Below are 53,965 nucleotides of genomic sequence, written 5' to 3'. Positions count from 1 at the left end.
AAACTTGTTCGAACAAGTCGATCATCTCTTGCATCTTTTCACCCTGTTTACCCTGAAGGGGGTAAGATGGTGTTTGAAGGGCTTGGGGAAAAGGGACCTTTGGAATGTAAGAATCAGGTGATGGTCCCTCCACAATTGGAATATGCAGCCCCTTCCTTGGGAACTGATGAATGGGTTTCATAGGTGGTGTTTCAGTAATAGAATCATGTGTTTCTACACCACCACCAAAATTCTCTAGGGTTGATTCAGCCTCTCCCTGGCTTTGAGACTTAGTAGGCAACATCTCATTAGTGGCTAAGGGTGCATCAGGTTTTTCCATCATTTTGCCGCTCCTTAGGACTATGACCGATTGGACCTATTCTTTCCCTAGACCCATTTGATTGTTTGGGTTACCTATTGGCTGACTTGGCAATTGGCCAGCCTCCCTCCTACTTATAGCATCAGTTAGTTGACCCAGTTAGTTCTCTAGCTTATTAATGGACTGAGTAAGTGAGTGTAGCAGCTGTGTGTTCTGCTCGAGTCCACTTAACGCTTTTAGCACCTTTTCCTCAAATGATTGATTCTATTGGGGTTGAGGATATGGTGGTTGTCCACCCCTATAGACATAAGATTAAACATTAAATGGTGGCCTATATGGTGGGTTTGGAGGATTATTAGGTACTGAGTTTCTCCATGAAAGGTTTTGGTGGTTTCACCATCCCGGGTTATAGGTATTGGAAAAAGAATCATTACCCGATTTAGGGAAACCTTGAGCCACTTGTACCTGTTCCTGAACAAATTCAGGGTATTGTGCAGGCGAAGGACAGTCCGTTACATAATGACTAGGGCTAGCACATAAGGCACAGGCTTTAGTCTGATTGGGTGGAGGGAAACTCATTGGGAAAGGGGACATAAAATGTTGTCCTACAGACATCAGATAGTCCAATTTTTTGGACAGCATATCAACCTTAGCAATCATCTCTACAGTTGGGTTGATCTCATAGAGACCACCCTTCTTTGGTTGCCCTGTGTGTGGAATCTCAGTCCGAGAGGCCGAAGCATGATGTTGGGAATTCTCACTAAGGGTTTGAAAAAGATCCCCTGCTGCCGTCTCATTCTTGTACATAAATGTTCCACCACAAGAGAAGTCCACCATCTGCCTCTATTGGTCACGGAGGCCATCATAAAAGCACAGGACTAACTGCCATTTTGGGACAGCGTGGTGGGGGCACTTCCTAAGTAATTCCTTGAGTCTCTCCCATGCTTCATGAAATTGTTCACCCTCTAATTGGGAGAAACTAGTAATGGCTCTTCTAAGGCTATTAGTCCGGCCAATGGGGAAGAATTTTTTTAGAAATTCCTACTGCATTCCCGCCCATGTAGAAATCCTAACCGAATCTAGGGAATGGAGCCAGTGTTTGGCTTTGTCCTTTAGGGAAAATGGGATTAGGAGTAACTTTAGGGCATCTTCAGGGAGGTTTTGGAATTTGACTGTAGAGCACACCTCTAAGAACTCATCAAGATGTTTGTAAGGCTTCTCATTAGCAAGTCCATAATAGGATGGTAACATACGTATGATGCTGGACTTGATCTCATATTGAGCAGCCTAAATGGCAGGCAACTGAATATAAGATGCAGGGGTATAGGCAGTTGGAGTGCTCACTCAGCGGCCTTCCTGGCTGATTTTCGTCACCCATTTTATTACTATTATCCTTAGGTCTAGCCACAGATCGCTCTATTTCTAGGTCAAGGGCAATCAGGTTGGGGTGCAAAGAACGCCGACCATGCATAAAACACAACACAAGTTGAACGTGCTAATTAAACAGAAATTAAAACTAGAAATTAAAACGTATAACGAAATAAAAAAAACTCAATAAAAAATAAAAATCAGAACTAAAAAGTAAAAAAAAGGGTAAATTATAGATCACCCCCTGGTTTTCAATCGAAACTCAGATCACCCCCTGGTCTTTGAAAAAACTCAAATCACCCCTGGTTTAGACCCCAAAATACCAAAATAGTCCCTGACATTACTTTTATGCTGTTAAGTGATGATGTCACCCAGTTAAATAAATTTAAATTCCTAAACTACCCTTGAATAGTGTTGATTTACGATTTTACCCTTGTAATTAAAATTCCCAAATTCTATCTTCTTCCTCACACCACTCTTTTCCTCACCTGCAACTCAATCTCAAGCTAAACTTCACCAGAGAGAAGAAAGAGAGTAAAGAGTAGAAATTACAAGGAGTTGCATGCCCGGCGAGTGACGACCACTCCTCTCCTAGCCCACCACCTTGCCCCTTTTCTCCCTACTAAATTTTACAGATTCAAGGCATTTCTGGACAACAATAGCGAAGGATTCTCTCTCCCCTTCTCCGCAACTTCTCCTTAATCAAATTCTCCTTCCCCTCTGTTTGGCCAGAGTCCGCAGTTTTCCTTATTGCCATCGCTTCAACTTAATTCTAGCAATTTTGACTTCAATCCTCCACAACCGATCCTTGGAACCCTATTTGAGACCGACAGTGGTTCCCCTTTCTCCATGAAATTGGAGCTCCCATATTGTTCGTTTTGTTCTTCCCATTTCAAATATTGTTCATCTGTATTCCTTTCTGCTTTCACTTTTTCAGCTATTCCTAGTAAATGCTCGATTGTTTTTCCTTCTTGGGGTAAAGAGAGAAGTTGTGACGAAATTGCTCAAGTTAGCTCACCAAATCTATTAATCTGTCAAACCAATGAACTTCCAAAATTCAAGTGGTCTTCATTAATTTCTGCTTTCTTAGTTCTTTAAATCATCATCACTATTATTGTTTAATTCATTCTTTCATAGTCCACGACAGTAGAGCATAGTTGTTCTTATAACAAAAATCATGGGTTACTGCCATTGATTCATTGCAGGGGTGAAGATAAAGAAAGAGGGAATATATGAGAGCAATTCAATAGAAGAAGACCTAAGGAGTCTGTTTGATATAATCCCTTCTACGATGTCGGAGTCTGAGTGGTATAGCGATAGCGGTGAGATTTCAGATGGGCCATCATCAGGTGTGACGGGTCATCAGGTGTGACTGATGATGAGAAGAGTATGTTTGAACCCTCCATCTCCGATCATTGATTTGGGATTTAATTCATGACTGGAAAACCTAACTCTTCATCCTCAAGTCATCATCTGTTGTTAGATCGAAAACCTGCAACATGGATTGATTTCTTGTCTACCGCTTCTTCTGGTTTCAGCAAACTATTAGCAGAATTATTTATTAGGTTTGGAACTTTCGTGGGTTTAGATTGAGGAGTTGGTTGATAATGAACTTTATTCTTGCAGTGTCCTTGGATTTGGGCTCAAGGAAAGAGAGCTCGATCGCTGTTTCTAAGTTGGAGTTACCACTTGTCCTTGCTTCCGTTGTGAGGATGAAGAAGACTTCTTCTTCTTAAATACCTAAGCTTTTGTTTACAGTTATGCTCCTCCTTGTTGAGTTGGATTACATTAGACCATTCTTTCTTCCGAATTCCAACGGAGTTGTAGGGAAGGGGTGGGGTATTTTAGGTTGAAGATCAAGGAAGGGTAGTATTATAAATTTAATTCTAATGTTTTAGTACAAGGGTAAAATAGTCCTTTCACACCAATAACTAACAGCAGACTAACACTGTTACTATAGAGGGGGTAATTTGAATTTTTTCAAAAACCAGGGGGTGATCTATAATTTATCTTTAAAAAAATGACTAATTTAAAACTAACGAAAATACTTACCTGGTGTTGGCGGTTGTGCAATTCCACGTGCTACCCTGATGAATGGTTACACATATGATCTTAAGGGGCTGGGGGAATTAAAATTAAACCTAAACACCCAATCTAATGTTGGAATTAAAAAAATTGCATAAAATAACCCTAATTACATAAAGTCTAGGAATTAAAAGTAAACCAAACAGACAGCTTGTCCTTAATCGATCTACTCGGCTTCCTGCACAAACAAAGAGAAGGTTAGATATACTAAAATTAACCTAATAAAGAGATTAAAAATAAAAATAAAAATTCCAGAATTATAAAATTAAAACTAAAACAAAGTAACACAAAACAACTCAATCAATCTTAGCAACCGTGCTTCGGCTCCCCTTCAACGGTGCCAAAATTTGATCGTGTCATTAACCGGTCAAAAATAAAACCCTAAATTAATCTAGCAAGTAGCAAGTAAGGGGTCGATCTACGGGGAACTAGAAGAAATATTGCAAAGAATGAATTAAGCTAATTAAAGGTAATTAGAAATTAAACTGAACCTAGAACAACGATAAACAAAGAATAATGTGAATGATAAGATGAGAAGAACTATCCTCAGGTCGAATTCACTCTGTTAGATTGATTTAATTCACTATCTCGCACATTACTGTTCACTGCAGCTACAAGCCCAGTGACACCACAAAGGATAGGGTTCCTCCTAGATATAGGGTATCTTGACGAGTACTATCGTCCTTCGTTATGAGGCTTGGCACGCTTAGTTCGTTCAGTTATAACCTATCTTTGGTACAACCACATGGGAAAAGAAAACCACTATTTGAACGAATCAATTGAATCACAGAAACAAAAGATCTTAACTAGATGTCATCATTAAACTAGATCAAAGAATTATAGAAGTCTTAACATCAAATAGTCAATGTGCAAAGAAAATAAAATAAATTAACTTCATAGAGTTTCATCTCCTTGAGAATAGGTTGGGAATTTAGCTACACATGGCGATCAAGGGAGCACAACTACAGTCGATCTTCATGGCAGCAACGGCAGCAATGGTGATCTCAACGTCTCCAAGTAGAAACCCTAAGACCCTCTCTCCTCTCTTGCTCTTGGTGGGGGAATGATAATGAATCTGTATTCTGCCCACTCTTTTAAATGCATCCATTTATCTTAATGGGAAGAGGTGAGTAGGTTTTTCAAAATTAGAAAAAGAAAAAGATTCAGGGGAATCAGATTAGAATAGGAGAGAGAGAGAGAGAGAGAGAGAGAGAGAGAGAGAGAGAGAGAGAGAACGTGTGAGATGGGGATGGCTTTTTTAAAATTAGAAAAAGATAAAGAAAGAGATAGAATATGGTTTGGAATAGGAAACTAAAAGAGAGAGAGGGAGGTCTACGTATGAAATGGGGATGAGAGATGGAAAGATGGATAGATAATGGGACAGGCTTTAAATTAAAAAAAAAAAAAAGAAAGAGATAATGGAGTTGGAATAATCATGAAGTGATGATTAGAAGGAGAGATAAAAAGGATTTTTAAATCTTCCATCTTTTTAAATAGCAATCAAGCTCCTCTTCTATAATGTATTCCCCAGCTGCCCCCTTTAGCATCAAATATCTGCAAACTCCAATATTCCTGTAATAATCAATAATTCAAGCATTTTAGTGTAATAAACCATAATTATTGGACAAGAGCTGCTAAATTAAACAAGAAATGCATATATAAATGTAGCTCGATCAATCTGATCCCTTTCAAACGAGTCGGAAGCCTAGATGAAGATTTCATCTCATAAAGCCTGTTAAGGGAGGCCCCCTTTGGCCGCTAGTTGTCTCAAATAAACCCTGAGACAGCAAAATCCGCTAGTCCCCCAATTGTTCCTTAGTCTTTTCCTTTAAAAAAACTCACTTTGGCCCACCTACACCTCATTATCCATGTATCCTCTAGCTCATCAAAATGTCCCATTAGCTTCTAGGGTCTAACCGGAAGAAGTCTCCTTGGTGAAGTAAGACGTCACAAGGGCAATACGTTTCTGAAGGATTTAAAAAAAAAAAGTAGCTCCGTCTCCACAACCAAATTAGGGCCAATCTCAAAAGAAAAAAAATGAGAGTTCAAAAAAGAGAGCAAAAAAAAAAAAGAAAAGTGATGAAAGAGTTAATAAAAAAGAAAGCAAAAAAAAAATAATAATAATGATGAAAGAGTTCAAAAAAACAAATGATGAAAGCAAAAAGAAACAAGAGTTACAAAAAAAAAGAGAGAGATGATGCATTGGCTCGAGACATTGCAAACAATTGAGAGCAATTAGACCCTGGGGCAAAAATTGCCAATTTTCTTTCAGAGATGGAATTGTCAAAATTATCAAGGTTGAAATTACCAAAGTCTTTAGTTGAAACACGAGAGAGATTACCAAACTTCTCAATTACACTACTAAAAAGAAAAAGTTCCCCAACAAGTTCAGTTACTAGACTTTTGGTAGAATTTTGGTAGCAAAAGTGTCAAGTCATGGTTGGACCCTAGGGGCACATTTGAGCCTCTACCATCCTTTGGAACCCAATCCTAAGCCCCATTACAACCTAGTAAAGCCCTTCCGAGCTAAATGATGATGAGACTCTCCTCAGCAGCTTCAAGCTCATCCGGCTATGATGGAACTTAATTATCAAGGCTTTGACGTTGGGACATCTTTGTCCTGAACTACATTCGACCTAATCCCTACTTAGGATACGTAGGCAACTTGATAAAAGAATAATCAAGTTCGGTCCTCCCACATATACAATTCTCCGCTCATGTATTTGCTTCTTATTACTTCTACTCTCCATATTTCCACTCTATTCCCTCATTGGTTAGTATCTCTCTCTTTGATGCGACCCAATGATAGAAAAAAAAAAAAAAAAAAGACAGCCTGTCTACCAAGATCAAGAGAATTTATGGTTTATAAAATCCTAAGGATCAGAGCGTTAGCAACAGTGTACTCATCTTTTTAACCAGTAAGGTGAACAGGGGAATACCAGAAGAGGAATCAAGTTGTCATTAGGGCAATCTCTATCCGAGATGATGGGGTATGAGGAAGAAAGTTTATTTCCCTGGGGCAGTTTACCAAGAAAGGGCATCTGAAATAAGAGGGGCATCCTGTCCATGGAGATAAGTTCCTAATCATTGAAGAACCTCGATGACCACATGAAAAAGAAAGACAATGCTACCCATGGAGGAAAGGAAGGATGACCTATCCACCCATCTTGGTCGCATCCATTCTGACCTACTGGGGCAAAGTTTTGCTCATTCGATTTTGGCCCCTCAACGTCTATCGAGCCTATGCGAGTAACAGGGACGCGAATAATATGCCTACGTGGAATTATGCAATAGGATTTCAAAATGAAATACTTTTGCAAATAAAATGTTTTTCAAAAGAAAAAAAAAAAAAAAAAAAAGAAGAAAAGAAAAAAAAGGTGAATCACAACCATGGAAAATGTTTCTTTATCTAGGTTTTTGGTGCTGCCATCACATTTATGCACTAACCATTTGTGAAGAACAAGTGTTGTGCAGTATAGAAATGAAGGATATTTGGTAAGCATTTTTTATTGTATATGATTGCTTTTCATTGGCCCATGTTTGCATCATAAATATTTGCATAAATTTGATAATTTCATCTCTTTATATGAAAGAAAAAAATTTCATCATGCATAAGGATTGCATTGTCACATATTGTTTAAACGTTGATTTTTGTTGCACTCACGTACAACCTAATCTCATATCGTTTGGCTCCTACCACACTCACGTATGGCTTGACCAAACCTTCGATTTCTTCTATACTCGTGTGCAATTTGATTATCCGACCACTGTTGAATTCATGAATGACCTTTTTTTAAAAAATAAAAAAATTAAAAAAAAATTCATCATGCATAAGGATTGCATTGTCACATGTTGTTTAAACATTGATTTTTGTTGCACTCACATAAAACCTGATCTCATATCGTTTGGCTCCTACCACACTCATGTATGGCTTGACTAAACCTTCGATATCTTTTGCACTCGCATGCAATTTGATTATTCGACCATTACTGAATTCATCAATGACCTTTAAAAAAATTCCGCACTCTTGTGCAACTTGATCCTATTAATCTTTACTATACTCGTGTATAGCTTGATCATTCATTAAACCCACTATACTCGTGTATAGTTTGACCGTCCTATGAATTTGATCCTCCTTGTACTCGTGTACAAATTGATCATTGCCCTTTTTGATCCTCGCTGTACTCGTGTATAGTTCGATCACCCCATAAATCTTTCGGTCCCCATTGTACTCATGTACAAATTGACCCATCATTTGATCATCTTTGCAAGTTAATCATTAACTCTTCTGATCTCTGTTATACTCGTGTATAGTCCGACCTCCCGTGGTCCCTTGATTTCCGCTATACTCACGTATAGACCGACTTCCCGTGGTCTCCTAATTTTCGCATACTCGCGTATAGACTGACCTCCCGTGGTCTCTTCATTTCCGCTATACTCGTGTATAGACCAACCTCCCGTGATATCTTGATCTCTTCTATACTCACGTATAGTCCGACCTCCTATGGTCTCTTGATTTCTACTATGCTCGCGTATAGTCCGACCTTCTGTGGTCTTCTGATTTCCACTATACTCGCGTGTAGTCCGATCTCCTATGGTCTCTTAATTTTTGCTATACTCGCGTATAGTCAGACCTCCCGTGGTCCCTTGATTTTTGCTATACTCACGTATAGACCGACCTCCCATGGTCTCTCGATTTTCGCTATACTCGCTTATAGACTGACCTCCCGTGATCTCTTGATTTTCGCTATACTCGCTTATAGACCAACCTCCCGTGGTCCCTTGATTTTTGCTATACTCACGTATAGTTTGACCTCCTATGCTCTCCCAATCTCTGCCATACTCGTGTATAGTCTGATCTCCTATGGTTTTTCTATCCCTACCATACTCGAGTATGGCTCGATCAGTTGGTGACCCCGTCTTTCTGGGTACGAGGCTGTCTCATCGCTGCTTTTTAAAAAATTGGTCACGATGCTGTCTCATTGTCACTTTTCAAAAAAAAATATATATATATAATTTTTTTGGGGCTTGCGACGCCACCCCACTATAAATTTTAAAAAACCGGTCGTGATGCCATCTCATTGTATGTTCTTTTTGAAAAATCGATCGCGATATTGTCTCATCTTATGTTTTAGAAAAACCAATCATGATGACGTCCCATCATATTTTCTTTTTTGAAAAACCGGTCGTGATGCCGTCTCATCGTATGTTTTTGAAAAATAGGTCGTGATGCCACCTCATTGCATGTTTTTCCCCAGTGGTCATGATGCCATCTCATCGTATGTTTTTTACAAAGTGGTCGTGATGCCATCTCATCATACGTCATGATGCCGTCTCATCGTTACACATTTCAAAATTCGATTGCGATGCCGTCTCATCGTTACACATTTCAAAACTCGATCGTGATGCCGTCTCATCGTTACACATTTCAAAATCCAATCGCGATGCCGTCTCATTGTTACACGTTTTAAAATTCGGTCACGATACCATCTCATCATTACACATTTCAAAATTCGGTCACGATGCCGTTTCATCGTTACACATTTTAAAATTTGGTCGCGATGCCATCTCATCATTTGGTCGCGATGCCATCTCATTGTTTGGTCGCGATGCCATCTCATCGTTTAGTCACGATGCCATCTCATCATTTGGTTGTGATGCCATCTCATCATTTGGTCACGATGCCATCTCATCGTACGTCCCAACAAAAAATTGGGTCAGTATGCCTTTCAGATCGAGCATTGCTTAAAGCTTTTGTGCTTTTTGGTCTTTTGATCACCCATTTGCAGAGATAGGTTTTGGTGTTCAGAACTACAAAAAGAAGTTTCATCGAATGGTTTGCCGAGATAGGTTTTATCATTCACCGAGCAATTTGCTGAGTTAGGTTTTATTATTCAAAACTTCGTCACCTATGAGCAAAGTGACGATAGTAGTTGCTCAACCCGAGGAAGTTCACCGAAAGGTTTACTAAGAGACCTCTGTTACCTTTGAGCAAAGTAATAGAGTAGTTGCTCGGCCCAAGGAGGCTTACTGAAAAGTTTACCGAGGGAACACCGTCACCTATGAGCATAGTAACGGTAGTAATTGCTTAGAAGATTTGTCGAATAGTTTACCGAGATGGGGCTTTATTAGTTAACTCCGCCACCTATGAGCAAAGTGGTGGTGATGCATGCTCCTGGTGACAAAATCAAGCGGTCTTTTATCTTTGTCCTTCAGTTGTTGGCACAGGTCTCGGCCAAAGAGGGGCAAACTGTAGACGCTGAATTTTACCACTCCCTAGCGATGACGACAACCGGACGCGAAAGACTGGCAATGTCCTTTAAATACCCTTTCCTCTTGTAGTGACTCGGACACCCCCTATTCCATTTTGTTTCCACCTGTGGTCCCTCCGCATCCCCGGAATGACCCCACACGATGCCCTAGCTTGAAGCCCTGACCCAGTGGCATCGTGCACGATCGCGGCATCGCCCGACAACACCGTGCCCGGCTGTGGCACTGCCCGATAGCACCGCACTCTGCTGTGGCACCTCCCGGCAGCACTGTGCTTGGCTGCGGCGCTGCCCGATAGCGCCACGCCCGGCTGTGCCGCCGCAGTCAGAGAAGATTCCCCCTCTGTGGTGCCGAGCGGCAGCGCCTCGCCCCAGGCCGCGGTGCCTCCAGGGTACCCAAAGTGAGATTTTTCGGTTCTGAGGCGCTGCCAGACGAAATTTTGCTTATAAATAGCCCCCACCCCTCATTTCAACAAGGTCTCAAGTGGAGGAGACGAAGGACCCCAGAGCTCCATTTGTAGTTTTTTTTCTTCCTTTTTCCTGGTTTCGGGGCCCTGCTCCTATCTGATTTCGAGCCTTCAAGCATAGTCCCTTTGTCTGGAGTTCGGGTCCTCCGGACCCGCCTTTCCTAACCCGGTTCTGTCCGAAAACCCGAAGCCTCCCATGGTCTAGTCACCTTGCCCGAGGTCCTAATCCCCAGTTTTCAAAGTGCTTTTTGACACCGTTATTCTGTTCGAGGTCCTAGTATCTGACGCTCGTGCGTCGTTACTTTGCCCGATATTTGAAGAAGCCTAACTTTTGAAGCTCTTCGACGTTGTTATTTTATCCGAGGTCTCAGCACTCGACACCCGTACGCTATTACGCTGCCCGCCATCCGGGTAAGTACTCCCCAAATATTTTTTCGACGCTGTTATTCTACCTGATATCCAGGTAACTACTTTTTAACGTCGTTACTCTGTCCGACGAAGGACAAAGCTAGTCTTTTGCCTCCACCTGAGCTAGGGGACATGATTCGTCCCGTATAACTGCATTGGTTTAAACGCATACAGGTTTTTAATTCTTTCACCGCATTTTAATTCCGTAGCAATGTAGACCTATTATAACTACGTAGTGTACAGTAGTTAATTTAATTAAGCAGTTTGCGCATCATTCTAGATGTACATGTAGGAATAGGACATTTATGAAGGAAGAATATTCGAAAACCAATATCTAGTAGAAAGACTAGTTTTGTCGGGCGAGGTGGGTGCCTAACACCTTCCCACTCTCCTAACCTGACCACTTACCCCGAATCTCTGACCAGATCAAATGAAGTCCCATAGCCCTTCACAGGGCTACACCAACGGGTCCTAAGCCCTAATCCTTGGTAGCGACTCCATTTCATTTCATTGTATGATCCCCATCCCCTGATAAATCATAACCATTTGAGAAGATGCATTCCTTCTCTCTCTCCAACCGAGGAGCGTAACCCCAAACTCATTCCGAGCCAAGTGCGCAGTGGGGGGGGAGGAACACCAAACCCCCCTCACGAACGGTTCTCGGAAAGGAACGGATCCTCACACCTGAGTCTCAGGTTCCTAACATGAACTAGGAAAATATCTTTGGAAATGGGTTTTGTCAAAGGATCAGCCAGCATATTACCAGTGGAGATCTGTAAGAACCTTCTGAGCCAAACGGGCTCCTGAACTGCTGCCGAACACTCGATGTATTCTGACTCCATCATGGATAAGGCGATGCAGGTCTATTTCTTGCTACTCCAACTAACAGCTCCGCCTCCTAGGAAAAATGCATACCCTGAAGTGGATTTGCGATCTCTCTATCACTAGCCCAATCAGCATCACTATAGCCTCTCAGTCTCAAGCCTGAACCACTAAAGGTGAGCGGGAGGTCTGTAGTTCCACATAGGTTTCGAAAGATTCTCTTTACTGCCTGCCAATGAATTGGTCCTGGGTTACTTTGGTAATGGCTAACTATGCCAATAGCAAAGCATATATCTGGACACGTGCATATCATCGCATACATCAGACTACCTACTGTTGCCATATAGGGTATTTGGACATTTGGTTTCTCTCTTCATCAGTCTTAAGGCACTGGTGTAGGCTCAAAGTGCATGCCTTGTCCATTGGAGTGTCTGTGGGTGTTGAGTTGTTTATATGGAATTGCTCCAGGACTTTCTTTATGTAAGTCTCTTGAGACAATCTAAGAAGTCTCCTAGTGCAATCTCTCACAATCTTCACGCCGAACACAAAGTTGGCCTCACCCATGTCCTTCATCTCAAGAGTAGAGGATAGCCACTCTTTAGTAGTGACAAACAATTCAATGCCATTTCTAGCCAACAAGATGTCATCAACATATAAGGATAGGATAAGGCATCCTACCTTAGACCGTTTAACATACATGCACTAGTCTTCTTCAATCATATCAAAACTAATAGAGGTAATGGCATGATGAAATCTAATGTACCACTGCCTGGACGATTGCTTAAGGCCATAGATGGAACGTTTAAGATAGAATACTTTGTGCTCTTGTCCCTCCTTCTCAAAACCCATGGGTTGAGCCATTGAGATGAAACATTTTTACATCCATTTGGTAGAGTTCCAAATCCAATTTTGTGACAATAGCTAGAATGAGGCGTATAGAGGCCATTCTCACCATAGGGGAGAACATCTCATCATAGTCTACACCCTCTCTTTGGGTATATCCCTTCACCTCAAGGCGTGCTTTATACCTGTCAATTGAACCATTTACCTTACGCTTGACCTTCAGGACCCATTTGTTCCCGATGGCTTTGCATCTAGTCGGAAGGTCAACTAACTCCCAGACTTGGTTCTTACTCATAAAACTCAACTCATCTTCCATAGTAGCTTGTTACATTTCCTTAACGGGAGATGGGAGTGCCTCACTTATTGAGGCCGGCTCATCCTCATCCCTTGGAACGCAAACGAGGGCGTCCCCTTCAATCTCAAAATGATGACAGAGAACATATCCATATACGCTCCTACGTGTAAAAAAGATCTTAACTTTTCGGTTGTGCACTTTCACTAAGTGGCGCACTCCCACTGGGCTGATCACTCTCACCCTCTTTGAAGATCTCATGATGAGTTATTAATTGCTCACCCTCGCTAAGAGTAGATTAAACATTTTCGTCAGTCTCTATCTCAAAGAGACCAAGATTTCTATTAGCGTCACTAATACTAGGGAAATCGGTCTCAAGAAAATCAACATCACGGGACTCAGTCTCAGTCATTCCCCCATCTTGATGTCCACCGTACATTATATAGCTTTTTAAGCTATCAGAATATCTTATAAAGATACTCTTTTTAGCTCTAGGGCCAAGTTTTCCAAACTTATGGAAGGTACTATGAACATATCCTGCACATCCCCATGGTCGCATATGCCCCAAAGTAGGTTTTGTGCCTTTCCACAATTCATAGGGAGTGGAAGGAACTGACTGTGAGGGCACACGATTAAGGATGTAAGCAGCGGTCAATAGAGCATCCCCCTAGAAGGATATTGGGAGGTTGGCTTGCGCCATCATCGATTTAATCGTATCTAGAAGTGTTCCATTCCTTCGCTCTGTTACACCATTATGTTACGGAGTGTAAAGGATAGTTAATTGTTTGATGATTCTTTTTTCCTCACACAGTGCTTTGAACTGATCTGACAGATATTCGCATCCTCGGTCAGTACGCAGAGTTTTTAAGCTCTTGCCTTGTTGATTCTCAACCTTTGCTACAAAGCATTGAAGCAATCTAATGCTTCGTAACAGTGAGCGATAAAAAAGACATAACTATATCGCGAATAGTCATCTATGAAGGTAAAGAAATAAGAAACACTATGACGTGCCTTCACATTCATTGGTCCGCAGATGTCCGAATGAACAAGCTCTAGTATCGGGGTTGCGTGTATTGCCTTTTCAAAAGGCTTTCGATGGGCCTTACCAGCTAAATAGGGCTCACATGTCGGTATGTTGATTTTAGCGAGTTGGCCAAGAAGGCCTTCTCTAGCTAACCATCCCATCATATCTCGACCTAAGCATGCCATACAATTGATTCCAAATAAACATCAGTATTAATTACAAAAGATAAAAAAGCAACCACAGGAGTTATTAAATCTAATTTAATAAAATCATTCTCAAATTTGCATTGTCTAAAAGAACTACCATCCAAAAGTATCTCAAAAGTGTCATCATATAAAACAAATGAATAACCTGTAGTCAAAAGTGGAGTAACAGAAAGTAGATTATGTTGGATTTTCGGTGCGTATAGCACATCATGAAGAAGCAAGATGCACCCAATGAGCAAGGTGAGCTGATAGATACCAACACCTCGAATTGCTTCGCTTCACTCGTGCCATTTCCCATGTAGATGTTCTAGGTGCGATCTAAAATCTTTCTATAATCTACGAATCCCCTCGATCACGCGACTATGTGTCTTGTTGCTCCTGTATTTACAATCCAATCAGATCGAATTTGGACAACCAAAACATGTGTACAAACAAAAGTACAGGACAAGAGGGATAGAAATGGTACCTTCTTTGCTTCAATGCAATCTCGAGCGAAGTACCCCATCTTCTGGTAGTTATAGCACTTGACCTTGGTAATATCTCTTTTTCCACGTTGCTTGCCATATTTTCGCTTGGTAGATTGGGTCACCTCTAGGCGCTCCGCTTCTAGCTCCACATGAGTGGCAATGTCATTGAAAGTTTTGACACTATCGTTATGTGTGAGAATCACTTTCATTTGGGCCCAAGAATTAGGTAACGTCCGAATGATGGCTTGAACTTACTGCTCATCGGTAAGGTGTACCCCAACATCAACTAATTTTCGGATCATGTCTTTCACAATCCTACGGTACATCTCAAACTTCAAGGTCATGGCCTGTAGCCTTGTAGTTGATGTACCGCCACATTCTAACTTAACCAGATTCCACATGGACTGGGCAATTTCATACTTTTTATATTGGCCTATGAGATCATCGTACAGCGAGCTTAACATGATAAAGCGAACACTATGATCTCTCTTAAACCAAGCCTCATAGGCTTCCTTTTCTTGACGGTGACGGGTGGTAGTACCCTCATTGGATTTAGCCATTTCAGAGGTCAGGTATTCAAAGTAATCTTGTTCATTGAGTAAGAACTTCATCTTACGATACCACATGTCATAGTTGGTTCCATCCAACTTGTTGTCTTAGTTAAGGTCAGCAACAACTCTCTTGGTAGCCATCACTACAATGTGCAATGGAGGACATTTAGTATACATTCACAAAAATATTTCTGTTCAAGAAACCCTAATTAAAATTAATAGTTCCCTCTTCCACACGGTGAGACCAAAATTTCGTTAGGCTCATAATTAAATCTCACAATGTGAGGATTTGGGAACGTATAATTTTAATTGATTTCAAACAAAATAGGAAAAAAGGGCATCTCCAAACCATAATTTAATGCATCATACATCGGGTGCGCCAGGGACTCACACAAGAGACTCAGATTGGTACTTGAAGTGATATGTTGAGTCGATACGAGGTTATGATACGTAGTGCAATAGGCTCCCATTACATGGCTTCTCAAAAAATAAAATAATAAAAATTACAACTAGCTCTTTACATTCAAGAATCCTACTACATCACTATTGGGGAGCACTACACTTTGTATCATGTCTAAGTACCAATTCTATTGCCCATACATCAAAACATGTCATTTACACAAGCACCAATATTCCATCCCATAAAATACAAAAAAAATAAAATCATATGGGTTGCATGAGATGGGGTTTTGACAGCTTTACCCAAATGATAGAGTCAAACAAGTTCAATACTGCCACGGGAGGGTAAAATTGCCAATTTAAATTTACAAACACATAAAAGTAAAAATAAAACACTGAAGGGCAATTAAAATCCAAAACAAACTGGGGTCCACAAATATAACTATAAGCCAATTAGGGGGAAAAAAAGGGGTTGGGTGAAGGAATTCCACTTCACCCATCTCCTTCCCAAAAACCCTAAAACAAATTAAAAAATTTCAATTTTATCCATGAGGGGGCACGATCAAAACCGCATGGTGATGAACATATTTATATGTGAATTTAAGCCTTTATATTCTTGTATTCTCATGCTTGAACAGAGCTACTCGAGGTGTTTTTATGTGTTTTCAGGTTTTAGGTCCATGCTTAAAAGAGAAGCCCAAATTATGCTTAGAAGCCTTTGTGGAGTTGAAATGCAAGGAATCAAGTTTTAAAGAAGCCCATATCCATAGGCCCAAGAATCAATTTCATATATGGGCTGGACCATTGGGCCATGAAGACCCAAGCAAGCAAATTCAAAAATTCGAAGGGGTATTTTTGTCCAAGTGAATCATTGGTGACATCTAGCATTTTTAGTTGTGGATAGAGCCCAAGTCAAAGCAAGCTACTCAAATCTTGGAAATTGGAAAGATTATCTTGTTGATTTTATTGAGATCTTCTATGTTTGGAGAATTGTGGATCTAATCTCCACCTCATTCTCTATTTTTGGAACAAAACCTTAATCTTTCTCTCCCTTTCTTCTTTAAAAAAATAAATAAATAAATATTGACCAAGGGAATCTCTCCCTTGGCTGGCCGAATTTGGCAAGAGGGGTTGGGGGTTGTGGTTATAAATAGGGGGTCTTCTCTCCCTTGGGAGACATTCATTCTCTCTTTAGTCTTTTATTTTAGCATTCTTTGTCTTGTTTTTTTCTTTTCTAGTTTTTTTGTCTAAGCTTAGAACTTTGATGTAATTTTGTCTTTTTCATTCCTAGATCTAATGTAATTTAGGATTTTTAATCCCCATCCCCTTCTTACATTGGTGTAATTCAAAGTGTTGATTCAAGTTTAAGGCTAGAAATTTTTCTTCAATGGTTCAAGTTCAAGTTCTACACAAGCTAAGTTCTTTAATCTTTTGATTTTATTTTTATAGTTTAGTTTTAATGTTCTTTTCATCAACCCCCTCTCCTTCCATCGATTTTCCCATGGCCAACTAAACCCTCAACTCTTGGGGTAGGATGCAGCATGAGGGAAGGATGAGTTGATGATTTGCATGCTTGGTATTAATGGACATGTTCATTGTTTGGGCTCATAATTGTTGATCGTCGCATTGTGCATGTCATCCTAATGGACTATACGCAATATTGCCGTCGTAGCCATTGTGACACCATTCACGTTCATAATTTTTAAGATCTAATTGTATATTGAATGTGTACTACTCATAGGATATGTTAGTCCTTTTCGTCACATCTCCTATAGACTTAGACCATGATATATGCAATGCTTTGATGTGTTGATCATTAACTTACCCTAACCTTGTGGTGGATTTCATCCATAAGAGTCCATCTCAATTTGAATCTACACATCTCATTCTCTTACTTTTTTTGTTAATTCTGTTTACCTTAATTTAGCCTAGTTTCTTAATTTGATAGTTGATCTTGATATTTTTCTTAGTTTAAGTTTAGAGATATAAATTGCTTATTGAGTACACTTTGCCTAAATTGAGAGTAAAAATTTAAGCAACCCGACCTCCCTGAGTTCGACCTGTAGCTACAACTAATACTGTGTGCTTGCGGTTATTTTTCTTATCAAACACATGGCAACAAGTTTTTATTTTTTTTTGTTTGAAACAACTCGAAAGCCAAGGGTTTACACAAGCCTTCAACATGATTTTGACTTTTCAAAAGGAAGCATAATGATTGCATCATTATGTCTTTTTAAAAAGAATTATAATCATTGCATAATTGACTCCCAACCATTAAAAAAAAATCTCAACCTACTAACCGCCTTCACCTCATTGGTTTCATAGTTTCATCTCAAGTCTCATAGGTATGACTCCAAAACCCTTTGAAAAATAAGACTTTGCATTAAAAGGAAAAAGTTGCATAAGCAAACTAGTGGCGCACAAACGTATAAAACTTGAGAAGTACTCGCGCGAGAGGAACCAACAGCAAGCCGCGGGCTGGTGGGCCAGCAAGGTGTAGGCGCGGGAGGGGGGTTGTTCAGCGGTAGTGCCAGGGGCCAGCGGGGCGGGAGCACCAAGTGCCCACATTCTAGCTTCTGTGCAACAACCAAGTGCGGAGTGCGCACATTCCAACTTCTGTGCAACAGCCAACTGTGGTGCACGCACGTTGTCATGTCTGTATGCACCGCCGCTGGTTTGCAGATCTCTAGAAATTCCCCAAAAAATTTTCTCTTACCAAATCAAAAGTGTTACACCCACACCCGAAATATACCCTAATACCCTAAGGCAATTTAGACCTTACCCAAAGGGTAGTGCCCTATGGCTATGGTCAACACTGATGACCTTAGACTCAAAATATTATAATAAGAATCTCCTCAAAGTTTTGGAAGTGTGGGCCAAAGCCCTGTAACTTTCCTTGAAGTTTGGGCCTTGACAGCAGTATCGGAGTCATGACCGGATCCACTGCTGATGAATCCGATCGATAATCCGCCCGTGCTGTTACCTGCCCTTTTGGTTTATTTTCCTGTGGAACCCATATTCTCGTGTCCCGGACACTATAATCAGACCCTTGGACCAGATGGACCCTCACCCTTACCATTAAATTATTAATTGGGTCATGAAAGTGGGTCTACAAAGCCTAACTTAATTAAATAATGGGTTTTAATACCCTAACTAAAACCGAACAAGGCTTAAGGGCTAATAGGGCTAGTGAGGCTTGGATCCAAACCAAACATGTCCTAACTAATTAACTAGACCTAATGGGTAAAGACATGGGCCAAACAAGACTTAAAGCCCAACTAAAATCCATTTAAACCTAGAAGCCACTAAGTGTTTGGGGGCACCTAACCAAACAGGCCCTAAGACTCATTTTAATTTATAGCCAATAGGTTCTTTTAGGTTGAGAAGTTGGGTTGGTTCAAGGACCATGGGTTTAATCTTGGCCCAATAGTTGGACCATGACTTGTTTTAGGGAAAAAGGAATAAGTTAAGGGTAGTTTAGGGAGTTTACCTTATATTGGTTATTTAGCCTTAAGGGGGGGTAAATAGATGAGGAAGCTTTTAAGTTTTCTCATTTTCTCCACTTGCTGAAACTGTAGAAGAGAGAAAGGAAAAGAAGGAGAAGAAGAAGAAGGAGAAAGGGGGAAAGAGAACTCCCTCACTCACACTCTCTACCTCCCCTCTTGCTGTCCGGAGAAGGAAAGAAGAAAAGGAAGGAAAAGAAAGGAAGAAGGAGGAGAAGGAGAAGGAAGGAGTTCAAGGGGGCTCACCTAGCCCTAGGTTTTGGTTCTCCAATTGGTGGTAAGTGATTTCCATCTCTCCCTCTCTATTTCTCTAATTTCTAGTTTAGTTTTGGGATTTTGGAGCTTGGGAATAGCTTGGGTTTCACTTGGGACCCAATGCTCTTGTGTTGGGGATTGTTGTTAGTTCCTTTGGGTGCCATTGCACACCTTTAATCCTCCCAATGGTGTGCCATTCAACCCAAGCCATGGAAACCTAGATTTTCCCCAAAAACCCAAGATTGGGTTGAAGGATTGGATGTAGACCATAAATGGCTTAATGCTTTGTGCCCTTAGGATATTTGGGACCCTATTAAACCTTAGAAGTCATCCCTAGAGGCCCTTGAAGCCATTAGAGGCATTGGGGATCAATTTGGATGAGATTCAGACTTGAAAAACCCATTCCTACTGCGAGCAGACTCAGGGGCGGACTCAAAATTGTGCATCTGCCCGTGGATCCGCCCATCTTGGGTGTGTCTCGGGTGTGTCTTAGGGTACGAACGGAGGCACAAGCGGACTCACCCAACATAATCCGTTCGTGGATCCGCCTGCAATTTTACAGCATGACCATTGTTCAGTATTTTGGCCGTAACTTTGTATATACATATCATATCGACATGATTCAAGTTGCGTTGTAAAATAGACTCAAAGGGATACTTTTTCTATGAAGAAGCCGTGGATCCAATATAAATATAAGACCCTCAAAAGTGGGCCCAACCCAGCTGATATATTTTGACAGCAACTTAGGAACATGGTTGTAATCCGGTGACCTCGCCCACATGGTGGATGCTTATGTAAGACTTAATAAATCTTATTGGGGGTTAATTAAAACCTAAAGTGCCCCCTAAATGTATTAATTAATTGACCTATCAGGATGCCAAGGTCTACCCTTGATGCCCTCAAAACCCCCTTGCTGTCCTAAGGGACTTGTGACCTCAACCTAGAAATGAAAAATCCTAAGGAGAGACAAATCTATGGGATCTCCCAAGACCAATGAATGATATGAGACATTATACCCTTAGGAAGGTTTAGGACACCCTCCCCAAGCTCTTGAGACTGTTGGATCTCAAGAAGATGGTTGGGAATCAGACTGACTTAAGGATTTCATGTTTAGAGTTACTTGTTTGTAATACTTGGGGGTTCTCCCTCTTTGGAAGTATATCTAGAGTGGAGGACTCCGTGTCATTCATGGTTGGTGAGGTGCAACGAGGTTTGAATGAACACGCCCAAATAGAGGAGGGCTACGTGTCGACTCAACGGCTTGGCTCAGATCTATTGGCATGTCCTCATGCCTCTCATGACATCTTGCAACGTCAAGATAAGGAAGTAGTTATGCCTGCCACAAACATGGAGCAAAGTTTGGCTCGAACCGATGAACCAGTAGCGGTTCAAGAAGGACTGAATCTAATAGGTGGAACCATCGAAGTTGTGCTTTCTCCGGTCTTGGTGTCCAGCCACGATAATGGTAGGACAGCCGTGGTTCACCACGCTGAATCTGGAATGCGCAGCAGCTAAGATGACTAAGAGACACCATTCGTTAAGGTTAAAAAACGCCGGCAAGTACATGACAAGCACATCCAAGAGGCCAACATTATTTCTGAATCGCGCCGCCAAGGGCTGAGCGCTTCAAAGGCTCGACGGGTTGATAGAGAATTACTTGTAGCGCAAAGCGAGGGTGCCGAAGGAAGGCACCAGATTACTTCTGCAAACCATCTCCGATGAAGTGCTTATATTGGAATATTAGAGGGCTGGGAAACCAGCGTGCGCACTCTCACCTGAGACACCTCATGAATGAAGAAAGACCGGACTTCTTATGTCTGGTGGAGCCAAAGATAAGGGTATGTAAGTGTTCAATTCTGTTCTTTGCAAGGTTAGGAATGCATGCAGATGTATTGAGCAATAACCGTGATGTGGGGGTTCCAAATATTTGGTTCCTATGGAAATTTGGGTTGCCTTAGCCAGTGGTGGTATTGGAGTCCGAGCAGCTTTTATCTTTGCAGGTGGAAATTCAAGGAGTTAGAAGCATCATTTCTGTTATACATGCAAGCTGTTTCCGCGCGCTTAGACAATAGTTATGGTGTGACTTGGCGTCTCTTGTCGGTGCGTCTTGCCCATGGTTAGTTGTAGGGGACTTTAATGCCTGCTTATATGCATCAGAGAAAAGGGGTCCAGGGAGGTTCGCAGTGAGATCCGCGGAGGAATTTGCAGCAATGGTGGAAGCTACTTCTCTTTTGCCCATTACCTCAACTGGGAGCAGATTTACATGGACGAACAATCGACGGGTCGGCAATGTGATGGCAGTGTTAGATTGTAGCTTTTGCAATGACGCCTGGTGGCAGCAGTATGAAGGCAGCATGCAACGGGTGATGGTAAGGGGGCCTTCAGACCACTCCCCTCTGCTGATCTCATGTGGTAAGGTTCCCCGACCCTCTAATGTGCCATTCCGAATGCAGCGGTTTTGGGTCGAGCATGACAGCTTTCATGATTTTGTCCTACACGCTTAGTCAGAGCCGGTCCAGGGGTCACCACTATTTGTAGTGGCTACAAAGCTAAAACGCCTTAAAGGCCCTATGTGAGAGTGGGCAAGAACGACATTTCCACATATTGATAATGAAGTGGCACGTTCAAGGGCAAGTCTTGAGGATGTTCAATCCCTGATAGAAGCAAATGGGTTCTCAGAAGAATTGTTTGAAAGAGAGCTACAGGCTAAAAGGTCTTATGACCATGCAACCTTGCTCCAGGAGAAATTATGGAGAGAAAAGGCTAGTGATAAATGGGTTCAGCATGGCGACAGGTGTTCTAAATATTTTCATATGTCAGCCACGATTAAAGCCGCAAGGAATTCTATTAGGGGATTAAAAAAGGAAGATGGGGAGGTGTTAACTTGTGCAAGCGCCATAGGAAATCATATGGCTTCGCACTTTGAATTTTTTTTCAAAAAAGGGGGTCCCACCACGGTGGCAAGTTTGATTGCAGTAATTCCCACAATTGTCACGCATGCTGATAATGAGATGCTAGCAAAGGTCCCTTCACATGATGAGATAAGAGCTGTGGTTTTTTACTTAGATCCATCCAGTGCTCCAGGGCCGGACGGGTTTCCAGGAACGTTCTACAGATCGTGTTGGGATGTGGTAGGACATGATGTCATCAGGGGGATTCAAAATTTCTTCAAAGAAGGGGTGGTAACGAAGGGGATTAATAGTAACTTTTTAAGTTTGGTTCCAAAGGTGGAAAATGCTTGCAAAGTAGGGCAGTTCCGGCCGATCTGCCTAGGTAATTTCTTTTTCAAGCTAATCCCAAAGATAATGGCAATGCGGTTATCTCTGATATTGCACAAGTTAATCTCTCCTGAGCTGGGCGCGTACCAGAAAGGAAAAGTCATCTTTGAAAACATTGGCGTGGCATCTGAATTAACCAATATCATGATGAGAAAATGCAGGGGGGTGGATTGGGCATGAAACTAGATGTTCAGAAGGCTTTTGACACGCTTGACTGGGGTTTATTTGATGTCCTAACAGCATTTGGGTTCTCTCAGTTGTGGATTTCATGGATCCGTCAGATTCTGCTCTCTACACGGATATCTGTTTTAATAAATGGAGGGCCTGTTGGATTTTTTGGTGTTGAAAGGGGACTAAGACAAGGAGACCCCCTCTCCCCCTATTATTTATTTTAGTTGAAGAAGTCTTGTGTCGTGGCTTAGCTTATCTGGGTAACAGAGGAATGACTGAGGCGCTACCTGGGCCACGTTAGGTACTTACCCCCACTCACCTCCTATATGCTGATGACCTTTTCATCTTTTTGAAAGCAGACATTCGTAGTGTGAAGCGAGTTAAAAAAATTTTAGAGGATTATGGGGCATACTCTGGTCAAGTGGTGAATCTATCCAAAAGCAAGGTTTTCCTGGGACGTTTATCAGCAACTCGAAAGCAACGACTTGCTTTGATACTCCAAATCCCAGTGTGTACACTGCCTACTCGGTACTTGGGAGTGGAACTCATGCAAGGCAGAAGGAAAAGGGATATGTTCATGCCTATGATTGATAGCTTCAAAAAAAGGCTTGCATCATGGAAAGGATGGCTGCTATCAATGGCAAGCAGGGTTGAGCTCGTTAAATCAGTGATGTGTAGCATCCCTATCCACAATTTCTCAGTGTACTTATGGCCATCATCAGCAATGGCCATTATGGAACGGTGTATCAGGAATTTCATCTGAACAGGGGAAGCGGATTCTCCCAAATCCATCACGGTCCGTTGGAACCAGCTTTGCAAACCAAAGGAGGGGGGGGGATTGGGCTTAGGCAGCTGCGTGATCTTAACATGGCGCTACTGGCTAAGCTGGCCTGGACACTCAAAACAGCTGACACTAAATTTGCAATTTTTTTGCGAGGAAGGTTCATTAAGCGAGATGGAAGCCTAAGAAATTCTGTGGGATCATCTTCGATCCTTCCAGGTTTAAGAAGGGTGTGGAATTTTCTGCTTGAGTCGGAACGGTGGGTGGTAGGGAAAGGAAATACAATAAGGTTTTGGTATGATAAATGGGTAGGGGAGCATAGTATACAAGACCTATTAAAGCCGATTGACATTCCAAGCAATCTAGCGGCCAAGGTTTCTGATTTCCTAGAAGATGACAAGTGGTCATTCCCTCAAGTTTCAGTTGTACCATTATAAAGTGTCTTCAATCAGATTCAAGAGCTGGAACTCAAGGCTACGGCAAGGGAGGATCTAAGGTTTTGGGCGCACTCAACCTCAGGAGTTTTTTCGGTTAGGTCTGCGTGGGATCATTTAAGAGAGAAGTCTGGCCCAAAAGAATGGAGTTGGGCGATCTGGCAGCGCCAGTTACACCCCTGCAGTTTGTTGTTTGGGTGGCGATTAATGCATGGTGCTCTACCAACCGATGAGAAGGTGTCCCGCAAAGCAATTCCGTTAGCTTCGAGATGCAAATTGTGCCACGCTGACTGCGAATCAATCTCGCATATCTTTCTCAACTGTCACTTTTCGATTCAGGTATGGAGAGAAATAATGTTTTATTTCTAAGAAAATTGGACTGGGTTCCCTATGGTGGAGCTGCTATTCTCGTGGTGGCGAAGGAAATACAGAACAGTCCCATTAAATAAAGTATGGGGGGCACTTCAAATAGTTGGGTGTCAACAACTATTGCTTGAGCGTAACCGAAGAAGATATGATAATCAAAGAGGGACGCCAACACAAGTAGTGAAGCGGTGCATAAGGGAGATTGCAAATTGCTCAAAGATAAAGGGGGTACATGTGAAAACAATCCATGATCTACTGCTGTCCAAAATTTTTCAAGTTTTGGTTGCTAGACAACCGACATGCTCAATTAAAGAGGTAAGGTGGCGACAACCCCCTACAGGGTGGATAAAGTTAAATATTGATGGATCATCCTTGGGAAATCCGGGGTCCTCTGGAGCAGGGGGGATTTTTAGAAACCACTTTGGCACCCTAGTGAAATGTTTTTCTATCTACCAAGGGGTGGGGACGAATTTCAATGTAGAACTAGCAGCCTTCTTTGAGGGGATAAAAGAAGCGATGAAACTGCAATTGCACCACCTTTGGGTTGAATGCGACTTGGTATTGGTGGTTACCTCCATTTTGTTGGCCAAACTGCCATGGCAAAGTTTGCAACGGTGGTGGGCAATAGCAGGATTCCTAGACTCCATTTAGTGGCGAATAACGCATTGCTATCGAGAAGTAAATACTGTAGCTGATGTGTTAGCCAAAAAAGCAGCAATGACCAAAGAGACACACTCCTAGCCCACAGGTCCAAGTTTCATAGCCCATGTGATTGAATGGGAGGCATTGTGTCGTCCGTATTACAGATTTTAGGATGGCGGAAGTTTGTGACTAATTCCCCTCCTTTGTACTAGGGAAAGTCACTACGTTTCTGTACTTTTTTTACCATTAATACATACATTGCTGACCTTTAGAAAAAAAAAAAACACTTGGGGGTTCTCTTGGAAACCCAACAAACCCTATTGAATGCTATCTTTAAAACCTATATTCCCTTCCCTTAATGCTTTCATGGTTTTGACAATCTGAATGTTGTTCAAGCATTGAAAACCTTGTTTAGGTTTGGGAAGAAACCTTGGAGATGGATCCAAACTCTTGTCTCCCCTAAATTCCTTAAAGGACTATGTGTTTTGGACCTCCAACGAAGGAATGGACTCACCTCCCCAACCCTAAGACCTCTATGGTTCCATGGATGAAGGGTTGGAGGTGAGGATCTTCATAGACTTCAAAAGAATGGCGGCGAAGGAACGACCGGACTCACCTGACTGACTCCTTTCCTTCATCCGCCCCTGCTATCTTGACCCAAACTTAAATTAAATTGTTGGGACCCTTCATGGGACCCACCTAAACACTTTTAACACTGTTTTTACTCATCCTCAGACCTTGGAATTTGTACGGGAGTGCATGCTCATAAGCAAACCTTACCAAACACACCGAACGACAAGTAAACAAACTGTGAGTGGGTTTTGGGTGATGTTTGGGCTTGATATATATATGAAAATGCATTTATATAGATTAACATAATGATTTATGTGTTGCATTCATTTTGATATGTTGCATCTTGCATATGAAACCTTGTGGGATATGAATTGATGAAATGTGGATATGATGCTTTACAGTGTTATATTGGGTTACGGTGCCGGGTATGCCAGTGCCGGAACCCCGAGATTATTATTATTATTATATTTATTGCTTACCATCCTGGTCTGTATGCGTCGTGCCGTGCTGGTACCCGAGTACTAGATGGAATGGGACGTTGATGCACTCAGAATACCTCTCGGGATGATAGGATTTGCATGTAGTATATCTGTGGCTAGGATTTGTGTTCCCTTATGCTACGACCCTTGCCAACAGGGGTTTATGTGTTGGATAGTTTGAGCACCTGATGGCTGTGGAGGTGGGAGAGGCCAAGTCAGGGGTAGTGATGGCTATCGGGGTCTGCCACTGGGTGGTCATGATGGCTTCTACCAGTGTAGGTCCCCTCGTGGTAATTGAGGTTTCATTGGAACGATAGGATAAGTGACCATCAATTTCTCTCGAGTTATCACAGTAGCATACACTTGACCGATAGAATTTGTGTGCTAGGTGAAAAATGAATCTAACATTAACATGCATCATTCTGATATTGAATTGTTTGTATGGTATATCTGCACTCCCCTTTGCTCCCTCACTAGCTAGTGTAGCTAACCCCGTTGCGCAACCCTTTTTAGCTATATGCAGGTGATCCTTTTGATGTGGACTGATCGGAGCCGTGATTTTGGACCTTGATCATGGCATGTGCTCATGGACTGTACCATTGGGGCACAGTTATATCTTTTATTTTGTTTATTATGAGCATTGTATATATTTAGTAGTATTCCTATTGTTTCAGTTTTTAGATAGTCATTTTGGGTTGAAATGTAAAATATTAAACTATCTATCACGTAGACTTGAACTTTTTGTATTTGTAACGCTTTCGTTCATTTTTTATACTTTTGGGAATGGAATATTCCTTTACTTTCCGCGTTCTAATATTATTGTGATTTAATATTAGTGTAAGACTGTGTGGTGGCCACTGCATCAAGATCCTGGTAGTGGTTAGGATGTTGGTAAGCATCCTATCATACCCCGTTTATAGTATTTTATCCTTTATTGGGATAGGGGTGTGACAAAAAGTGAATCAAACCCCATGGCTCTGATGCTAATGTAAATAAATCATCAGCCGTTAGGGTGTTACCTAAACGAAGATGGGAACTAGCGGAAGAGGATCTCGTACAGGTTTCGTTACAAGCTTTATGAACTCAAACGATCTCCTTCACGATCTTCGAATATCTCGAAAGGTTTCTTCATAGAGAACTCCACACCACAAATCCCTGGGAAGAGATGGAATACCAAAGAGAACACAAAACACTAGAGAGAGGGAAAATTTGGTTTCTCAGATGATGTGGTCTTAGGGTTACAGGCTTTCTATATAAAGCCAAAACCCTAAGACCCCTACCCTTATTTAGACTCCCACTAGGAATCGATCTAAGAGGGGGGAAGAGACCCAACCACTTAACTGGTCGGCTCCGGCCTGTTCCTTGTGGGAAGCTTGGACCGGGCCTGGCCCGTGTTCTATTTACAACTTCCATCTTCAAGTAAGAGAAAGAACAAGAAACGGAGATAGATCGGAATGGATTATTGAAATCACAAACGCAGTTGCCTTCGAAACCTAGATAGATTTTTGTAGAGGATTGAGAAACATGTTTGGAGTAAAGGAGAGAGGCGGAGGTGGATAAAAATCCTCTCCAATTCTGTAGTTTGGCAATTCTCAACAATGCCACCTTCCTTGTGTGACACGTGGCGTAAAGAGATCCTATGGTGGAGATTAGCTTGCACCATTTCATGAACCACAACCCATTTTACCTACTGGATCCTCCTACCCGATTAGAAGGTAAAACAAAATCAAAGAAAAAGAAATTTGCAGAGGTTTTCTTCCCTCTCTATCGGTTCATCTCCTTCTCTCTTTCCTGCAAAACCAATCTTGCAGTAGCTAGCAGGTAAATTATGCCCAGCTGTACCATTCCTCCTATCAGAACCCATCGTTGATTCATCTTCACTAGAAGAACAATCCGTCGACCTTGTCTTGATTCAGGAGTTGACTCTAAGGCCCTGACAAAATAGGTAAAAAAGGGTATACAAATAAAGAATTGCAGAGATGAAGATTTGTTGTTTTCTTTATTTAGAATTTGGTGGAATTTAATTGATTGGCTTAGGCATTCTCCGATTTGGGACTTTGGATTGTGTTTTGTTGGATTTTCAGAGAATAAGTAAGGATTTTGGATCAAGGGATCGAGATCGAGTTGTGATTCTTCTTCCATGGCATCTCCTATACGCTTTGAGATACCAAGGCCCAGCAATGCTCCTCCTCTGCCGCCTAGTTACAACCCCAATGTCCAGAGAGCTCCTGTTGATTCTATAGCTGATGGCATGCAGAACTTGCAAATCAATCGACCCCCTTTTTTGAAAAATCTCTCTTAGAACAAAATAGGTAAAAAAGGATATGAAAATAAAGAATTGCAGAGAAAGAAAATATTCTCAGAACACGAATGTCAAGTCAGAGCCCCTCTGAAGAACAAGAAGATGTATAAAAAACGCTTTGTTTGAAAACCCCCAAAGCATTCGATTCCAAAACCAATCTTGCAGTACATGGTAGCACTCTTCAGGATCGCTAATGAAGAACTTTTGGCTGTGGATAATCCCTGCGCCTGTGCTTGATATTTCTGATTTGAGATCCCTCTTGCTTAGTTCAACATATGATTATCATTTTCCTAGATTTCGTTTTGGGGATTTTCACTTTGTGTAAATAATATTTCTCCTCCTCTCCTTCGTCGTTTGATGTTGAAAGAGCGGTTTTTGTGTCAATCGGTTATTTTTCATGAACCCTAATAATTTTTTACTGGATATCATCCATGTATCAATCTACCCAGCATTAAGGATGAATAATTTCAGATATGCAAGATGGAGATTTACATGGGTGATTGATGAATAATGCAGTTTCTGATTCAATTAGAGTTTCTATTTTCGTCATGACTTTGATCTTCGGTTTCCTGCTGTGTACATTTAGACAAAGCTTCAACACTTCAACATGGCCATGACTATGTTTAATCTACCTTGAAACCACCACACCCACTATGCCACCAGCCACCACAACAGAAGAACACAGGTCTGAATCTCCAACCCCTCAAGGATTTTCCCTTCTAGCAAATCGCTGAAACCTTCGAAGCTCGACAATGGTGGTAAAGAGATGAACCAAGAGAGAGGGAAAGTCGGGTTAGGATGGATCCGGTAAGTAAAATGGATTGTGGTTCATGAAATGGTGCAAACTAATCTCCACCATAGGATCTCTTTACGCCATGTGTCCAGGAAAGGTGGCATTGCCAATTGCCAGATTAAAGAATTGGAGAGGGTTTTTATCCGGCGGGGGTGGTAATCATTTATAGAGAAGTGTACTCTCCACTCACACCATGCGTTTTTGTATACATTTTTTCAAAGGGGAGTATTTTCTTACTTTGTGGTCTCTCTAATGAGAATGGTAGAAATGGTCCCATATTGCTACCTATCCTTGTCTTTTCATCCCCTCCCCTCCCTGCCCCGCCTCCAAATGTGTGTTAACTCATTAGGGGACTCATTATATTCTTGTTGATTGATAGAAAATTATTCTTGTAGTCTCTCCGGTCTATCCTGTTTCATTTAGGCTATGTTTGGTAACGGTCTGAACAAAGAACACCCGTTCATGACTAGAAACGTTCTTTGGCGTTTCTGATCTAGAATGCCATTCTGTGTATGAAAATGGCCGTTTGGTAACGGTCTTAAGAACGTGTTCAGAACGAAAATGACGTTTGGTAAAACCTGTTCTTCCAAATTGTAATTTAATTACAATAATGCCATCATCATCTAAAAAGATGAAAAGTTGAAGACTTTTAGATTTTGTTGAAGTACTCCACCATTCCCAAATTTCATTTCTTCGTTAACTTGAAAATAGCTAGTGTCAGCTTATCAATTGAGGCTTTGAAGGAGTTCAACAAAAATCTAAGAACACCAAACCCTAAAATATGCATTGCTATGGGGGTCGTTTTAGGTTGGTGGAAAGAGAACGAAAGAAATGGAAGAAAAGAAAAAAGAAAGGGTTGGGTGGAAAATGGAATTTAAGAATAAAAAATGGAGAAGATGTAAGATGGGTTTGCAGAAATGGGGAGAAGAAGAGGGAAATAAACAAATGGAGATGGTGGGGTCGATGAACATGATTGAGGTTCTGGCTAGTGGGAATCGAAAATAGAGATGGGAATGAGGGTTTCAATCGGTGACGAGAGATGGGTTTTGGTTTTTTTTTGAGGTTTTATGCAAGGTCTTTTGGATCCCTGATGGCGTCATTCTGGATTGAATCAAAGCGAAGTTTAACGAGGAAGACTCAATTTTAACAATTGTCACGCTGAAGAAGACCAGAGGAATTCGAGGGATTAAAATTAAGGAAGTGAGGTAAGAAAATTCTAATGGAGAGACATCTGAAAGGGATGATGTTCAAGAGGAGCTTAAGCCAGATACAGAAGAAGAACCTCAACCAATAACAACAGAAGAAGACGATCGGATTGGACAAACTTCAACAAAATCACCTAAAATTTCACATGAAGAAGAATCATCGCAACTAACCTCACCAGAACTGAAAGAACAGGATTGAGATCCAGAAATCGTACCACCACAGACTCCTGATCTAGATCAACCAGTAGCTCAAGAAATTGAAGATCAATAACTTGACGGAGCAGAGGAAGTGCATGAACAAGTGCCAGAGGTCCCAGAGGAGGAAGTTGAATCGGAGGAAGTAGATGAAGAAGAATCTCCGAAGGCAAAGCCCAAGAAAAGCGTTTGCGGTAGATCGACTCAAACAGAGAAGTGGCACTCGCGAAAACCTCCATTGGAGGAAGCAGATAGAGAAGAATCTCCAAAGGCAGAGCCGAAGAAAAGCATCTACGACCAATCGACTCAAACAGAGAAGTGGTGCCCAAGAGCAAGTTACAGAGACTGCGAGAGAGAGAGGGAGGGAGTGAGATAGAGAGAGACAAAGAGAAAGAGATAGCGAGAGACAGAGATGAGAGAAAGAATCACCTTGAAGCTCCTGTTTACTTGCAGATCTCCTCCACTTCGCCACTTGACCAGACAAGAGAGAAGCCCTCTGAGGGAGAGAGGGAGAGAGAGAGATGAGAGAAAGAATCACCTTGAAATCCCGGGTTTTCCCCTTTTCCTCGATGATAGCCTTCAATTTGTTGTTCTCTTTCTTTACGGACTGTGTCTGAGACGGTCCGTAGAGAACGTTCTTTTGATGAAATTTTCCTCCAGTTCATTTTGAAAGACCAATAAAATGAATCAGCAAATCGAACACGATTTCATGTTTTTTTTTTCTTAAAGAACGGAAGAATGGCAAAGAACACTGTTTCGACTGTTGCCAAACGCAGTCTTAGTCAGTTTCAACAAAGCTGTCTTACTCATAATTAAAATGACAAAACTACCCTTACAAAGTTCTCTACTTATAAATAATTTTTTTTAATAATGCCCTATGTATATATAAGATAGAGTAAATTACTCCCCCTCCCTCGATTATGCTCTAATGACAAACCCCTCCCCACGGGTATTGCGTAATGACTCTCCCTCCCTTGCATTAACAAGATTCTATCAAGCTGTACCCATTCGTTAAAAATGATCATAAGTGTTACGAAAAGACCATATTACCCTTTGAAAGTTAAGTTTTAGTAAGAAACCATATTACCCTCTGAGGATTAAGTCTTTCGAAAAGACCATATTACCCTAGTGTCTTAAAACATTCTACTCTTTCTCTTTTCCCTATCGTCTTCAAAACTGGAAAAGAGAAACTCGAATTTGTGAAAACAGGGAGAACAATCGAGAAGACAATGTCCAATAATTTGCTTTTGTTCCCTGTCATCTTCTTCTCCCCAACTTTCTTCTCCTGTTCCTTCTCCTTCTTCCTCTTCTTTGGTGAGATCGACCAAGACAATCGATGTCTTCGATGACGATGACGGACTTGCCGGAGGTCTCAATTAAGAGCTTTCGCAGCTCCGTATTGTTCTTCACGGTGGTGATATCGAGGTCATAGATGTTGTAGTTCAAGAGATTTGCCATGGTGGCGATCATGGTGGTCTTTCCAGGACTGGAGGGCCGTACGCAAGTAACCCCTCTTCCAAGCTTTGTCGATCTTGGGGTAGTAACGCTCCAATTTTATGAGATTTTTAATGAGAAGATAGTAAGTTAGGTTTATGTAGGTTCGAGTGGGAGTGTTAATCGCATATAATTCCCTCTGAATAAGTTAGCTTCCTTCTTTTTTTTTTCACATTTGCAGATCAATGCGGGTGAGTTGGTTTACTGTTTAGCTTTCATTATTTTAGAACACATCATCTTATGTTGAGTTAATGATATTACAATCTTCTTCAGGGGAATGAAATTCCAGGGGAAACATTGCCAGAGCCCTTCAACCGAGCAAAACAGAAAGCACTCTCAAGCACGATCCTTTGCCACGCAAACTTTCATTGCCCAATGAGACATCATCTAATGCTCTTCCCGACCGACAGTGGTTGCATCTCACTGTCTAAGTCTTTCGGAAGCACTTCTCAAAGAAAGTTTTGCCAAAATTATCGATGATATTCCCAAATTACCTTTGCCACCATCAAACCCTTGCCCCAAAAAATTTCTTCCAATGAAGAAACTCTCACTTCTGTTGCTCCATCATCTCTTGGATGTTCTTCAAAATTGACCAATAAATTTTGGCCGGAATTAATGACGAGATCTCTGTGGCGCTTGTGCAAGGAGAGCCTAAAAGAACGCTTTTTCTCGGAGTAATTATCGCCGTACAAAGGGTTTTGACGGTTGGTGGTGGAGACATGGGCTTTCCACCAGATCTTGACCCTTTCAAAATGATCGGTGACTTCCTCATGGTTATCAAGGTTGAGAACCGGTTTTGCGAGTTGGTGGTGATATCGGCTTTGAGTCGCTTGGCTTGTGTGGAGGAATGGGTGCTTAGGTAGGCTTCGATGGAGGTGTAAGCCTTATTCCGGCTGAAAAACGACCGCCATTGTGCTCGTGGGAAGCGATTTACCATGTTCATAAGCTGGAAACCAGTTGGTCTTTGTTTTGATTGTTCATCCGGGTTGGAGGCAAATGGCGTTGCGGAGTAGAAGAAGAAGAAGAAGAAGAAGAAGAAGAAGAAGAAGAAGGGCACTTTTTTTCGGTAAATAAGAAGAAGGGCATTAGGGAGGGTAATCTTGGGATATCATAATCATAAGGGTATTTGTGGGTTTAAATGAAAATATTTTGGGTGATGTCATCACTTAACAGTCATTTTTAACGGAATGGGTACGGTTGATAGAATCTTGTTAATGCAAGGGAGGGGAGAGTCATTACGCAATACCCAGGGGAGGGGTTTGTCATTAAAGCATAATCGAGGGGAGGGGGGAGTAATTTACTCTATAAGATATTAATCTATCCATATTGCATGGCACGTGTATATATGTTCTCTCCATGAGCATGTGGCAATATAAATTCTTTTTTTTCTTTTATGAAAGCAATATAAATTTTATTACATTCTTAGTCCACATGTCTCTAGTCACATTGGGTTTGGTCCATTTTTCGGTTTTGGTTAGTGCATTTGCTCAGTCCAGTCTGATTTCATTTTCTATCGGCTTCATAAAACTTCAACCCAAAGCCAAATCAATAAGAGTAAACATCTTGTACACCCCCTGAGGTTTGTTGACCTGTCATGTAATACCCAAGATTTTTAAAATCTTACTTACAGACCCCTGGGGTTGACGGGATAGCTATTCCATTAGGGTGAACCTGTTAAGTGATGATGTTAGCAGATCATAAATTTATAAAAGACCAAAATACCCTTATGGTGATAAGAGTTTACCATAATACCCTTTTGAATAAATTAGAATCTATTGGAGGAAAAAATTGAGTTTGAGCCCTCTATTCTTGCACCGTCTTCGACATCATCTAGGGTTTCTTTCTTTCTTCTCTCAAACCCTTAAGAAGATCCCTGCAAATGGCTGCACAAATCTTTACAAGATCCCTTTACCTCCTCGGAGTCCCTTTACAATGGTAGAAGAAGTGCACGAGGAGATTGAAGAGGAAGCGCCTAAAGATGAGGCAGAGATCCAAGTAACTCAAGGTCTGCTCATGGCGGTTTTTACCTCAGCTGCAATTAATAAGAATTCCATGTAAGGGTATTTATGTAATATCCCTTTATATGTTCTCATATAATCCTACTTGTATTAATGCCCAGGCTATGAGGGGCAATCTAGTAATTAGCCCATCGACCTAAACCTAGTTTTCCTATATATACTAGCTGGAGGCGCGATGCAGGTATTCCAAACTAGATACTCAAGGTGTAATGCTTTAAGCAACCTTGTGCTTAAAACCCTAACCCTAACATTCCGGGGGAGAAACCCCAAAAAAGAAGAGCTACCTCTCTCTCTCTCTCTCTACATATATATATATGTACACCCTTGGCATTATATGAAATGATGCGCCAAAATTTAATGGGACCTTCTTCTTCTTTCTCTCTGATTCTCCACCAAAATTTAATCGGACTTGTGAAATAGCCAACACGTCAAGCCATTTCTTTTCATATCTACCTGATATTTGTCTTCTCTCTCTCTCTCTCTCTCTCTCTCTCTCTCGGGGGGGGGGGGGGTGTTCACATTGCCATTCTAACTTCTAAAATCAGAAACAATATGAAGTATTTTTAAACAACAGTAGGGATGGGTAATTAAGTGAGGGTCTGAAATTCCTTATTGTGTTGGTAGTTCCATTCATGAGCTAAATCAGGTGTTCCCTCTTTCTTTCCCTCTTCTTCGTATTTGGTTGCTCTCATGTCTCTGATTCTGAAAAGGTCTGTTGCGATCTCAATCGAATCTCCCCTGTCGGCAAATGTTATTAACATTGTTTGAGTTCATCCATGATCTACCCCCTTTCTTCGAGTTTAAAATGATAGTTGTTTATCCTCCAGAAGAAGTGCTACTGCTATGAACACTGATTCTCCCCAGCTCAGGGAGCTTCGGCCATGGTTCTCCCCAAAACCCTTTTTGGTCCCTCTTCCAAAACTATTTTTTCTTTCTAATGGTCATTTTAGTTTTGGCTATTTTGGAAGAAGATGTACAAAGGCTATTTTGGTCTTTTACATTATAAAACTAACACCTAATTAACACTGTGAGGTTTGTGGGTCTTATTGCCACAAAATCCGACCCGATGTCTAACCTGGGTCGGTTAGTAGGCTTCGATGCCTAAGTTAGATATCTGCAACAGATAAAATACTCAAGTCCAAAAAATTGGAAAATGAGAAAGCCCCCCATACCTGGGATAGTTGCTTCTATTTATAGATTCGACTTGCTGGACTGGTGCTAGAGCGATGTGCTCGTGGATGATAACTTGGGTGTCATGTAGTCCCAGGTGTCTTCCCTACAGTTCGACACCTGTCGGGGTTGGGTCATGCTGAAAGTGTAACCTTAATCGGTCCTGGACTGGGGTTAAGTTAGTTAACCCCGGGTGCTCTTCCATTCCGGGTTCTAAGTCCGGTCTAAATTATCCCATTCGACTTCCACTTGGTCCAGCGATCGACTTGGGTTAGTCTTGGTGGGATTCGTTTTGCCATTAATCTGGTCATCGCGACCATGGGTCAATTACATACATCACTTGTCCACATCGGTTCGAGTTGTCTTTTGCCCGTAGACTGGATTGGCCTGAGTTGACCTACGCCGTGTCTTCTGAGGATTGGGTTAAGCTAAATTTGGTTTATCACGGGCCCCCACTCTCACTGTATAGGATTAGATGGTGACAGTGGGTTTGAGTCAGGTTTTTGTCGTCTACTCCTAGGGCCTAGATTTACTTCCTTCAACGGTGTCATCACCGGCCACGTCGATACTCATCATTGCGAGTCCGTACATGTCTGGGGAAGGTGCAAATGCCATTGCGAACCGCTTTTTATGTTCTGACGCGTGTCGCCTGCCATAACGATTCCTCAGGTAGAGGAATCGTTTGTGCGATCCCTGCCGTTGATTTCATTCAATCTGAACCGTTGATTCATTTTATCTTCCCGCCCTTCAACCGTACAAATAGGGGTTGAAGTTCTTCACCTCTTGCATCCTTTTGCGAGCTCATTCTTTGATTGTGACCGCTCTTCTGCTTGTTCTTGGCATTTACGCTCCTCGGTTTGTCTAGCCAGTTCGCTAGGTAACAACTCAGGGCAGAGATCACGCTTAAAGAGTAAGTACTTCTTCCTACCACCAATGTCTGCCGATAGTGACTACCGTCCTATCTCTGTAGAGAAGGAAGTGAAAGGTTTTAGCGAAGATAGTGATCCTGAGGCCAAGAGGTCTAGCTCGGGATCCTTGAGTAGTGACTCAGATGATAGTGTAAGTGAGGGGGGAGAGGTAGTGTCCAGGTCTGGTTGGGTAAAAGAGCCATCCGTCATCCGACTTGAATAGGACGTTACCTTCCCCTCCGGTCCAGCCGACTCTGCCGAAGGCCAAGGATCGGTGGGTCGGGAGGAAGAAGGAAATGAGTCAAGTGACTCGGACTCGGACTTGGAGGAATTTTTCTCGAGGTCTGAGATTGTGCCCCAGTTAGTGTCGAGGACCATGAGTGCACTTTAAAGGACTCCGATTTAAAGAGATCCAAAGAAGATATTTTATTCCTCCCGATGTGGTGACTCGTCGACCCAATCTCCACAAGAGGGCATCTTCGACCCGCAGTCCCGAAATGTGCCTTCACCTTGATGCCTTTAAATCTGGTTTTCATTTTCCCGTCTATTGGTTCGTGACGGATGTCCTTGACCATTGGGGTTTGGCATCGTGCCAGGCCATGCCCAACTCCTAAAGAGCAATTTTTAGTTTCTTTATTTATTTGTCAGTTCGTGTTTGTGAGCAGACCCTTCTCTTATTCGCCTATTCTTATTCTTTGAAGAAGAAGGATAGAGACGATTGGTACTACTTTACTCGCCGGGATCTGGGCGAATCTTGGGAGAGGTTTAAATTTTATGAGGAAGTTCCGTCCTTCAATAAATATTGGAAGGATAAGTTCTTTTTTGCGATCATCCCGGGAAATCCTTTGAGGACGGGGTGGCAGAAGATCAATCTTAGAATAGCAAATCATGTCGTCGGCTTGACCCGAGACGAGTAAGAGTCGGTAAGGGGCACCCTACTTGCACCACAGTTCGATGTTCAGAACTTAAAGTCTGAGGCTTTTCATTACAGATGGGCTCTCAATCCGAGTCAGTCTGACCTCCTCTATACTTTTTTATTAATTTGTCACCCTTTCCCCTGATCTGACCTGTATATGGTTTCTTTCTTTCTTCTTTTTGTTTCTTAGTGAAGCTGGACCCTGCGACACTGGGTGCTGCCACTGCCAAACAAAGGGCGGCTAAAGTGCTAGAGAAGGAGGAGACGGCTGACGCTGCCTCAAAGTCAAAGCCTGAACCTGGTCTGGTCGAGAATCACCGACAAGAGGGAGAAGGGATCCTCTGGTTCAAAGAATCCCCTCCTTTAGGTGCCGTCCCCCCCTTAAAAACCTGACCCAAACGTTTCCTCTCAGAAGAGGAAGCCAGAAGAAGATAGAAGAGCCGGCTTGAATGACAAGGCCAAGAAATCCAAACATACCGATGGTGGTCGGTCTCCTGACCACCTGAGCGAGGACCAATTCCCCCTTACAATTGTTTTTTCCTGGCTTGCTGATAACCGATCCACCTACTATCCCCCGGGTTGGAAGGTCGGGCCCCATGACTCCGCCTTTGCCGATTGGTCAATGGCGCGGGAAGTTCTGAGGAAGGGTTGTCTCCCCAAGGACGTTGCTCTCCTCAAGGCCATTCCCGAGGGTCAATTTGTCAATACTTCTTACAAGGACGTTGCTCGGGTAAGTTTTTTCTTCCATCTCTTTTTTTTTTTTTTTTCATACTAAATACTTCCCCCTCCTTGCTTCTTTTTTCAGGGGCTCCTCACTACCTTGGACTCCCTTTCCCGCCTCGAGGAGGCTTATGAGACGAACAATAGGTTGTCTCACAAGCTGACGGAGGTGAATGAGTTGATTAAAACTCTGAACAGGAACAAAACAGAGGCCGATGAAGATCTGGCCAAGATTAGGGACGACCTGACCAAAACCATGACCCAAAACATCAAGCTGTTGGACGAACAGACGCCCCTCAATGACAGTATCAAGTTGATGTCAGAGGAATTGGCGAAGGTAAGATCAGAGAAGGAGTCTTTGAAGGAGGGCTTTGAGAAGGAGCTCAGTTCGTCCAAGGCAGAGGCCGTCGAGAGGTTCAAGGCGTTAGAGGACTTCGAGGATTTCCTCTACGAATATAATGTCGAGGCCTTTTCTATGGGTGGCAATTGCACCTGCAACTGGGTCCATAGTTCTGACCCCAGCTATGACTTCTCCAGGTACAAGCATTATGACGTCAAGGTGGCGAAGGTGGTGGCTGAGGCTGAGAAGAAGATCCTGAACGACGAGGCTCGGGAAGATGCTACTGCTCTTGCTGGTGATCTACAAACCTGGACTGAAGCTACTACCCAGACAGAGGATTTGAGAGCCGTGGATCCCGATGTGTCTTCCCCAGCGATTGAGGTGGAGAATTCTGACCTGCCCCTTACTGCCCCTGAGAAGAAAGAAGAGGTTGCCGAGATTCTGGATTGACGTTTCTCGTCTCTTAGTCCCTCCCCTTTTTTATGAACACTTTATTTTTTTTTTTTAGAAATTAGATACTTAAATATTTTCTGGTTTATTTGGTTTGGTTGGCAATGAGCGATGCTGGCCTGAATTGAATATTTTTAATTGTGGTTTGATTTGTACATTTGTTTTCGTCTGGCCGACAATGGGTGATGCCGACCTGAATGGTTGTAAATACATTATTTTCTTCCTCTTGTATATTTGTGTCTTGCATGTTTTAACAACAAATTTTTACGTTCGTACCTTTGTTTTCTTTTATCTCGGGGTTGGTTGTAGCCTCACCAATGCTGGCTTTTGTGCCTTATTGATGAAGGCTTCCCTGACCCTGAAGTCTGTGATATTCCTCTCTGCTAAGGATTTTTGTGCCTCATGGGTGAGGTCTTTGTTCCTCATGGATGAGAGTTTTTCTTGACCCTGAGATCGGTGATAATCTCCTCTGGTGAGGATTTTTGTGCCTCACAGATGAGGTCTTTATGCCTCACTGATGAGGACTTTCCCGACCCTGAGGTTGGTGACTTAGAAGATTGCAGTAAAATCTGTAATATGCAAACTTTAACTTTTTGACATTTACATTCTTCCTTGATAATTAGCCAAATCGTGAAAACAACCAAAAAGGAAAAATCCTGAAGAGACTAGAGTAACCTAGGTCCCGAACTTGGTGATGTCAGTTCGGGATTTTTCATTGGTAAAATTTCTTTAGATTCTCGGAGTTCCAAGGTCTTGGTATGTCTTCATCCCCCGGAGTCTTTAGGCGATAGGTCCCAAGGCGGCCGTTCTGGAGACTATATAAGGTCCTTCCCAGTTTGGAGAAACATGGAGGGGGTTGGATGCGCTTGCCTTTCGTAACACCAAATCCCCGACCCTGAACGTCCTAGGTCAGACTCGGGAATTATAGTACCGAGCCATCCTCTGCTGGTAAACCGTATTCCTAATTAGAGCTTTTTCTCGCATCTCGTCCAAGAAATCCAGGTTTGCCCTGAGTCCATCCTCATTTAATTCTTCATCGAAGGTCAAAACCCGATGGGACGTTGCCAGAACTTCCACTGGGGTCAGAGCTTCCGTCCCATATGCCAACCTGAATGGTGTTTCGCCAGTGGATGTCCGAACCATTATTTTGTAATCCCACAGAACACTTGGTTGTTCATCCACCCACCGTGCCTTTGCCTCAAGAAGTCTCTTCTTGATGCCATCTAATAGAGTTTAGTTTGTGACCTCAACTTGCCCATTGCACTGAGGGTGTGCCACCACGGTCTTCCTGAACTCGATGTGGTAATGGGTGCAAAAGGCCTTGAAGGTAGGGTTGTCGAACTGCTTACCATTACCAGTGAGTAAGATCTTAGGTAGGCTGAACCGAAACTTGACCTTGTCGCGAAAAAATTTCTCCATGTTCTTTTTTGTGATAGTCGCTAGAGGCTCGGCCTCGACCCATTTAGTAAAATAATTAATGGCGACTACCAAGAATTTTTTGTTCCCCGAGGTTGGGGTGAAATTCCTGAGTATATCCATTCCCCACATTGCGGATGGTATGGGGCTAAGTACCGAGATTAACAAGGTAGCTGGTCGGTGTGGGACAGGTGCAAAAAGTTGGCATTGTTTACACGTTCTGGCGTAATTCACCGTGTCTTCTTGCATCTTAGGCCAATAGAAACCCTGTCGCAAGACCTCATTGGCCAATGCCCAACCTCCTAGGTGGTTGCCGCAGATTCCTTCATGTACCTCGGCCAGTGAATATTGGGCGCCTGTCGGCTTGAGGCACCTTAAAAGTGGTGTGCTGACAGATCTCTTGTATAATATCCCATCAACCAATGTACACCGAGCTGCCCTCCTCATAATTTTTTTGGCCTCGGCTTGATCATATGGCAAGATGTCATCTTTTAAATAGGCGATGATCGGGTCCATCCAACTCAGGCCTTGTTCTATCACATTCACCTGAACGTCTTCCTTATGTGATGGTCACTTTAAGACTTCGATGTACACGGTTCGGTCAAGGTTTGACCAACCTGTCGTAGCTAATCTTGATAGTGCATCTGCCATCCCGTTCTCGAATCTTGGGACCTGCCTGATCTTGAAGCTATCGAATGCCGGGGTCAGGTCCTGGACCTTTCCGAGGTACCTTATCATCCGCTCCTCCTTGGCCTCGCAGTCGCCCTGGACCGGGTTCACTACCAACTGAGAGTCGCTATGGGCCACTAGGTGCCTGACCTGAACTGCGCGTGCCACTCTAAGTCCAGCCAGCAATGCCTCATACTCAGCCTCATTATTCGAAGCAGGAAACTCAAACCTGAGGGCATATTGTATTTCAAATCCCTCAGGGCTGGTCAATATTAGTCCTGCTCCACATCCTGTCGAATTGCTCAACCTGTCCACAAACAACAGCCATATGATCGGGTCGTCCTTTGCCTCTGTTGCCTCCTCGCCTCTAGTGCATTCTACAACAAAGTCTGCCAGGCTCTGGCCTTTGATTGCAGTGCGGGGTTTGTACTCGATGTAATGTTCACTGAGCTCCACTGCTCACCGGACCAGTTGACCTAACAGATCGGGTTTATGTAAAATCTTCTTCAATGGTTGGTTGGTCAGCACTGTAATTGTGTGGCTTTGGAAGTAAGGTCTGAGCTTTTGGGCCGCGACTATTAGAGCAAACACCATTTTTTCAACCTATGAGTATTTGGTTTCTGATCAAGCAACACATGACTTATGAGTGCTGTGCTGACCGCAACGTCAGAGGTAGCCAGGTATAGCTGTAATTCCTCTCCGTGCTATGGTCGGACCAACAATGGTGTTTGCATAAGGTATGACTTTAATTCCTCGAATGCCCATTGACATTCTGTGGTCCACTGGAAGTCATTTAGGTTCCTCAGGTTCTTTAACATGGTAAAGAATGGTAGGCATTTGGCCCCATCTTGTGCCACGAATCTGTTAAGGGCAGCAACCCTTCCAGTTAACCTCTAAACCTCCCTGATAGTTCGGGGGGTTCCATCTCGTGGATCACCCTTATCTTTTTTGGATTGACCTCAATCCCCCGTTTTGATACCATAAATCCAAGGAACCTTCCCGACGCCACCTCGAACACGCACTTCGCTGGGTTCAACTTCATTCTATTCAGCCTCAAGCACCAGAAGGTTTCTTCTAGGTCGGTCAAATGGTGTTCGGCTCGGACGCTTTTGACCAGCATATTGTCCACGTACACCTCCATGTTCCGGCCGATTTGAGGTTTGAAAACATGGTTGACCATTCTCTGATAGGTTGCCCTTGCGTTCTTTAGCCCGAATGGCATAACCTTATGGAAGAAATTTCCCTGATCGGTTCAGAAGTCCGTGTGTAGACACTGATTTTTGTCACCCCCTAATTGGCGATGATGACAACGGGACATGGACGATGGACGACGCACCCCCCCTCTTTTCAGACCCAAAGATACCTGGCCCATAGGACCAAGAACCATGCTGAGCACAAAATGGCCCATTTTAGGCCCAAAAACAAGGAAAAATGGCACTGCGCACCCACGGCGCCGTGGACGCCTTCCCACGGCACTGTGGGGAGGTGTACCGGATTTCCACGGTGCCATGAGGGGGTGTGACATCAGCCTGCTGACGTCACCCACGACGCCGTGGAAAAGCCCCCCACAGCGCCGTGGACATCTCCACGGCGCCATGGACATCTCCACGGCGCCATGGAGGACTTTTCGGCCAGGAGAGAGAAAAGGTCCCTCCCTATAAATAGGAGGGTCCCCTCCCACATTTCCCAAGGAATTTTGGGTAGAGAGACCCTCCCCAAGTGATTCCTAGCATCTTTTCCCCCTTTTCACCCTCATTTCTCCTCCTTCTCTCATGAGTGTGTGAGTATGTGAGGTTTTCCTGGGGTGGACAGATCCTTCGATTGTCCCTCTGAGTATAGAGCGCTTTGGCTCCTTAGCTTTGGTATCCTATCTGTGCATGGATAACCATCGAAACTCCCTTGTTACAGACATTATTCTGTCTGTTTACTCTTTTCCAAATCACTCGAAAGAGCTGTTACTCCGCCGAGAAAGAAGCAGCGTCAGTCCATTCGTCCATCTCCCCTGAGCCAGGGGCATACAACCATACAGGTATAATTATTACATTTTTGTCGATCCAATGTAGTCCTTTCATACTTTACCGCTTTAGTCTGCACTTTTCACATATATAATGTAGTTTATTATACTTTAGTTTAATTCATAGCACCTGAATGTAGTTCATAATATCCCCCATCCCCGTAATAAGAGAGAAACAACATTCGTCCTTACGTAGCATCTAACACAGAGAGACCGGCTTCGGCCGGGCGAGGTGGGTGCCTAACACCTTCCCACACTCGTAACCTGACCCCTTACCCGAACCTTTGGTTGGACCATATGGAGTCACGTAGCCCGATTCCGCTCACCACGAGTAGGGCTACACTTAATGGGTCCTAGGCCCTAACCCTAGGTGGCGACTTCTCATTAGGTTAACATATTTTAATGCATGATCCCAATCCCCTATTTATCATATATTGACAATGTTATCCACATCCATACACACACACATGTATCTCCCAAAACCCTATGTCACCAAGACACTAGCAAGAAGGGCTGAGGAAACCTTCATCCTGGAGGACCGCGGTACTTACAGTGGCGACTTCACTGGGGACATGGTGGGCAAATGTCCACCCGAGGTCAAACTCTCTAAATAGGTGCTATCAATAAATGACAGAATGTTCTCTCTAAACTTTTATAAAAAGAAAAAAAAATATGATAATAAAAAAAAAAAAAATATACAAAACAAAATACAAAAAATAAATAAATAAATAAACAAATACCATAATATATTTGTCTGGCTAACCCTTGTGTGTACTAACCGCATCATTTATAGTGCTCGAAGTGAAATCAAATGGCGAGGGTACTCCCTGTCGTGCCTTTACTCCCGAGGAGGTGAGGCACGTCATGCTAAGTACTCTGAGATCGGCTGATAGTCGCTTCCTGTACCACTCTCTTGCATACATACACTACATGAGAACTCCTCTTACCCTCGTAGTTAGTCGTTGGACCCCATGAGTAGTCATGGGTAATTCACGGCGAAGCTACAACCCTTGATATTTACTGTACGAGTTTAGAATCACCAGCGAGGGTATTCACTAGTGTGTTGTGGAGTGCTCTGCCACTCAAAAAAGGCACTAGCTCGATTACTCTGAGTTTGTGTGACCTATTCTCTAGGTATATCAAAAGAACCACGTGCCTACAATTCGTGACCACGAGCGATAGGTATATAGGTTCTGTCAAGGGTGGCCTTGTTCTGTCCTATGAAAGCCTACCCATTACATGCATCATGTAGGAAAATAGACCACATATGATTAGGGTACGACACAAACTAACCTTTGTTAGCTGTAAGAAAGATCGAGTTTAGGGTCATTTGACGATTAACCTGGTTTTGATATGAAATACCACCAAAGATAAGGAATTCCATAGTCCCACGATGGTCCCTCAAAGAAAAATGGAAGTCCACTTCCATATAATGGAACCTTACATGTCCCTCGAAAAAAAAAAAAGAAGGCATCTCATCTTGACTCCAGACATAATCATCAATGACCCGGTAACTAGGATCTTTCTTTTGTTTGTTTTTTGTTGTTGTGTTCAAAAATGCTTGGGCAATGACGGCATTCGAAGTCTGGTCTCAGAAGGAGTCTGCTGAAACTCTGATGACCACTCCGATTACTTGAGTCGAATAAAATAATAAAATGAAACAAATGTTATAAAATACAAAAAAAAGCACAAACAAAAAAAAAAGATAAATAAAATAAAATTCTTCTTTAGCCTTCTTAGGGTCTAAACTAGGTATTCTTCTCTCTTTCGTAGAAGCACGATTCCATCCTTATCCATCTGGGTCCGACGCGACGGAAGGTTGACTCGAGCCAACCCACCATTCTCCTCAAGATCCCTGATTCCTTCTCATTCTTCTAGTTCATCTTCTGAGATATCACTTGTGAGTAACATGAATCCTCCGGAGGATCATTTGTCTGAAAATCACATCGAAGATCGAGTGGATAGGCTGCAAGTAGACATGGCCGAAATGCGGCAACTCATGCACTTGGGTATTGGTCGTGGGAGCATTTTGATCTAAATAATGTACCCCTAGATAGCTGGTCGGGGCCACGGCCCTCCTCCCCGGAGTCCCGATATCGACAATGGCGGCGGGGGAGGGAGATACTCTTCGATCACAGGCTCTGAAGTCTGTCGGACCTAGGCCATCGCAACTGCTGGAAGAAGCATAGCTCGGATCGCTTGTCAAGTTATCGGGCCACCATTGACCCAACTACCTCTGCAGCGTGAGCTTCCCTCCCCTCGACTATCCCCTGGTCGGGAATTTTTTGCTCTATCAGTCACCAATCGGTACGGCTTTCACGTAGCGTTTCTCACAGATGGCACCAATCTGTTACCGTAAAATCCGACCTGATGTCCAACTTGGCTGAGTGATCCTGCACAGGATTGAAACTCAAGACAAAGAAGCCCGATCTGAGTCAGTTAGTAGGCTCCGATGCCTAAGTTAGATATTTGCAATAGATAAAATACTCAAGTCCAAAAATTTGGAAAATGAGAGAGCCCCCCATGCTGGACTAGTGCTCGAGCGATGTGCTCGTGGATGATAACTTGGGTGTCATGTAGTCCTAGGTGTCTTCCCTACGGCTCGATACCTATCAGGGTTGGGTCATGCTGAAAGTGTGACCTTAATCGGTCCTGGACTGGGGTTAAGTTAGTTAACCCTGGGTGCTCTTCCATTCCGGGTTCTAAGTTCGGTCTAAATTATCCTGTTTGACTTCCACTTGGTCCAACAACCGACTTGGTTTAATCGTGGTGGGATCTGTTTTATCGTTAGTCCGATCATCGCGACCATGGGTCGATTACATACATCGCTCGTCCACATCGGCTCGAGCTATCTTTTTGCCCATAGACTAGATTGGCCTGAGCCGACCTGTGACGTGTCTTCTGAGGATTGGGTTAAGCCAAATTTGGTTTATCAGGTCTGTAAGTAAGGTTTTCAAAATCTTAGGAGCTACATGACAGGCCAACAACCCTTAGGGGGTGTACAAGATCTTTACTCAATCAATAATTAATAGGTTCAGAACGATCTAAACTGAAACAATCAATTTTGGTTGGTTGGGGCTGAACTTTGACACGTTTAGGCATATTCTATTTCCTATGTCACATGTGTTAACATATATGTTTTAAATGAATATTTTCCAAAATATGACCTTTTATGACCTTTTATATAAAAGTTGAATCTTTTGCTAATAGACTTGTGAACTTGGCATGTAATGCCTAACAAAGCTTATTGTTTCCAAGTCATACTTCTTCATCTTAGGTAATTCAGTTGAAGGCATTTGAAGATAAGTTATAATCAAGTAGGCTTCGTGTGTTTTCATATTTTATTATAGTTGGGATGGGACTTATATGTTTTTTTTTTTCTTATCACATAAGGCAGAACCTGCCTAGGCAACTATTCAAAATATTATTAAATACATAAAAAAACATTTCCACGAACCCAGTATGTAAATTCTTGTGTACACCTTATCACATTCCACCCGTGGACCTGACACTCTTTCTCCCCATTAAAACTCCCTATTGAACAATTCTGTTCCCACCCTCTCATTGGTGGAAATATGCACTTTGGCATCTATTGGGTCAAGAAATCGCTCAGCGGTCCTTCGAGTGCCGTAGCCTGCAAAAGACCCTGGGGTGACAAAGGAGAACCGGTGTGGTTCCGACCTAGGACTCTCCAATGCCTAAGTTAGATTTCTCTGAGCAAATAGATGAATAGTAGTATTCAATATAAGTTTCGATCTCCCTGATGGGGTTGTGTACCTTACCTTTTATAGTAGTGTGTGGCGGTGTAGAGAGTCCCAGTTGATGTAGAGTGTTTGCCGTAGGTGATAGAGTCCCTGGGTAGCAGGGCTTATCTTGATTGGTTATCTTCCTTAGAGACGTGGTGTCTTTGGAAGTTGCCTTCCTGTGGGACGTAGTGTTTGAGTGGCATTAGTAATCTTGATGGATAGACTCACCTACGTGGTAGATGGAGTTCATGGTGTATGAGTGCGTTCACTCCACGTGACTCGATAGGCGGTGGCCTAGAGTCCTTAGCGATGTTGTCTTGTTGGTGGCGATCTGAGGGAGCTTGTGCTTTGGAGATGATGTGTGTGGGCATGACGTGTGCCGGGGACGTCATGCCTGAGTCCAGGTCCGTGCCCACGATCCTTGCCCCGAGTGCCCATGTTGGGTTGGGTCAAATCCTTATTTGGCTCTTCATTTTTGGGTTCTTGTCCTGGGCTGGTCCTCCTTATTGGGTTTGGACATGTGGCGGTCCCTGATTGGTTGGTGAGAATTTGGGTTCATCATTTGCCCCCCACTCTCTTAGAACAACATGTTCAAGAGAGTACTCCCTATCTTCTTGTATCATCTAAGGGGTGCCCTACGAATAATTTCCTTGCAAAGGGTGCTTATGCTATTTATTTGGTGATGTGGAGGTTGGGGGTTCAAAACCCCTCATTCTCACCTTTTTTTGTCTTTTTCCTCTCGTTTTTGTAGATATACATGTCTTTGTCTTCACTTCACTTTTTACTTTTTGCTTTTCCTCTTCTCTCTCTCTATCTAACTTTTTCTCTTCTCTTGCTTTCTCTTCTTTCACTTTTTGGTTGAGCCTTGGGTTTTGTGTCCATGATTATGCCCCCCAAGCGTTTGATCTTTTGTCACAAGGAGGGGCATTTTGCTTAGCTCTTAGGCACTTGCCTTGTCCTTGGTGCTTTGCTTGGCTTGGTGTCTTCGGCTTTAGCCCATGTGTGCTACCTTTGGCTTGCACTTGCGTGCCATAGTTCACTTTGCGGTGTCCATCCTTGCTCGATCGATTTGTGCCTGTTGCGGTTTCGAGTTCGTGTATGGTCACGACGCATCTTTTGAGGGGTCCACGGTCATGATCTGATCGGCGCCCGGGGGTGTGCTTGTCGATCCTCCGCGCTTAGTGCATTCGGTCTACGCCCGTAGGCGGTCCGCGCCTGGTCCCTTCGGTCTGCGCCTACTAGCGATCCGTGCCTAGCCCGTAGGCGGTCCACGCCCATGGGTGGTTTGCACCCATAGGCGTCCGTGCTCGTCTGTTTGGCCGATCCACACCCGTAGGAGGTCCGCGGTCCATCTGCTCGATCGATCTGCTCCTGTAGGGGATTCGGGCCCAGGTCTGCACCTGTAGGCGATCTGTGCCCCTGATCTGATTGCTATCCACGCCTACCCGGCTTCGGTCGACATCCTTGGTGAGTACTGTTCTTCCTTTCTTGCTTTTTCATGTAGCATCTACGTTCTCTTTTTTTTTTTTTTTCTTTTATCTTTTTTTTTGATTGATTGACCCTGCACTGATGGTTGCAGGCGGGTCTTCTTCTTCCTGGTTGCTTGGTTTTGGGAGATCGTCTCTTTGAGTAAGTGACCAGTTTGCTTCATTGTCTTTTCATGACTTCGTCTGATGATTTTGATCCAACCTCAGTCGTGGTTGGGTCTGTTAAGGAGTCTTCTTTGGGGTCGTCTTCCCTCGTGGATACTTCCCCTCTGCCCTCCCCTGTTGCTAGCGATGGGGAGGAAGAGGTTTTTGGCGGTTCTGCCCCTAATAGGGGTCGCAGGGCCCCCCGAGCTTCTACTTCTGTTGGCGACCCAAGGAGTAAATTGGTGCATATTGCTAGCATCTTGACTTCTTCTGACCTGGCGTCTATTCGTCGAGAGTTCCATATACCCTCTGAGGTCGTGCTTCGCGTCCCTGGGCTTGACGACCGTGCCTACTCCCATCGAGCTGATGAGGTTTGCCTTTACCACATTTTCTTTGTCCTGGTCTTCATTTTCCTATCTCCCACTTTGTGGAGTTGGTGTTGGAGCATTGGTGTCTTACCCACGGGCAAGTGTTGCCCAACTCTTGGCGGGTCATACTGGGCTTCTATGTATTCTTCACCCGTATGGGGCATGCTGCCACCGTTCCCTTGTTCTCTTGCTTCTACGTGTTGAAGAAGGGGGAAGGTGGGTGTTACCACTTCGCCCATCGTCTTCCTAGGGGATCTCTTACCGTGCTCGATCCTCTGGTGGGGATTACCAGTTAGGTGAAGTACTGGAGGGATCGCTTCTTCTTCGCCACGGTCCCCCACTGTGCCTTGTGGTCTACCTGGGAGGTTATTGATATCAGGAGGGCGAACCGTCCTCTTGAGTTGATCAACTTTGAGCGCGACTCGCTCCAGCGATGTCAAGGATGCGACCCGTTCGATGTCCATCAGTTGGATTCTGAGGCTTTCTTGTGTCTTTGGAAGTTGAGTCCTGGTAAGATACTTGACTTCCTTATTATTTTCTTATGTACCTTCCTTCTATGTATTCCTGTTTTGACCTACCTTGTGCCTCTGATGGGATGTTATGGTGCAGTGGACATTGGACCGGATCTTAGCCTCTTCCGCTCTAACCTGCAGAAGAAGATCGCTCAGGCTGCTGCTGCTGGGGGTGTTTCTTCTGGTGTGGTACCCCCAGCTTCTTCTTCTCCTCCTGCAGTCATTGGGACCAAGAGGAAGGGGAGTTTTGATCCCCCCAGCCCGGTGAGGACTGGGCCACGTGTTATTCTTCCATGGACGTCTCCTCCTGCTTCCAATCCTGGGTCTACTACTCGACCCCCTTCTAAGGGGAAAGGGGCAGCCTCTGCTCCTGCTGGCACTGCCACCAATCTGCCGACCTCTTCTCCTTTGGTGTTGGCGTGGGATCTTCTGGAGGGAGCGACCTTGGCAACTCGTGGTGTGAGTCGAGAGTGGTTGGACCTGGGTAGGCTTCCCGCGGAGCGTTCAGCCCCCCGGGGGATCAGTGATGCCACGCTCTCACAGCTTCTCTATTAGGACATGGCTTCTGTGAGTTATTCTTCTCACTCTCTTTATGTCATTGCTTCTCTTGTGCTTGGGATGTTTATTGTCTGTCCTGTTGATTGTAGGTTCAGCATTGTGCTACTGAAGCTGTGCTTCGACTGGAGGGTCATGCTTTTCACGAGCTTTAGATAAGGCGTGCACTGCAGAATGTGAAGAGGGAGGTCCAGGGGCTTAGGGCTGCCCGTGAGGTGGCTGTAGCACGTGAGTGAAAGGTGTCAGAGGAGCTCAAAGTGGCTACCGCTGCAACGGCTCAGAGTTCTTCTAGAGTCCAGGCCTTGGAGGAGGAGCTCGAGGTGGTTACCACTGCAATGGCTCAGAGTTCTTCTAGAGTCCGGGCCTTAGAGGAGGAGCTTCGTGCTTTGAGGCAGAGGCATGAGGTAGAGTTGTCTGAGGCTGGGGAGCAGGCAGTGGAGGTGTATCGGCAGTCTCTCGAGATCACTGCGTACTTTCATCAGTACAACCAGGAGATATATGAGGGAGGCATCAGGGACTTGGCGGCTCGCATTCTAGAGAGGACCCTTGATTATAATTTCTCGAGGTTCCCAGAGGTTACCACGCTACTACCCCAGACTACTGCCGTGGCTTGTGTACCCCTTGAGGATGGTGCTGCGCCGACAGAGGAGGGCACGGCCGTACTAGAGGAGAGTGCCGCTCTTCTTGTTGAGGCTGACATGATGTCTCCTGCTGGATCAGAGGTTGCTCCTCCATCAGACGCCCCATGACTTTACAGATGTTCTTTTTGGATGTTGAATTTTTGGATGGGAACTTTTTGGATGACAACTTTTGGATTGTGATGCTTGCTTTTTGTCTTCCTTGGATTATATGTATTTAACTTTTTCTTTTGGTGATGTTGATATGACATGCATTTGATCCTTGTTGCTTTGATAGTTCTCGTATCTGTGCGACCCCATGTAGTTGGCGGTCCATAGGGATGTCTTGTCTCTGTGGTCCATGGACCTTGGTGGCATACCGCCTGGGTGGCATAATGCCTTAGGCTTAAAGCCTCAGTGGCATAACGCCTTGGTGGCATAACGCCTTAGGCATAAAGCCTCGGTGGCATAACGCCTTGGTGGCATAACGCCTTAGGCATAAAGCCTCAGTGGTGGTATAATGCCTTAGGCATAAAAGCCTCAGTGGTGGCATAACGCCTTAGGCATAGGAGCCTCAGTGGTGGCCTAACGCCTTAGGCATAAAGCCTCAGTGGTGGCATAATGCCTTAGGCATAAAAGCCTCAGTAGTGGCATAACGCCTTAGGCGTAAGAGCCTCAATGGTGGCATAACACCTTAGGCATAAGAGCCTCAGTGGTGGCCTAACGCCTTAGGCATAAAGCCTCAGTGGTGGCATAACGCCTTAGGCATAAGAGCCTCAGTAGTAGCCTAACGCCTTAGGCATAAAGCCTCAGTGGTGGCATAATGCCTTAGGCATAAGAGCCTCAGTGGTGGCATAACGCCTTAGGCATAAAGCCTCCGTGATGGTATAACGCCTTAGTGTAGTGGTAGTGATTCGATTGAGTGGCAGAAGAAGACAAGTATTCCCGAAACACCTCTTTATTTTGAATGAAAAATTTTAAATTGTCCTTGAAACAGTGATGTCATCTACTGCTACTGCTACTGTTACTACTACTACTGCTACTTGACTGCTATTGTCGGTAGTGCTATTGCTTCTACTGGTAATACTTCTTCAGGTGTTCTGAGTTTCAGGTGCGGTCTACCTTCTTGCTCCCCGGAGTTTTCAAGCGGTATGTCCCTGGGCATATCTGCTTGGAAACTATATAGGGTCCTTCCCAATTTGCTAATAGCTTCCCTTCTTTCCTTGGTTGTGATGCACTTACCCTCCTTAGGACTAGGTCCCCCTGATGGAATAACCGTTCACGTACCCTGGCATTGTAATACTTGGCTGTTCGCTGTTGGTAGGCCACGTTCCTCAACAGTGCTTTCTCATGCACCTCATCCAGAAAGTCTAGGTTCGCTTGCAGTCCATCTGTGTAAGTTCTTTCATTGAAGTGTAGTACTCTGTGGGATATGGCGAGGACCTCTACCGGTGCCAATGCTTCTGTTCCATATGCCAGGCGGAATGGGCTTTCTCCTGTGTGTGTCCTTACTGTGGTGCGGTATGCCCACAGAACACTTAGTAATTCTTTGACCCACTTTGCTTTGGCTCCTTCCAGTCTTTTCTTTATTCCGTCCAGCAGGGTTCTGTTGGTGACCTGCACCTGACCATTGGCCTGTGGGTAGGCTACCAAAACAGGCCGATAGTCAATGTTGTAGCTCTGACAGAAGGTGCTGAACTTGGGGTTGTTGAATTACTTCCCATTGTCAGAGACGATGATCTTTGGCATGCCGAACCTATAGATGATTTCGTCATGGACGAACTTCTCCATTTCATTCTCTGTAATTTTTGCTAGTGGCTTGGCTTCTACCCACTTGGTGAAGTAGTCGATGGCGGCCACCAGGTACTTGTGGTTGCCTGACGCTGCCGTGAAGTCCCTCAAGATGTCTACCCCCCACATGGCAAAGGGTATGGGGTTGAGGATCGATGTTAGTTTGGTGGCGGGTAGATGGGGTACTGGGGCGAACAACTGACATTGCTCGTAGGCTTTGACATACTGGATGGCTTCTTCTTGCATTCTTGGCCAGTAGAGTCCTTGTCGAAGGATTTTATAGGCTAGATGTCATCCTCCCATGTGGCTTCCCCAGATTCCCTCGTGTACTTCTACCAGGGCATATTGGACTCCCTTGGGTCCTAGGCACCGAAGTAGTGGTGCTGTGGCCCCCCTCTTGTATAGTACTCCATCTAGGACAGTGTACTTTACAGCTCTCATCCTTATAATCTTTGCCTCGATCTTATCTTCTGGTAAGACGTCGTTCTGCAAGTAGTCGAGTATAGGGTCCATCCAGCTAGGCCCTTCCTCGATCTCATTGACCAGCTTCTCTTGATATGTTGGTTCATGCAATATTTCCACATACACTGCACTGGCTAGGTTCTTGAGTTCATCATTGGCTAGCCTAGATAGTGCATTTGCAGTAGCATTCTCGATCCTGGGTACTTGAACCATCTCAAACTTCTCGAACTTCTCAAATTGCCCGATCAATTCCCGAGCATGCGCTAGGTATGATGCCATGCACTCATCCTTCGCCTCATACGCTCCATTCACTTGGTTCACTACAAGCTGGGAATCACTCTGGATGGATAGATGTGTGACTTGGATGGCTTTGGCCACCCAGAGTCCAGCCAACAGTGCTTCGTACTCTGCTTCGTTGTTAGATGCTGGGAAGGCAAACCGGAGAGCATATTGTATTTGGAATCCTTCGGGGCTGGTAAGCATGAAACCAGCTCCACTCCCTGTGGCATTACTCGAACCATCCATGAACATCTCCCACGATCCTCAATCCTGCTCCTCTGGTTCTTGTATTTCTATCCCATTCTCAGGCAAAGTGCCCTCAGCTACAAAGTCCGCCAGAGCTTGGCCTTTGATGGCCGTCTTGGGTTGGAACCTGATGTCGTGCTCACTCAACTCAACTGCCCAGGAGATCAACCGTCTGGAGACGTCAGGCTTGTGCAACACCTTCTTCAGTGGTAGGCTGGTGAGGACTGTGATGGTATGGGCTTGGAAGTATGGTCTGAGTTTCCTTGCCGCGATTTCCAGTGCGTATGCTACCTTCTCTATTCTTGTGTACCTGGTTTCTGCATCAATTAAGACATGACTCACATAGTAGATGGGTCTTTGTATGTTGTCGTCTTCTTTTAGTAGCATTGCACTCACTATGATGGGGGTCACTGCCAGGTAAATCTGTAATTCTTCATTGGGCTCTGGGCGCCCAAGCAATGGTGGGTTCTCCAGGTATATTTTCAATTCTTCAAACACTTTCTGGCACTCCTTTGTCCATGTAAAGTCTTTAGGACATCGAAGGTTCTTCAATGTCTTGAAGAATAGCAGACACTTGTCTCCGGACCGTGACACGAACCTTGATAGGGCGGCGATCCTTCCATTCAACCTCTGTACTTCTCTGACTGTCCGAGGTGGTGCCATCTCTTGGATGGCCTTGATCTTGGATGGGTTGGCTTCTATTCCCCGTACTGAGACCATGAACCCTAGGAATGTTCCGGACGTCACCCCGAAAGCACACTTCGTAGGGTTGAGTTTCATCTGGTTCCTTCTCAGTACGGTGAATACCTCTTCCACATCGGTGAGGTATTGATGATCTTGGACGCTTTTCACCAGCATGTCATCAACATACACCTCCATGCTGCACCCAATCTGTTCCTCGAACATCTTGTTGACCATCCTCTAGTAGGTGGCCCCTGCATTCTTTAGTTCGAACGGCATGACACGATAGTAGTAATTCTCCTTGTCTGTTCAGAAGGCGGTGTAAGACTCATCATCCTTATGCATGAGGATCTGGTTGTAGCCGGAGTCGGCGTCCATGAAACTTAGCATCTTATATCCTGCAGTAGCGTCGATCAGCAGATCGATCCTGGGTAGTGGGTACTCATCTTTGGGGCATGCCTTGTTCAAGTCAGTGTAGTCGACGCA

The 53,965-nt window shown here is 43.6% G+C and overlaps 1 long non-coding RNA gene and 1 other non-coding gene across 2 annotated transcripts; both read left to right on the top strand.

Annotated features, from left to right (window-relative positions):
- Positions 1-1,193: 1,193 nt before the first annotated feature.
- Positions 1,194-1,300, top strand: LOC122663496. The gene has a single exon (XR_006333162.1). It is a non-coding gene; the product is annotated as a small nucleolar RNA R71 (small nucleolar RNA).
- A 3,174-nt stretch (positions 1,301-4,474) lies between these two features.
- LOC122661256 lies at positions 4,475-28,403 on the top strand. The gene is made up of 4 exons (XR_006332852.1): positions 4,475-4,486; positions 4,985-4,989; positions 5,810-5,827; positions 28,294-28,403. It is a non-coding gene; the product is annotated as an uncharacterized LOC122661256 (long non-coding RNA).
- Positions 28,404-53,965: the final 25,562 nt, after the last annotated feature.

This window comes from Telopea speciosissima, chromosome 5, assembly GCF_018873765.1.
Source record: "Telopea speciosissima isolate NSW1024214 ecotype Mountain lineage chromosome 5, Tspe_v1, whole genome shotgun sequence".
NCBI classification, from domain to species: Eukaryota; Viridiplantae; Streptophyta; class Magnoliopsida; order Proteales; family Proteaceae; genus Telopea; species Telopea speciosissima.
The sequence above is the reverse complement of the archived record's forward strand: the minus strand, read 5'-3'. Positions and strand labels throughout refer to the sequence as shown.